Here is a 72,089-nt window from a genome sequence, read left to right as displayed (position 1 = left end):
ATAGAAATCTAAAGATGTCCAGTCGGGAGACATTGCAGGCCAATCAACTGGTCCACGCCGACCTATCCAGCTACCGGGAAACTGTTCATTGAGCCACCTTACAACATCACGACCATAATGTGGAGGTGCGCCATCCTGTTGCCAATATGGAGGAAATGTCCATTCTTCATTTAACAAAAGTGGCATAACAGTGCTTTCCAGCATATTTTCATACTTTGCAGCATCCAGGTTTCCATCGATGAAGATAGGTCCAATAAGTTTCTCACCCCATATACCACACCACACCATAACCTTACCACCACCTTGCATTTTGGTTGCATCTATCCAATTGGGATTTGTGTCTGCACAGTACCGAACATTTTGCTTGTTCACTTCGCCTGTGACGTAGAAATTTGCCTCATCACTGAAAACAATGTTATGAGGGAACAATGGGTCACGTGCAATCTGGGCCAACGCCCACTCACAAAACTCAATTCGTCTATCAGGGTCATCCTCTGACAATTTCTGTTTCAGCTGTAATTTGTAAAGGTGCCACTTTTCCCTTTTCAGGATTCTTTGAACACTTTTGACACTAACATTATGTTCACGTGATAGACGTCTCACACTCTTTGTCGGACTCTTCACCAATACTCCCAATACGGCTGCTGATGTGTCTGGATCAGTCGCAGTTCGTGGTCGTCCTGATCGAGGTAAATCGTCCACATTTCCCGTTGCACGAAATTTGCGGATTAGTTTTCGCACAGCACTGTCCGTCACGGGTTCGCGATTAGGATGCTGTTCGTTGAAGTCAGCTGCTATTACTGCTGAACTTCGTCCTCCAGCGGAAAGGATGATTTCAATTCTCTCCTCACGAGTTAACATGTTATGGTCCTACCTGTGAAAAAAAATGAAACACAGTCAGTTTTTGTGTCATACAACGCTTCACATATCATACAAATGACATGCAAAATCTAACACATTATACCCTAAATTCGCGAATAACTTCAACACCGTTGATGTTACTGAAAAACTAACTTCGCCATTCGATTCCTCTTGAAAAGCTAATGTTTTTTGATATGTCACACGACCATGTTGCCATTTGAAATAAGAAAGTTGAATCCAAGATGGCGGACGACCACCATAACCACGTCATAACGTTTCCCCCTCCCACTAACATTGATACCAACTGACATCCGATCACACACAAACCCGGTTTATGAGATATTTAGCCCGGTCCAGACTTTTGACCGTAGAAAGATGATTATACCTACTTTTATTCTACTTTTCATGTTATTAATAAAATGCATCCAATACTACGCAAAATGAAGAAAATAGTGTCTTAAGTACAAGAAAAAATGAAAAAGATAGCTAGCCACGGAAACGACATTTCTTGATAAGCTAATGTTAATACTGCACAGCATATAGAAACAGATCTATCATTTCAACTATCGCAATCTACTACCAACCTACCAACCCTTTTCTTTGCAGGTGATAGGACAATGAATGGAAATGCATAGCAAAAGTGCAACATGCTTTATTTAAATATTTTAGTTATGGGTCATCATATGTCAAATGAACAAGGTCCACCATCTTACATTTTTTGATTAATTTGAAATTTGGCATACTTAAAGGACCACTTGAGGTAGGAAAATATGCAACTTTGCAGATCCATATCTTTTGTATTTCCGAAATTACAGTGTTGCAAACTGCGATTTGACTATTTTTTTTTTGCAACATCTTATTAATTTCAAATTGCAATATTTCGGCAAGCAGGCCACCTAAGGAAGTAATTCGGACGGCGTTGGAAAGGTCTTGAAGGTCTCTTTCATACGAGATGTAGCATGTTTATGCCAGGGTAAAAAACAATTGAAGGTGGTGTAAATAAAACTTTGGTAGTCGTTTTCTCAAAAATGGGTCTTTTAATTATTTTTTTCTTTTCAAAAAAATACATGTCGTACACTATTACTCAATAAGTATACTCAATTTTTAAAGATGGGACGCCAATGGAATCCGGAGTAGACAAATTCCTAATATTCAATAGTAACAGTCTAACAGAAATCAAATACAATATTGTTTGAATTAACCTACATGAATATGATTTTTAAATTCCCGTTTATTATAAATACAGGGTGACTCAAAATTAAGGTTCCATAGGCAATTCCGTTATTAGTTGCTATGTTGGGCGTCCACACCACGGCCCAATAGTAGCACCAGTCCGACTTACACCAGGGTAAAACATGAGATACTCAGGGCAACTAAAACTGAATAATAACCTTAAGGAATGAAAGGAAGCGACTTATTTAACTCACTAAGAGAATACAATACACCGTATATTCTTGTATCCTTAAATTACATTTGTCTGATGCACGTAATCATATTTAAGCTGTCTATATATATTTATACATATATATCTTTGAAGGTATATTGACGTTTATCTTCCAAAATCTCCTATTTCTTATCTACAGATAAAACTTCTTGTGTTGATATCGGTTCTCCTTCTAATGCAAAAATATAGAAAGGCTTCTTGTTATAGTAAAGGAATCAAAATGGGAAGGCTTCTTCCTCTTACAGGAATCAAAATAGGAAGGCTTCTTCTTCTTCCAAATATGGGAAAGACTTCTTCTTCGTATAATACAAGAGTCAGTACAGGAAATACTTTTTCTTTTTATAATACAATAATAATCAATATAGGAAGGGTTCTTCTTCTCAATATATGTATATGGATTAATACATGATGGGTGCTTCTACTTCCAATGCCTGAATACCTCTTCTTATAGTACGTGTGTGTGTGTATATATATATATATATATATATATATATATATATATATATAGAGGATCCTTAGAGTCGATTTCTTTGATACCCTTATAGATATCCCTTTCCATTTCGACAGTATCTATTGGAATCAACTTGAATTTGTTCTCTTACTTAGAGATATCCCCTTTCAATCCCAATGGATCCGGAACCCATGCGGTGGCTGAATTATCTCACCGCCTTTCTTTCTGCGCTGCGCCAATAGGGCCTCACATGTCTTGCAGCCAGCCAGCTTCCCACGCTTCTTAAGCATCTATATCACTGTGACGCCAACTATACGTGACAACCAAAAAGGGACAGTTAAAGTCCACGTCCTTTCACGCGCACCTTACCCCGGTGCAGCATAGAATGCGCAACTAGTGGCGTAACCAGGAGAATCCAACCAAAAACTCAGGTGGAAAATCTCCTTCCCAACCAGAGAGTAAAGACGCAAATCTGAAAACGTTACCCGACTTCTTTAATCTTCTGGTCGTAACGTATGTGGTTATTACTCTTATCATTTATTCTTATTCCCTTTTTCATAATTCATTACTGTCCTATTACCACAAATCAAGCCTTAATTATATATTAACCATACATACATCTAGTTTCATCTTCTCTTTGTCTTATTTACATCATTTAAGCGAAAGAAATCCACACTTTACATCGTGCTGCCATCTGTTAGTCACCGTTCCAAATATTTACCATATGTTGTAGCCATGCTGGCAAGTGACATAGTGCGTATAGCGAAGAATGAAAAGAGGGGAAATTTGGTGGAAGTAGGTGAGTTTAAATCTAAGGTGCTTGAAATTTCAACGTAGGATGTACCGTTCAGGATGTACAGTGGTGGAAAAAAGTTCTTCCCCATAAGACTTTAATGGCAGTAAATAATGCAGGATGGTAGGCAACACACATTGCACGTTTAGGTGATTGGGTGATTCTGTCTGTCTCAAGAGTAACTCGTCTTTCATGCAAAATCAAACAGGCACAGGAAATGTAGGAAAGTCACGTGACTTGTCAGGTGGAATGTTGTTCGTCAGAAAATTGCCTCTTCTCAAGCCAAGTCGCAGAACCGAGAAGAGATATACTTTATATGTCAGAAAATGATTCGCCTAAATACGTAGAATGAAATGAACTCGCCTTAATTCTAAAGGCTATTATACTATATGTGCCGCTGTAGCTCAGTCGTTAGGGAGGGTGTTTGACGCCATGCGAGAGATCTGGGTTCGATCCCGACGAGGGAGAATCGGGATTTTGTTCACCTGTTCAAGCGGTTCCGGTGCTCACCAAGCGTCGTATAAAGTGAGTAACTTTGTAACGCACTCTGGAAATGTAGTTTTGTTACAATTTGAACTGACATTCATAATATTCATTAACGATCCCAATGTCGACTAAAGAATAATTAGTCGTTCTGCTACTCTGCATCTACAGAGTCATCGTAACTCTCTCTCTCTCTCTCTCTCTCTCTTAGCCTTCCCGATGGCTCAGTAGTATCGGCGTCGCTTTGTAATCAAGGAGTCCCGGGTTCGATACCCGGTGGAGGCACATAGTGGTTCGGGTCCCACTTTAAACTGTAGATGCAGTCCCGATTAGCCTTACTGTGCATAAAGTGGTCTTAAAACACCAAATAAAAATAAAAATAGAAATCCCCGTAACTCTCTACAAAGCCATAGGATCCAGGTTCGAAACCTGTAGAAGCTTAAATGTAGCATAGCATTCGTATCATGTTCATCGTCGCGATTACCGCAAGAGGTAAAAATGCGACTCAAACTAACCCAAACAGAAGCTTGAAATCATCACATATGGGGGACGAAGTTTGAGCTTATTATCTGAAAGTCGCGGAGAGGCGTTACCCTGCTCCGCGGATTTTGACATCTTATTGCGTTCTTATTAAGTTCGCACAATTGGAAATTTTTCGCGCACATAATTGCACATGTATAGCACATATGGCACGCAAAGTCTCGACTCATTCGGCGATGGTCACGAAAGGGGGTAACGAAGCTATTTTCTCCCCCTCAATGGGAATATATCTTTCTTGCACAGAAGCAACTGTCCTGAGGTAACTTCAAGGCCACGAAGAGAAAGTGTTCTACATCTACGGGACCAAAACATAGGTCTCTAGTTTAATATGAAAGCTGCGTTCCTCCTCATTGATAACAGGAACACGTGACATCGTCTGCTAGTTTGATAGAGCAGAGGCCTCCTTGCCACCCTTTAGTTCAGTGACCTTCGCCCGTAGTTAGCAAGAGTGAATGACTCACCAGATACCTGTTGCTTGTGAGCCTATACAAGAATAGTTAATTCGTTAGTACCTGTAAGTATTGTTTCATCTGCAGTTATATCAGTTAACGTTCGAACAGTTTCCTAATGGTTAAGTTATTTATAAATTGGTTCTCGAGAGTGAGCCTTCTATCTATTTGCACGGAGGGATTTTTATACAGCCTGCATATATTATTTTTTCCTGAAACAAGAAGAAATTCGAAGACACAAGAAGAGTCGTATAAAAGTAGTTAACAAAAAAAACAACGATAATGTAAATGTTGAAATACATTATGGTAAGAATCGAGTGAATAACATTTTGTCACGGAGCCTCCTCGATGGCGTAGTGATAACGTCGTCGCCTTGTAATCGAGGATCCCGGGTTCGATACATGGTGGAGGCACATAATGGTTCGTATGTTACTTTAAACTGAAGGTCGAGTACAGATTATCTTATTTCTGCACAAAACAAAAACTAAAAAAAAAAAAAATTGTCACATTGTAAGAAAGTCATGTTCAACCACATATGAAACAGAAAATAATAATTTATTCCAGGTTGGAGTTCGCATCTGTAGCATCTAACCAACACCACATATTTTCTCAGCCATTTTAATTATACATGGATGATAAAATAACAGAAGTAGAGGATAGAGAAAGCCACGCGAAACACGGATGCATTCTGCAGAATTTCAAATCTCGAAAATAAGGTTCTGGGATGTAGTCCCGGGCAGGCATGACTTTCTTATTCTTGCCCTTTTATCTGGTTTATTTGATCATAAATCGTTCTTATTATTTTCCTCCAGAGGAAGAATAATGATAATAATTGCCAATAACAAACAGAACAACTCGATTAGGGAGGTGTCAAGAAGAAACGAGACTTGACAGTGTCTCAGTCTCTCAGTTTCTCAAATTCAAAATTCTCTCCCGTTCTCGGTCTCAACTAGTTAAATATAGATATCGAAAACGTGTGATAAGATACATATATTTCATATATTCCGGTTTTGTAGGAGATTTCGTAAGAGATGAAATAAGTACTCTTCCATCATGTTTACATTTACAATTTTTGTTACGTAACATCACTTTTCTTTCCCGTTCGCTGATGGCAACGATAAGCACAAGCTTGCTTAATTATGATTGTGTCAGGTAATTCGTAATAACTGGCAAAATCCCATATTCATTATCATTTGTTTCATAATTTATCCTATTGTTGTGATTAACCTAAAGTCAAGGAATTAGTTGAAAGGAAAAAAAGTGATTGTCTCTAATGTTACTTCGTGTCAAATAATATAACGTGTTATAATGATATGAATATGTATTAATAATAATATGCCTGGTCATTCTATTGATTGATTCCAATTGATCACACGAAGTATGGTATAATATCCACTAGTATCAGACCTCCGTGGTGGAGTAGTTACCACAGCTCGTTACGACGGCTTGGGCCCCTGGTTCGAATCTCAGCTTAGGCATGGGTTTTCTTGGTGAGTGTCCCTTCATCAATTTCATCATATCATCACTCATCACTCATGTTCATCGTCACGATTTGCGAAAAGTGAAAGAATAGCAACACTAAATAACAAACATCCAATCAAATCGAACATCCCTACCGCTTTTGTTCTATACCGTACAAAAATCCCACCTTATTACTGCATCTTACTTCATTTTACAGCATCTAAATTGTTTTCCGATTCGAAAACAATTGGAATGTTGTTTGGTGCAGTTGATTGATTGATTGATTTGGTGTTTTAAGTCCAGTTTATGCACAGAAAGGCTAATCGGAACTGGACCTACAGTTTAAAGTGGGATCCGAACCACTATGTGCCTCCACCGGGTATCGAACCCGGGACCCCTTGATTACAAGGCGACGACGTGGTGCAGTTGATTGGACGTTGTAATTAACATTGCATTAATTAGTATTAGAGTAATCGTGACAGAGGAAAGCGAGACCACAAAGGAAGGAAAAAGACAAGGGAGACACCGCGGCTCTCTTTAAAGGTATCATCCGTAAGCGACTGAAGTGACTGCAGAATATTAAGGATAAAAGTTGTCTCGCTTTTTTCCTTTTATTTATGTTTCAGTTATGTTACTTCGCTTTTCTTCTACCACTCGCGGTAATTGTGTCGGTGAGGAGGAATTACAAACTCGTGAAATGAACGATGGGATAAAAAATCTATGCCTCTCCCGTGGTTCGAACCTGTGACCACAAAATATTGTCTTATCTTAAAATTTACGGCCAAATATGGTAAAAATTTACGGCGAAATATGATTTCTCACGTCGCAATTTTCGCTCTTCTCTTTTTCAAGGCGTTCTATTGCCTCTCCGATGGCGTAATGGCAAGGACGTCCGCAGGAGTTTTTCCATGGAGGAGCAAGGAAGGTATTTTTCCAGGAGGGGCAAAGGAAGGCAAAATTTCCCCCAAAATAGTGTTGTTCCCTAAAAAAACATTGCTTAAATTTGACTTTATGGTGTTCATGCAATAATTAACACATATTATTGTGGCTAAAATGAAATTATATGTGTGAAATACATATTTTTTTGGTTGACTTTCATTTTCCAGGGGGGAGCACGACCCCCCCTTGCCTCCCCTTCCGGATGCCCATGTGTAATGGTAACGTCTTCGACATGTAATCAAAGGCTTTCGAGTTCATTACCAGATAGAGGAACATATGATTCGGATCCCACTTTTATCTGTAGGTCCAGTGCATAAATTGGACTTAAACAACTCATTTTTTAATTAGCGTCTGGTCTGCGGTGAGAACTCGATGTAAACCATCATTTCAGTGAACCTTCTTGATATCGACTCCAATATCAGTCAGCATATTTCCTTATGAGTAGCTGTTGTTAAGAAACCAAGTTCCTAATATTTTCTTCTGGAGGCCTCGTAGCACCCAGCTGTTTATTGTGGCTGGCGCATGAATCATGTGACTCATGCTATCAAAGCTCAATCCTTCCCGAGAACTCATATCCACAAGGCAAACTTAAGCGGATATTTTGTTATTTGGGTTGCATACACAACAGGCTTTAAGACGTTACGAGATTCTAGGTCCCGTGGCCCAGGTAATTCTTTCTCTGACTGTACACTGGTACGACCCTAATTGGTAACCAAGAATACCACATGCTTGGCGCGGAATATTGTATCGCATTGGAATATCACACAGTAAAGGGTAACTTAAGAATTGATGACGATAATTAAAGCCAAAGAAAACCAGTAAAAAACGTGAACATGTGACGAGCATTCCCCCTCCCCTCTCCAGACCACTAGAAAATGCTAAACCAGTAACTACAGGGATTTCATCAAGGTAGGGGGGGGGGGGTTATTTCTAAAACTGTTTATCCAAATTCGCATTACCACTATTTTATTATAGTTTGATTACTACTACTAATTACTACTATTGCTACTGCTGTTACTACTTATACCATTATATATATATATGTCCTCCTCCGTGGCCTTGCGGTCTGAGGCGCTGTGCTTTGGCTCCGACTGCGGGTCGACATGGGTTCGAGTTCGCCTGGGTTCAGTCTCTGAGTTTTCGGCCTGTGTGTAGGACCGGTGACAATCCACCATCGTGAGGAAATTGTGTGAGTAGCGTAACCCGGTCATAGGAATATCCTATAACGGCTGGGGGTTCGACGTGCTGACCCCTCGTCAACCCATTACCGGTTGAAGAACTCCACGACTCTAGGTAAAACTGTGGGAGGGAGACTGGAAGTCGGGAGATAGGCCAAGGTCCTTACGGGCTGTAGAAACACGGGTTATTTTATTATTATAGTTATTTATGTGTGATAGATGAGACATTTTAAGTGTGAAGAAAATCCATGAGAACAAACAAATACAAGGTCCGCCCATAAAGAAACAGAACTTTATTTTTTTTAGGAATGAAAACAAGTAAATACCTTCACTTTATCACCTTCAAAATAATCACCAGAGGAGGCAATACACTTTGACCAGTGTTTGTACAGGTTATGGAAACACTGTTGATAGTCATTGACAATAAGTGTTCGCAAAATACTCGTAACATTTATTTTAATGTACGCGACGTCGCCCTTTCATAGCCATCTTAAGCTTGGGAGAAAGGAAAAAATCAACAGACGATAAGTCCGGAGAATATGGAGGGTGATTGATGACTGTCACTGAATGCTTAGCAAGGTATTGTTGTACAGACAATGCGGTATGAGGACGAGAATGATCGTGTAACAGAAATCATTGTCAAAATGCGAGGCACAAAGCGAGCACATATTTTCCTCATTTGCAGGTCCTCAGTTAAAATTAACCTACAGCTTTATTTGCTGATGTGAAGCATGTCTGACAGATGCTGCATGGTTAAACGTCTATCACCTCTCACCAGTGCACGAACTTTATCCACATTGTCGTCATTCCTTGACGTTGAACGGCGTCCTGATCTTGGTTCATCCTCGACACTTTCAGGTCCACCTTTGAAACGATTGTACCACTCATACACCTGGGCTCTTGATAATGCTGCTCACCATACACTGTCGTATCATCTGTAACGTTTCGGTAAACGATTTACCCAATTTGTAACAAAACTTTATGTTGTAACGTTGTTCCATCTTGGTGCGCTTATTTTGTACGCCGCCTGCGCACGACCTGCATCTGATGGACGCTTGCCCCGATACAGACTGCTTGCAACAGGTTGAAACATGCACTGACGGGAAGTTTAGATATAGTTCTTTGCAGTGTTGTCAGAATACAGTACCTTTTTATTTGGTTTGGTTCTTTTTTTTAACAGTTCGGTTTCTTTATGTGCGGACCTTGTATATTAAAATAAATTGAAGTAACCATAGTATGTAACTCACCCAAAGAGGCAATTATGACCATCAATTCTTAATTTACACAGAATTGTATAGCATTCCGATGGCATACAGTATTCCGGGCCAAGTATGTAACATTTTTTGTTACCAATTAGGGTCGTACCAGTGTACATCCTGAACGGTACATGCTAGGTTGAAATTTGAAGCACCTTAGATTTAAACTCACCCACTTCCACCAACTTTCCCTTTTTCTATTTTTCGCTATGTTCACTAATAACGGAATTACCTATGGAACCGGAATTTTGAGTCACCCTGTATTTATAATAAACGGGAATTAAAAAATCATATTCATGTAGGTTAATTCAAACAATATTTTATTTCATTTCTGTTAGACTTTTTCTATTGAATATTAGGAATTTGTCTATAGAAATCTGTTATCATCCATCACCTAACCTATCACACCCTACCCCTGACCTAACCTAAATCTAACATACGGTAACTCCAGAGCCCATTGGCGTCCCATCTTTAAATTTGGTATACTTATTGAGTAATAGTGTATGTACGACATGTAATTTTTTGGAAAAAATTAAAAGACCCATTTTTGACAAAATGACTACCAAAGTTTTATTTACACCACCTTGAATTGTTTTTTTACCCTGGTATAAACATGCTACATCTCATATGAAAGAGCCCTTCACGACCTTTCCAACGCAGTCCGAATTACTTCTATAGGTGGCCTGGTTGCCGAAATATTGCAATTTGAAATTAACAAGATGTTGAAAAATATGGTAAGAGTCGCGTAGTTTGCAACACTGTAATTTTGGAGATACAAAAGATATGGATATGCAAAGTTGCATATTTTCCTATCTCAAGTGGTCCTTCCAGTACGTCAAATTTGAAATGTATCAAAGTAGTGGGGTTAATGCTATAATAAGGACCACTTACAAGTGTAGAAAGTATGAACCCTCCTCAAGCAGAATTGTCTACACTTAAACCTAGCTCAACATGCCCATATGAGCTTTTTGCTCAAGTGTGGAACCCCCTCTAATCCAAGATTTTTGTAAAAATGCCCTCTGGAATTTCTCAGAAAGTATGAACCCCCCTCGGATTGAAGTGCCTACACTTACAAAAGGCACTTCTGTGAGATTGTTGTCCATAAATTTGTTAAAAATATGCTTTTTTTTTATATTGTATGATATCTTAAGTATAGTAACTGCTACAGTGCCCTAGCATGTATAGATTTCAAAATTTTGTTAATATTGCATTTTTCAGAAAATTCTATTTATAAAAATTAGGCATTTACAGCTTAAATATTGCATATATCAGGAAAATTATAGAGACAAAAAATATAGAGAATTATGCCTAGAATATTCCTACAAAATTTCAAGTCCCTAGTACTGATAGTGTTTGAAAAATCTCAAATTTAAAAAAATTATCGATTTTTTCAAAAACTTCTAAACAGCTTCTAGATTTCAAATATGCAACCCCCATGCCTCTATCTTGAAAAATAGGCAAGTTATTCAAGATCTAGAGAACAACAAGATATTTTGAAAAATTTATAGAGATCAAAAAGTTGCATCTTAAAATGCCCATGAGAAATCACCAAACCCCATGTCTCTAGGATTCATGGTTCCAGAGATAATCAAAATTATTGTTAATATTCCATTTTTCAGAAAATTCTATTTATAGAACAGACATAAATCAGAGATTTACAGCTTAAATATTGCATATATCAGGAAAATTATAGAGACATAAAATGTAGAGAATCTTGTCTAGAATATGCCTACAAAATTTCAAGTTTCCAGTGCTGATAGTTTTTGAAAAATCTCAAATTTAAAGAAATTATCGATTTTTTAACAAAACTTCTAAACAGCCCCTAGATTTCAAATATGCAACTCCCATGCTCCTATCTTGAAAAATAGGCAAGTTATTCAAGATCTAGAGAACAACAAGATATTTTGAAAAATTTATAGAGATCAAAAAGTTGCATCTTGAAATGCCCATGAGAAATCACCAAACCCCATGTCTCTAGGATTCATGGTTCCAGAGATAATCAAAATTCAAAAAATTATCGATTTTTTCAAAATTTGAGTATGTTGCTCTGGGGGCCATGCAGAATCACCCCCATAAATATAATTGGCCTAGGATCAAAACTAGTGAAAATTGAAAAAAAAAATAATCGATTTTTTCAAAATTTCAATATGTTGCTCTGGGGGCCATGCAGAGTCACCCCCATAAATATAATTATCCTAGGATCAAAATTAGTGACAGAATAGAGAAACAAAAATTATAATAGGGCTTGGATATAGCTACCAGCCATTATATTTTTATTTTGAACACAGCACTTAAAACTAAGCCAAGATGCACCCCCACCCACCCCCACCCCCACACACCCCCACTCCCACCCACACCCACCCCCACACACCCACACCCATCCCCACCCACCCACATCCATACATATTTACTTCCCAGTACAGTTCTATTGCATTATGTTGTGCAATATTAATTGATTAAATGCTTATGACATAATGTGATGATGTGGTGTTTCCTGATTGGTTTAAATAAGCAGAGTTCCTATTGGCTCTGTAAATCTATATAAGCCAGGGCACAGTGCAGGTTCTTCACCATTGCTGGATCGGCAGTGGAACCCACAAGTGGGGGGCAGAACCTGAACAGGCTCCACCAAAGTATAGGAGAATTGAAGCATATAATTTGGCAGAATAACCCAAGTAAGGTCATAGAAACAATATACACTAATACAATAAAAGCCAATTTTTGGCAGGGGGGGAAAGCCCAAAGTGGTTCCTAAATACAAAATAATTAATATCTCAAGAACTAATTGACATAGAGCTATGCAGTTTTTTTGTCTGTACTGAACCCAACTGATATTTTTTATTAAGCATAGAATTTTGATCATAGAAGCAATATACACTGATGTTGAAACGTTTATATAGAAACAATAGGCATTGATTGCCACTTTTCAGACAAGTTTTAAATTCCATACAAATATAGAGTTGAAACTGTCATGGCATAGGGATGAAATAACATCTAGACACTCAATAGATGTGAAGAATTAATTATACCCTAACTGTTAGTCCCTATCTCAGAGCTGTGCTCTGTACAAATCCCACACAGACACAGGAACTGTTATGAAGAAATAAAATATTAATATCCCTATCTACACAGACACAGAGCTTTGCTAAGCATGAAACTGTTAAGAGAATTTTTAGATGTAAAGAATAAATTTCACAGAGCTGTTATGGATATGGAGGTGAAGAATTGAATGAAATAATATTTATACCCATCTACTCTGTCTCTAACAAAGCTATGTTGCTGTACAAATCCCACACAGACACAGAGCTGAACATGGAACTGTTATGGAATTGTTAGATGAGATTTGTTTGTAAAAAATGAAATTTAAATCTATACTTAATATTCCTATATTTAACAGAGCTGTGCTTGCCTCACACAGACACAGAGCTGAACATGGAACTGTTATGGAATTGTTAGATGAGATTTGTTTGTGAAGAATGAAATAATTTTTAAATTTATACTTAATATCCCTATCTCTAACAGTTTTGCTCTACATAGACACAGAGCTGAGCATGGAACTGTTATGGAATTGTGAAGAATTGAATATTCTGTCCCTAACAGAGCTGTGTTGTTTTGATGTTATTAGGTACAAATCCCCACACAGACACAGAGCTGAGCATGGAATTGTTAGATGAGATTTGTTTGTGAAGAATAAAATAATTTCTAGATGTTTCAATACTCAATATCCCTATCTCTAACAGAGCTGTGCTTGCCTCACACAGACACAGAGCTGTTATGAAGAAATAAATAAAATAATATTTATACCTATTTGCTCTGTCTCTAACAGAGCAGCTGTGCTGTACTGATGTTATTAGGTACAAATCCTCGCACAGACACAGAGCTGAGCATGGAATTGTTAGATGAGATTTGTTTGTGAAGAATAATTTCTAGATGTTTCAATAATAAATCATCCCTATCTCTAACAGAGCTGCTGTGCTGTACTGATGTTATTAGGTACAAATCCTCCTCGCACAGACACAGAGCTGAGCATGGAATTGTTAGATGAGATTTGTTTGTGAAGAATAAGCCTTGTTGATATTTCCTCAAGACGGGAAATTTGTGACAATGTTTGTATCACCGACAGGAATAATTATTACAAGATTACAGATCACAGAACATGTGGCAAATATTATTATAGTGATGGCCCAGTATGTATACAGGGAAGTGTTTGTAACAGCAGAGCTTGAAAAATACAGAAACACATCCAAATTATATTTTATTAGGGCTTTTGCTGAGATTCAGATCCCACCCAGTAAGGTTTCAAAACAATATGCATATCTCAAGCCGGGAGGCACAGATCCTATGTGATTGCCAGATTTGTACCTACCTATACCGGGAACAGGCCTCAAACACAGACACAGGGCCATGCTGAGATTTTTTGCTATGCTCAATCATACAATTGGAAAAAATAAAATTTATTAACAGAGCTGTGCTTGCCTCACACAGACACAGAGCTGAGTATGGAACTGTTATGGAATTGTTAGATGAGATTTGTTTGTGAAGAATGAAATAATTTTTAAATTTATATAATATCCCTATCTGCTAGCTGAGCATGGAACTGTTATGGAATTGTGAAGAATTGAACTAGTTAGAATTGAACAATGTTTTTATCACCGACAGGAATAATTATTACAAGATCACAGAACATGTGGCAAATATTATTATAGTGATAGCCCAGTATGTATACAGGGAAGTGTTTGTAACAGCAGAGCTTGAAAGTTATCATATCTTATAGGGGGGTTTGTTCTGAATACAATTATATCCTATCAATTATGATCCCTGACACAGCTCCGCTGTGATTAGGGCTTTTGCTGAGATTCAGATCCCACCTCAAAACAATATGCATAGTCCCTTTCTTCTCAAGCCGGGAGGCACAGATCCTATTTCAAATCTACCTATACCGGGAACAGGCCTCAAATCTCACACAGACACAGGGCCATGCTGAGATTTTTTTTTGGCAAAAAACACAATTTCATGACACACATTGGGAGATGTGAAGAATTGGACAAGCTTTAAATCCCACACAAATACAGAGTTGAAACTGTCATGGCATAGGGATGAAATAACATCTAGACACTCAATAGATAGGAGGAATTGTTATAGTTGTTAGATGTGAAGAATTAATTATACCCTAACTGTTAGTCCCTATCTCAGAGCTGTGCTCTGTACAAATCCCACACAGGAACTGTTATGAAACTACACAGACACAGAGCCTTGCTGAGCATGAAACTGTTGTGGGAATTGTTACATGTGAAGATCTATTATAAACACAGAGCTGTTATGGATATGAAGGTGAAGAATTGAATAAAATAATATTTATACCCATCTACTCTGTCTCTAATGTTGCTGTACAAATCCCACACAGATACAAGCTGAGCATGGAACTGCTATGGAATTGTTAGAAGAGATTTGTTTGTGAAGAATAAAATAATTTTTAAATTTATATAATATCCCTATCTGCTCTACATAGACACAGAGCTGAGCATGGAACTGTTATGGAATTACACAGAGATGTTATGGATATGGATGTGAAGAATTGAACTAACAGAGCTGTGTTGTTTTTGATGTTATTAGGCACAAATCCCCACACAGACAGAGCTGAGCATGGAACTGTTAGTTGTGAAGAATAAAATAATTTTTAATCCCTATCTCTAACAGAGCTGTGCTTGCCTCACACAGACACAGAGCTGAGCATGGAACTGTTATGGAACTGTTAGATGAGATTTGTTTGTGAGCTGATCATGGAACTGTTATGGAATTACACAGAGATGTTATAGATATGGAGGTGAAGAATTGAATGAAATAATATTTATACCTAATAACAAAAATATTGAGTATCTTCATAGTAATCACCTATCCATAATTTGAATCCTGTTCTCAATAATTATATCACTGGTATCTTTACTCTAAGCTCAGCATTGTGCGGGGATTTGAAGCTTGTTCCCAATAATTATATCACCGCACAGTTTTGCTCATGGCATAGTTCTATCTGTATATTTGAATCCTGTTCCAATAACAGTATCACTGCACAGCTCTGTGTCTGTGTGAGGCAAGCACAGCTCTGTTGAAATTGTTCCCAATAACAGCATCACTGCACAGCTCTGTGTAAGTTCCAATAATTACTTCATGCCATCGCTTGGAATTATGATTTTATGCGTGCCTTGTAATAGTACTTGTGATATTAATTGTATTAGAATAGGTGTGACAGAATCTATGGACTTAACTTATAATCTGGTGGAGGTTCCATCTACAAAAAAAATATTTTGTGTAATTATTTAAGTCCATCTTGTATTGAATGAGCCAGAATTGTTATTGTTTTTAAGCAGGTACATAATCAACTCATTAAAATATAAACCAGAATTTACATCCAATTTTCCTGCCACATCAAGTATGGAAATTGTTGTGTCATCAACAGGCCACCTGCTGTTTGTATAAATTCTATGATCATGGAAAAATTTGTAAAACCTAAATTTTTCTAAACTTGAAGTACTTTTTGTAAAAAAAGCAACATATTTTCCCCAATAACAATGCAACAGGTATGCATCAATTCTATGCCAGTATGTATTGGATTCAAAATCATCATATTCAGAACCCAATTCTATGCTCACATACCCAAACCCAACATCACTGTCAAGTACCCATCTTGCCTCTGTTTCATTTTGCACTTTAAAAAAATCATACTCTGATAGATTTTCAAATTTTTCCCTAAAACAATCCAACAGGTGGTCTGATTTTATATATCTTGCAATGTTTCTTCTTTCAAAATATGTTTGCATGTTCAGGTATCTATATTTCCTGGAAGATATTATTCTGATTGTTTTTTAATATTGAAACATTTGGTAAATATTTACTGCTGTTGAAATAGCCCAGCCTAACATGTAATATTGTTTGCAGGTTGATTCAAGATGCAATATTTCCAGATACATCAAATCCAAATCTCTTGTTCCTGAATTTAAATTGAGATTCTCAATTGTAAAATATATTGTGTGCTCCACTGTGTTGTTGTGTCCACACTGTCCAATGTGTTGTTGTTTATTATATACAATTTCTTGGGATTCAAATCAAAATTCTATGCTTAATCAGTTGGGTTCAGCACTGTGCTTTGTGTGTGTGTGTGTGTATATACATGTATGTGTGTATGTGTGTTAATATTTTTTGGCTTTGGTATTTATATAAAATTTCTTGGGAATCAAATCAAAATTCTATGCTTAATCAGTTGGGTTCAGTACAGACAAAAAAACTGCATAGCTCTATGTCAATTAGTTCTTGAGATTTTGTATTTAGGAACCACTTTGACCCCCCTGCCAAAAATTGGCTTTTATTGTATCAGTGTATATTGCTTCTATGATCAAAATTCTATGCTTAATAAAAAATATCAGTTGGGTTCAGTACAGACAAAAAAACTGCATAGCTCTATGTCAATTAGTTCTTGAGATATTAATTATTTTGTATTTAGGAACCACTTTGGGCTTTCCCCCCCCTCTTCCCCCCCTGCCAAAAATTGGCTTTTATTGTATTAGTGTATATTGTTTCTATGACCTTACTTGGGTTATTCCGCCAAATTATATGCTTCAATTCTCCTATACTTTGGTGGAGCCTGTTCAGGTTCTGCCCCCCACTTGTGGGTTCCACTGCCGATCCAGCAATGGTGAAGAATCTGCACTGTGCCCTGGCTTATATAGATTTACAGAGCCAATAGGAACTCTGCTTATTTAAACCAATCAGGAAACACCACATCATCACATTATGTCATAAGCATTTAATCAATTAATATTGCACAACATGATGCAATAGAACTGGACTGGGAAGTAAATATGTATGGATGTGGGTATGGGTGGGGATGTGGGTAGGGGTGGGTAGGGGTGGGTAGGGGTGTGGGGGTGTGTGGGGGTGGGGGTGCATCTTGGCTTAGTTTTAAGTGCTGTGTTCAAAATAAAAATATAATAGCTGGTAGCTGTATCCAAGCCCTATTATAATTTTTGTTTCTCTATTCTGTCACTAATTTTGATCCTAGGATAATTATATTTATGGGGGTGACTCTGCATAGCTGGAGTATTTTCTCCTGTGCGTACCTCCCATTTTTCTGCTAGGTGTACATGCAATCAACACGCAGCGCCATGCCCCCGGGACTCTCAGGAACTAATCCATCAAGGCAATAAAACTGCAGGAGCTGCTAATAAGAATTGCTGGAAGTCAATATATTGATCCGATGCTCACAGCGATCCGATGCTCATAGCTCCATGCGGGAATTTGAGGAATTAATGTATTGACCCGATGCTCACAGCTCCAGCGGGAATTTGAGGAACTAATGTATTGAACCGATGCTGATAGCTCCATGCGGGAATCTGAGGAACTGCTCCTCCAAATATTGATCTGGCAATAAAACTGCTAATAAGACTGCAGGAGCTGCTAATAGAATTGCTGAAGGCAATAGAACAGAATCAATATATTGATTTCCAGAAGCTTGAGAACTGGGTCAGTTGAGAATCAATATATTGATTCCCAGGCCGGTTGAGAACTGCCCGGCTTGGATTAATATAAGCCGAAGCTAAGTTTTTCCCATATGCATGACAACTGCTTGGCCCCCCTGAGCAACATACTCAAATTTTGGAAAAAATCAATAATTTTGTTTCTCTGATATCTTCGGAACCATGAACCCTAGAGACATGGGGTTTGTTGCTTTGGCCTGGGCATGAAGAGATGCAACTTTTTGATCTCTATAAATTTTTCAAAATATCTTGTTGTTCTCTAGATCTTGAATAACTTGCCTATTTTTCAAGATAGAAGCATGGGGGTTGCATATTTGAAATCTAGAGGCTGTTTAGAAGTTTTGTTAAAAAATCGATAATTTTTTTAAATTTGAGATTTTTCAAAAACTATCAGTGCTGGAGACTTGAAATTTTGTAGACATATTCTAGGCATAATTCTCTATATTTTATGTCTCTATAATTTTCCTGATATATGCAATATTTAAGCTGCAAATCTCTGATTTATGTCTGTTCTATAAATAGAATTTTCTGAAAAATGCAATATTAACAATAATTTTGATTATCTCTGGAACCATGAATGCTAGAGACATGGGGCTTGGTGATTTCTCATGGGCATTTCAAGATGCAACTTTTTGATCTCTATAATTTTTCAAAAATCTCTTGCCATTCTCTAGATCTTGAATAACTTGCCTATTTTTCTTGAATAACTTGCCTATATCATACAATATCAAGAAGAGCATATTTTTAACAAATTTATGGACAACAATCTCACAGAAGTGCCTTTTGTAAGTATAGGCACTTCAATCTGAGGGGGGTCATACTTTCCCGGGAAATTCCCGAGGGCATTTTTACAAAAATCTTGGATTAGACAGGGTTCCACACTTGAGCAAAAAGCTCATATGGGCATGTTAAGCTAGGTTTAAGTGTAGGCAATTCTGCTTGAGGGGGGTTCATACTTTCTCGCGCCAATAATATCGTAAATACAACTACTTATCAAAATATGTGAGGTTGAAAAGTGCCTCTTCACTTGTTGATTTCACACGGAATGCCCCTTATAACTTTCCTTGCAACATTTTGTTGCATGTCTTCGAATATGATTCCTCTATCATACATGAGTTTCAGTCCTGTGCCCTGTGAGTTTTGGGTACAAACCTCAATTATCGCTGAGTCTCCTCGATAGCGAAGTGGCAACTTTCTCACAATGTAATCAACAAGGTTATTAAAAATATAGGTAATCAAGGGGTGCGGGATTCGATTCCTGGTGGTGGAACATTACACTGGTTGAGGTCTCAATTGCATATCTGTGCATAAAGTGCATGTAAAATAAACCTTATTGTCACTAAAGGTGAACAGAACGAGGAGTTGAATCAATAAATAATTAATAGAAAATGGTATGAAAAGTTACTTGTATCTGTAAATGCTGGAATAACTTTTTATAATAAACTTCCAAAAGTCATTAAATCTATCTCTCCCCAAAATAAACGAACGCATGGAATCAAAACTTATCTCACAAACAGAGTCATGTACAGTGTATCAGAATACATGGAATAACCCACATGAAGTTTAGATACACAATAGGTGAAACTGTGCAAGTAAAACATCGTAAAGAGCTAATTTTTTGCACATTTTGTTTTAATACTCAAGAAATATGTGAAAACGCAGGTATCCAATATGTTATAAAAATTGAATGATAGTGATTGAGAAATATGTGGGTGGCCCTTCTGAATATATTAAATTATTAAGCAATATGCATGTTCATTATATATACACAACACACCTATTCATTGTGTAAATGTTTCGCAAGATTCTACAACTTTAAACCTGTAGTCAACCGGTTATGGCTTTATCTACATACATGTTATTACTTTCAGTTTTGTCATATCATCATAATTTTTCATTATTTGCTTGCATTCTTCATTGTGTATTGCAGAATTCACAAAATATTGTAACTATAAATCTATAGTCCTAAAAATGTTCCTAGCTGTAGTTTTATCTTACATTGCCAATAAATATATTTTTTTTAATCGTAAAAAAAACTTTATTAAAACAAATATTTGTAACCCTGAGATGGTTATATGTTGGATTTTGTGTAGATTTTGATACTTTATGTAGATTTGATACTTTCAGTATCACACTAGGAAAAAGTTAAAATATTAAAGGAAAGTGAAGTAAGTAGTGTATCTGTAATCAATTTGTAAATAACCATAATGTACATGGAACTTTAATTTTTTTCTCTCGCTCAGGAAAGAAGACATGGAACTATCGTATGACACCAAATGCTATGTTGTAAATTTCTTACGCCCTGCTTATTATATCTCAAAAGTAATTGGTGTATTACCATTTCGTATAGGCGCTGAAAGCCAATCCATCATCTCAAATTTCTCGTGGTTTGGAGCCTTCCAAACTTCAATACTTTTGTTAGCTTGCTGCACTGGCCTTCATATTGTCATTAACTGCAGTGATGAATGCCTTAATATATATCTTCAGCATGTGAGTCGCTTCTCGAAAATTGGAAATCGTTTAACAGTGATGATTTTGGGAACAATTGCAATTATTGTTAATGTTTTCACCTCTAGAAATATACCACATGCTCTTGAAAGTGTTGCTCTTGTGAATATAAACTTGAAGAAACTAAAAATGTTGAAGGTTATTGAAGAGAGTGTTTGGAGAAAAGTGCACAGTACAATTCCAATTTGTTATGCGCTTACCCTTGCACCACTAAATATCTTCCGTCATCACCATATGATTCTAATATTAATGTTTCTTATTATCCTATGGATTATCACGGCTAACTTTTGTATAATGAAACAATACGAATCTCTTTGTTCTCTTCTATATATTCACATTCAATCAATTAACCACGAGTTAAGCAAAGAAGTGCACTCGCCTTGTACCGATTCGCCAAGAAGTTCAAGTGTGCATGGGAACACTGCCACAGCTCATAGTGCAAGGCGGTTCCACAAATTGTGCATCTTACGAAGATCACATGACATGATCTGTGACGTAATGCATGATGTTGCAAGTATGTACCAGATCCAAATTTTACTTTTCATTGGCATGGTACTTGTGCAACTGGTAGTGCATGCTTACTTCGGAATCTTTGGCTACATGGAGCACAATTCAGTGTTTGAGTTCCATGACTATATCGCCATCTACCTCCTGCTTCTCTTCCTGATTCTGGAAATTCTGGAAGTTGTACTCATCTCTGGGAAGACAACAAAAGAGGTAATTACCTATTAATTTCGTAACATTGATAAACCTTAGTTTTATATCGTTAACAAAGTCATTCTTTTACAACGCAAGAGTACCGATGATATTTCAGACTAGATCCATGTACACGAAATTCCATGTTACATCAACTGTACGAGTTCAACTAGTTAATTTCAAGCTTTGGGTTGTGGCATTTGAAATATAATCTACAGTACAATTTTGTTTTCCGTAAATGATTTATAGTTTTTATTAAGTTCTTAATGAATAACTGCAAACAGAGAATGAAATTTTGCAATCGTAAAAAAAACTCAAAATAATCACGTACATCAAGTACGTTTTTATATATTAGAAAATGAGAGCGATAGTCTTGAGAATTTCCGGATAGGCATGTACTGAAAAATTGTAACAAACTTGTCCCTCATCAATGCGTAACTTTTTTAAACGAAAAAGGGCGTTTGCGATATAGTAGAGGTTAAGTATATGATTTTGTAATCAAGTTGTGAGTTCTATAGTGTTCGTTCAAGAAGCGAGTTCCACATTTCAGATTCAGAATTCACTGACTATAAGTTACTCGGTTTTTCAGCTGATTCTGTGTTTCTTCTTTGGGATGTTCGGCTTGTTGAATACGCGTGACGGTAGCACGGAGTTCCAAGAAATGCTTCACGTATTCTGTTGGCTTACATGCTACCTTGTCAAAGTGGGTACTTGACAGTTGCACCGAATTTAATTCTAAAGGAGGTGAGGGGATGCTATTAAATTCCTGTGATAGAGAGATTGGTGCAAAGTGAAAGATGGTGAGGAGTTGTCTTCAAAATTTTACCAAACCAGAGTATACTTCAAGAGCAAGCAACTACGAAACCTTCCTTAGTCTGGTTCTAGTCTCAACATCACATCTCTCACACCTCTGGGAAGAGGAAAAGGCAAAGCTCGTAGGTTACAAGAACAATTGTCTTTGTCATGTGTTCTGTGAATTTTCTATATGAGCTCCACGAAATGGGAAAAAAGAACGAAAGAGAGTTTTTTTTCGCCAAATTTACTTTATGTATGCGAGGCTAATCGAGACTTGATCTACAATATTGAGCAATATAGGAACTACTGAAATACGGAAGATAAGGCTTGAAACCTTAAGATTAGTTAAAATCCAGTTACTATAACGTGTATTATTATTATTATTAGGTTAGATAATATTGATTTTATTTTTTTAGATAAATCGCGACGCTGAGCATGATTACCAGATAAAATAGATAAAATATTAAGTACCAAGAAACACACATACCTTGATCCAGATTTGAACTTTCGTATACTCGCTCGAGGCACATTTTTTTGTATTTGATATTATTAGCTATGGATTGCTTCTGTTTATGATCTTACTTTTTTATATATACGCTGACTTCGGGGAGGGTAGTGATGGGAAGTGGTGCATGATGGAATTGAAACAAGACACTGTGAGAACGTGTGAGGGTCTTCATGGCCTTACTTTGTCTGTCTCACAATATAGAGTTGAGTGCATGAGCAGGTCAGAATGGTTCGAGAAAAAGCCTGAATCTATAGCAAATAAGTTTAATTCAGGTGTGCGGGGTGTGCACAAAACACTGGAACAGATGAATGATGATGTTATTTCTCCTGGGGCCACTGGTTACTCATGTAATTCAAATTTGATCGAACATGACTACTACACTGGCACTCTGACTTCTAGGTCAGAAAGCGATTCACAGAGTACAACGAAATCAGCGAACTTGATAAAACCGTAATGCTAGAATAAAAATAAAACCAGGGTAATGAAGAGAACATTTGATAAGTGAAGAGAGGTCTCTTGAGGTACCAGGAGATAGGGACGAGCATGTGTGTGTCGGCTGCTGCACGAATGTTGCTTCTATTCCAAAACCAAGCTTGCATGTTTATATATCGGGTGTTTGTTCTAAAAATGTTGTTCTCTGGGTTGTTCATCGTTGAATAAGCATGTCCGCATTGTGCAAGTTTATTCAGGGTGTCCTGTAAGTAATGTGAATCCTCATCGCCTACACGCTGATGAGCATCAGCTCAGGATAAACCTGTCTTGTCTGAAACATCTGTCGGGGAAGCTAGTACACACTTACCTGTAGTGTCCTTGGCTCAAAACCATTCGGTAAACAACTTAGTCAAACCAGTAGTTGATTATCCATCTCAAATTTTTGTGCGGAATTCGGTAATTAAAGTTGCATTTGGTGTGGCCCGATGCGTGTCACCATGCGCAAAAAAATTGTAGTTTGATACTTGCTGCTTCTTCGAAGAAGTTAGGAGCTAGTTATCCGGTCAGGTTCAGGAGGCGCATTACAGTTAAGACCAAATCTTCTTGGGAGTCACAAGCTGAGAAAACTTCTGTAGTCGATCGAACATTTGTTGCAGTGAGAGTATCCAAGCCATGTTAGGAAAAGAAAAACAAAGAACTGTGTAACGACCCTGCTTGGTCGCCATTTAATTAATATTAGACCTTGCGTGGTCACTATATTCTTTTTAATCTGATAAAAGAGTTAAGCGGAATGTCCCTTCGAGGCGTACGCTTTTAGTTTAAATGTATTCTGTAAACGTTAACGGTTCCACCTCTACGTTTACTAGCTTCACTCATTATTAGACCCTGCGTGGTCGCTATATTCTTTTTAATGTTATCAAATATTGTCATTTACACTGTTAAACATGTTGTTTAGAATAACAGAGTGAGTCCTGCGAGGCTCATTATTAATTGTATTGTCTGAATGCACACAGTTTTAGTTTATATTGTCACGTGCATCTAGTGATTTTCCCACTAGTGATTTCTCAATGTCAAAACCTTGATATTCCTCAGTACGAAGTTTGCAATATGTAAAAAAAATGAGTTAGCAACGCGTACTTGTAGTTAAAATTTTCACCACCCATGCGCCACTGCGAGTATAAAACCCAGCGCAGCGAGACCGGAGCTCAGTTGGCTCCCTGATGTCAACAGGCAAACATCCAGGGTTAACTGGCCTCCCAGTCTGAGAACTAGAAGCCATCCCAGAAGGAAGGACGGAGAAAGAAGAAAGAAGAAGAAGAGCCTAGCAGCAACCTACCTAGTCCGCTCGCTTAGGCTGATAGGTACCCAGGTTCTACCTGCCCGGCTTGTCTGGGAGCACCCGGACCTTCCTTCCTAACCTGCCGTCCCTTGATAGGAGACACCGGTTGGCTTGCCAATTCCCAGCTAACGCCGGGGGTGTCGCGGCATCCTTTAATCCTTTTACCCTGCGCCCGTTATTCGTTATTACCGATTGGTTTCTGCCAATTCCCGGCTGTGGTTGGGGTACTACGCACAACCTACTCTCTTTTACAGGGCAACCCGTGACGCCAGCGGTGACCAAGGCCCTAAATAAAATTAGGTCCCCATACTTCCCCTGGCGCCTCACAGCGAGGAATAAATTGGATGTTCCCTGCCCCCCCTTTTCCTCTTCGAGACCAAAGGTGCTACAGGTAAAAGAACGTGCGTGGTACAGGTAAAAACACGTGTGTGGTACAAGTAAATGCACGCGCATGGTAAGGGTTTCATGTAAAGACACATGTGTAAGTGTGCAAACGGACACCCTTGTGTTGAGACTATAATAAACATATATAAATATATATATTAAGCTGGTATAGTCTTTCCTTACACCCAGCAAGCCCTGAGATATTTCTGAGTCCATGTTCTACGGCTGACAAAAAGTTAGCGCATATGGGTAGACTTTTGCCGTCCTCCTAATTGAAGTGTTTAGAGTGAGGTAATTGTGTGTAGGTGGGACGTTGCAAGTGTCCTCGGAAAAATACTAGAACAAAAATCTTGCAGGAAACTTTGAGGCTTTCTCTTCTTTTAGCATTGTCTCTTTTCTACAGAGTGAGACACACATGACATCGTACTCATGTCAGAAGAAAATGGCATGAGTTGCTATTGGTTATGTATGATTGCTCAAAGATGAAACCTGGTGTGGTACTCTGAGCAATCATCACTCTTAATAAGTTATAGCAGGTTTACTTTGTACAAAGTGTATATATTATAGGTTACTATGTTTTAATTAGGTGAATATAATAACTATTATATCACAGGGTAGTAAGCAGGCAATATTGTTTTAAAGTATAATTTTAATATTCATTTTGGTTTTATGAAACATATTTTCATTGATGGTCCTGTATCAGACTAATAGCTCAGGATTAGATATATCAAAGACACATAAGTGCAGGAGTTTTATGGAAGAAACAAACGATGAGTTATGTAACTTCACTACGATTCTGCAGCAGATAACTAACTTTCGAATAGGCTATAGGTTCATTTTCGTTTTCGAGAAGTAGGCGGTTGTAATATTGCTAATGGTGAAAGCTGATTTCATTGAAAAGTTTGTGCGAATTTCTTAAGAAAATAATCGTAATTAAATGTGTTCTAAAGGAACGTAGGGAACATCAGGGGACTAGATGTCTTATTTGTTCGTCCTGTCTCCATACGTAGGAAATGTGTTGATGATAGTGTCGAGAGGGCATTTGCCGCCAAGGATAGGTTTGGCCCTGACACGAGTTCGTCTTGAAGCGTCAGTTTTAGGTAGATTTAGTAACGTCGTGTAAAGGGTTTGCTTTTTCTGTATAGATGACATGGTAATGGTAGGGGTTATCTTCGGTATGTCACCCGATGGTAGCCAGTATTCAAGAGGAAACAAATTTGTTTTAACTAATCTTGTATAACAGCGTGAAATTACAAGTCCTACGAAAACTTACCTTTGGTTCACTCACGACGAGTTTCGTGCTTTGGTTCCGATGTTACTAACTAACAAAAAGGAGAGTTGTACATTTGGTGGCAGAATGTGCTCACCGTGTACTTGCGGGGTTGATGACATCATCTCTTTCTGTAGCTTCTGTCTATTAGAAACTTCTCCTTGCACGGATTCAGTTAAGGTTGCTGAGTTTTGTCCAAACAAAGAATCGTATTTGTGGGAGGTATTCCTAGCTATTTGGCAGACCAAGGGAATTGTTTTTAAAACTTTACCTTCGCGTGAAAAATAACAAAAAATCAATGCGGTCTTTGATAGATTGTGTTACAGGGGAAAGAATTGATAACCAGTCTATCGAGAATTGTAAAGTATGGAAATGCTCCAAGGTTAAGTTAATATTTTGGATAAGAAAGATATTAGATATGGATTTGGAGGGTACAGAAGAGTTGTTGAAGAAACTGTGGGATTGTTGTGAGCAAGGGATTACCAAGAAAAGATTTCAAGCTGAGGATGCGAGTTTTGAAGATTATGCTTTTGAGATTTCTCTTGTGAGTCAAGTGATATTTTGCCTGCGGCGGGCAAGTTAGCCAAGTAGGTACAATTCTGCGGCGGACCAGCACACGAGATCATGGCCTGTGGTCTTCTCCCCTGGTTTCCCACGATGATGGAGAAAATTCTCATATCTAGGGTGCTCATGGAGGTTTTCCTTTCTAGGGTAATTTGTATTTCATTATGTTCTTTGTGGGAACTATGACCAGTCTGAGGTAAAATTGGTTCCAATTCTCTAAGGGAAGAAAGATGTAAGAACTATTCGATACATTGGCATATTTTGGTTTATGATCCTGATCTACAAAAGTTAACGTAGTGGGTACATAAGATTTCATAGTTGGGATTGTTTAGTCTCGAACATTGGAACTCGATCGTTGAGCATTGTGTAATCAAGGAAGTCCCACAAACGTTGTAAGTGCCAAATTGACAAGCATAGGTAATTAATTGGTTGCGTGAGCCAAGTTCGGTTATCCCTGCAGCGGACCAGGTGTCAAGTAGGCATAACGTTTCGGCGGGCCAGAGCAAAAATTAATCCTCTGTTCTTGAATAGTAAGCACAAGTACTTAGAAATTGGGATTACCAGAGCACATGTAGAGTTCTTCCTTCCTGAGGGAAATAAAGGTAAATTACCGAGGATGGTAATTCATGATTGTAAATACTGTAAAGAATTAGTGTTCCATGTCCGTAAATATGTGATGTGTGTATTTTCTAGTTGGTCTGATGTGTTGTATATGTTCATGTCATCTATGTCTAAGGTTTTGAATGGTAACAATTTGTTTGTGTCGATGGCTCAGTCCTTGTTGGGCGCCATTTATGACAGTATTGTCACAAGGTTCATCTATTATAGTGCATTTACACATATACAGAATAAAACGAAATTTTCACGTCAAACTAATATATGTACCTTATGCTGAGATATTTCACGAGAGGTGGAGTGTAAATGCTGAACACAGTCATCTCTGCTTTCGTTAATACGTGAAATGGTCGCTAGATGGCACTGGTTTTTCTACATGAAAAACCGAAAGTTGTGAAGTTACGTCATATATGTCTGTTATTTAAATAATAAAATTAATTTCATTGATAATTAAACATAATTGTTAGATGTTGCGTTTTTCAAAATATGTACAGAGAAATTTGTGTCGGCATACACAAAGGGACAATTTGGGGTAAATTTGAGTTGACTGGATTCCGCAAATTGTACACGATAAATGATGTAAAGCAATTTTCATCATATTACACTTTTATGCTTTTACGATAGGTGATTGTTTAAAAAATACTAATGTTCAAAACATACACAGGGATCCTTAACAAACCTACCAATGTAAATATTTACATAAAAAGCATTCAGTGGAATGGCAGTTAGGCAGTTGACAAAAGTGTTGTACAATAAAGAGTTAAAGAACTACAGGTTCTCTGGAAAAGGATGGTGCATAGGATGATATGTAAATTGCGTCCAGAGGAAGAAATCCTTGATATTAGCGTTCGTGTATAAGTGGATGTTTACGGTGGATTGTCCTTCAACCGTGAACCTATGGAGAACAGTTTAACGTACGCGTGAGAAATGGTACGTTAGCTGGACGACTGGAAATACGAACGTATGGAAAGTCACTGTCCCTCAATTCCCCACCACTCCATGGATGTAAGCTGGATTTTATCTTCAAGTGTCGCATGAGCTCATAATAACATACACGTTAGGTAGATCTACCTTATTCGCGAAAACTACTTAAAGCATGCTAGCGAGTGCACTGTGTGTTGCGACGAAGTTCGGGAAACGCTCGTTCTAAACAACGTGGTTCGAACGCGATGGCGGGCGACGCCATTACTGTGAAAGTTTGATTTTTCATATAATAAGGACGTGAAACTAGTCCAGAACACCCTATAAAGTTGGAAATTAACGTGATTGTTAATGACCGTTTCTTATATCATATTTTTGATGTGTGGGATAGTGTATTTTTTCAACTTGCGTCAAGGGCAAGACAATACATGCTAGAGTGTTTCTTGGGTTGCATAGATATGCACAACAGAAGTTGGTTATTATGATTTGGTCGAGTTATAAAACCGCCACATTTTATTACGTATATATTCTGATTTGAAAAACTTATCTGGTATTTTTTCTGGTGGCCATATATGAACATTGTAGCCTTAACATTTACCTCCATTTCGTGAATCGTGTTTGAGTTTGCGGAGATGTTGTTATTAAAACGTATCCTCTGGTGATAATGATTGATTGATTGATTGATTTAGTTCATTTTACTTCGCGTTTTGTGCCTCTTGGCTAATTTGCGAAGATGGGGATGAGTGATGAAATTATGAAATTGATGAATGGACATTCACAAACAACCAAGCCCGAGCGGGATTCGAACCCGGGACCCTTGGTGTCGCCTCTGGTGATAATATTCGAGTTGGTACTCTTGAAATTTAAATACCATCTGTTATTAACAAAATCAGAGAGATTTTTATTTCTTCTTCTTTTTATGGAAATATAATACAAGGAAACTCACACTGCACGTTGATGGCAGGATTGAAATTTTTTATTATTAGTATTTCCGAGTGCCATTTCATCCCATTAATATACACAAAAGTTGCTCAGTATAATGCTGCATGTATCAGTGTACTAATTATTGGTTTTTCCTTCCAGGAGGGGGAATTCTGGGTGTGTACTGGTCATGATAACTACCGTTGTTAAGCTTATAGAACAAGGTCGCTATGCAACTTAGGGCCGGTTGCACCATCGCCACTCAATCCGCCACTTTACAAAGTGCTGGATAACGACAGGCGGGAGATTTAGGCGGCGGTGGGTTGCACCAAGCATTTTTATCCTCCGCCTTGTAAGGTGGAACTTTCTCCTGCTTGCCGTACGACCTCGCAACAGAAACTGGAGAAAGTTGTGTTTTCGATTGTGTTTTGTTTGTTTATTACGTGCTAATGTCTGCTATACAATTCGAAATGCATGCTTTTTCAACCGAAATATATTTTAAAAAACGAAATATTTCTTGCAATAAAATGATACAGTTGATCGAAGTAGGTAATGCATGTGTCGCACTCTCTTTAATATCAAATGTATTATATATGATACAATAAAACTCGTAATCTTTCGAAGTAATGGGGAGTTATTCTTACAAACTCTCCAAATTATTTTTTACGTACTCCAATTAACATAATGCAAAGAAAGAATATTCCTAGACTTATCTTTCAGTAAGACATACGGTCAATTTTTTTAATATTAACACTACTAAACAGTAACCAAAATTTTACGAAGTCGTAACAAATTCAAGTTACATTTTTTAAATTTTTAGTGCAAGGGTGACATATCTGCTCTTACTAATTTATCAATCGGTTCTGATAATAATTTATCAATCTGTGACCCCTTCTTTAGAGAATAGCGAGTATCAGTATTATCATCGTTGACCATCTTATAGGTTTCCTCCTTATTATAATGCAGCTTTTGTGCAAGATTAATATTGAAAGTTGTTTGAGTAATAACGATGCATATGAAAATTAAATTTTTGTATTCAAAACAACACAAAAAATCGTTAATCAACGGTTCTATGTACAAGGTACATTTTTGGAATTACTATCATCTTAGCACAAAAGGAATAATCAAATAGTAATGTACCGTAGTACTATATGTACGCAGTTTTATTCTTATTAAGAAAAAAATAAGAAACTCCAGGCTGTACATACTTTTAGATGAGTAGTTTTGTGCAACGTTATATGCTAGTGCAGTGCAAGAACGAATACATTTGTTTACAAAAAATGCTAATATCAACCCGGAAAACATATCTTGTACATACGCACAAGCTGTGGTCGTTTCTAGACGAGCGGCTAGGGACAGCATTAGCACATTGAGAAATACATGCTAATGCACCATTGTAATGAACCTTGCACGAATCTATATGCCTGAAGATGCATAAAACGTGAACTCATGTTTTTCTGTTTTTTTTTAACAGTTTTTGATTTTTGAAAATAACTGGCCTAAAAAGACGAGACAAATTATAACTTGCCAAACCTATTTACATGCTTATTTATGCTGTTATATGACTGCATGGTTAGGTTAGGCAGGCCAGGTTTGGTGTTGTTAGCATGTATTTGTCAAGGTGCAATGCTGTATAGCTGCTCGTCTTTTTAGGCCCGTTATTTTGAAAAATCAAATACAAGATCATGTGTATTGCATATGAATGTTAAAAAAAAAAAAAAACTTGAGTTCACGTTTTATGCATCTTCAGGCATGCAGATTCGTGCAAGGTTATTAAATGGTGCATTTTCTTTGTATGTACGAAACGTAACACCATTCGGAAATTGTTCCTTGTATAGATCTATACGTATCAACGTCGTAAAGATACTGCTCTACCTGTGTCTCTATTATTTTTTCTTCCCAGTTTTAAAGTTAAAGTACAACATATCGCACAATCTAATTAAAATATGTTACTTCGCATAAAATGTTTCCTGTATATAGTAAATAAAAAAATATATATATAAAAAAAAATTTAAAAAACAACTTTGACATTTACGTCTTATGCACTCCCGTGTGTATTAGGGTACGTTAGGTTAGGTACAAAACAAGTAGGAAATTGTTCCTTGTACATGCGTGTCAACATCGTAAGGATGCTTGTTAACAGTAAACTTTTCTTTTTGCCAGTTTTGGAAGTTAACATACAAAATCACACAAATACAATATACGTTTCTTTAAAGAATGGTATTACGTCCTATGTACTATTAGGTATGTAGGTTCTTGCAAGGTTATTATTGTAAATGTGTGTGTTTGTACAAAACACACCACCATTCGGAAATTGTTCCTTGTACATATGTATGAAGTGCACGGTATTATACGTGCATTCTTTGCCAGTAATTTTTCGAAAACAACACGTTACTTGTTTATTTGCAATGTTACATTCACATCAATGGCGACGGAAGTGACTCGAAAAATATTACATGTGTTATTTTAAAGATTATAAATTACTACGATTGCGAAAAAGCAAAAAAAGCAACTGATGCATGGTGTACATTTCGTGTATTGTGTTGTGTGGTTGAAGAAATTTGTTACAGCAAACACAGATTCATATATTTGGAACGCCATTTTAATACAATTTTGTAAGCATCAAACGCATTACTATAACCTAGAACGGTAGTTTTTATTTATATATCTACACCCGCATTCACTCAAATCCTACTTACGAAATTAAATTACAGTGAAACTGCTAAATCAATATGCATCATTTTCGGAACACACGCGAAAATGACCACCTAATATTCATTTTTACACATATATTTATAAACGTTGCTTTATTTATTGCCTTTCCTGGGATAATTAACAAATCTGCCTTTTTTGTAGTTATTTGGTAATGCAAAACAGTAGCAAATTTTCGCAATTTACAACAGCTGATCGAGACTTTGCCATTTTATCAACACAGATTATACTACGTACTGCACGTATCTGTTGGCTGCACAGTGTACTGCTTTTCCATGTTTATCAGGCACTTAACGCGTTAGGCGGAGCCCGAGCGCCACTTACGTTACACGGGACTTTAAGTGCTAGGTAACGTTAGGCGGACATTGAACAACCGCAAAATGGTGTTAAGTGGGGGATAAGACGTTAAGCAGAGATGGTGCAACCGGCCCTTAAGGACAAAAGGGGATATTGAAATATTCTTGGCCTACCTTTTTGCTCTCATATTAAGTTAGTACTTTTGAAAGCATCATTGCATTAAGATCAGTATAAAATAAGTAATTAAAATAAGATCCGCTTATTAATGTGCATATATGAAGGGCATATCATAAAAATTAAGGATAAATTGAATTTCTGAAATTTTGTGATATATCTATACGAAGTTGGTTCAAAAAGTGTACCACAGTACTACTGGAAAATTATACATTGTGTGTGTTGTCATTTACACACTGAAGTTGAATTAAATTGATAATTGACATAGAAAATTGCATTTTTCAAATTTGAACTTATATTATTTCTATTTTATATAATTATTTTTTTACATTTGATATAGTTGTTGGTAATTCTTTTGTTAGTAAATTCCTCTTCTGTAGCCCTCAAATCAGCTTTACGAGTGAGACACGCGAGAGGCCGTTCGGAAAGTAAAATTTTAGTTGGTATTGTTGGGAAGTTTGGGCCAAGTGCTGGGGCTTTCGTGACGTCATTGTGTAAGGGTCATCCTCACCTCTGATGTACCGTCTCACTTAACTAAGCTTAATAATAATTTTTCATATAACCACACACTTTTTTTTGTTTCATAATTATGCAAGAGGCAATATCATTCTCAGAATCTAGTTTGCCCTTATCTCTTTCTCTCCCCTCGTGTTGTAACTTAAAAAAAATAACTGTACATTAACATTCTAAATCATCACATTTCACAATTGAGTAGCATTGATTTTATGTCAGTAATTTGCATAACAGCTTTACTTTGTTCAACAGTGAAGACAATAAAAAATTGTCATACTTCTTTTTAGGCAAAACATACGAGAGTTCTTCTTAACAAGTTAGCCGATCGGTCCCTGGATCCTAAGACAAAGGAAGAGGTAATGAAGCACTGCACATGCTTTGAATGTTTTTCTTCTGTTATGTGTGATTTCGTGGCAACAAATAGTAATTATAAATTTAAATTATCATTTAAGTACAAAAATATTATCATATAATAATAAAAAATATAAAATAAAGTAAATCGCAATTAAAATTACTTAATCGCAGTTTTTTAACAATATGTATCTCATACATTTCGTACTGATTTTGAAGGGCAATTTGTTGTATTGAAGCATTAAAGTTTACGAAAATCCCATACGCAGGTCGAAAGAACTGAGGGTCATTCCACATTAAATCAACGCAAAAACTAAGATTTTGACACCCACCAACTCCGATTTCGATTAAATTTGGTATAAACCTTTCCTTTAAGGTTGCAAGAAACCCCATAATATTTTTTTCACTCTATCTCAAACGGTTTTCATTTTACAGCACTTTGAAATGTCATCAAATCAATGTTGTCTGGCACTCTTAAGACTCTGGACACAAGATACTCTTGCTTACATTTTATTTATTTTCTCCTTAACCAATCATCAGATCTCGTTGAAATTGTATACACAGTTCAACAAATAATGAGGATTTCAGAAAAAAATGCAGCAGCACTCAAAAAGTTTTACAAATGCCTATAAAAATACTAATAATGGATTTCTAGCCTAATTTTTGTGGTGCGAAAAGTAGGTTACGAAAATCTGAATTTTCATCATGTGGGTATGATGGAACCGAAAACTTTTGATGTTGAAAATCATTGCAGAGACATGCTCTTTCTCCACAAAAAATATTTTTTTGTTTTTTTATTCCTTCTAACGAAAAGTTTACGTTTTTTTGGAAATTGACTAACATTTCAGGGTCAATCCGTACCAAATGGTCCAGCACTGGTCCCTCGACCATTTTTAAAATTTTTCATTTGTTTGTCGTTGTAACCCCTGTACAAGGGTAGTTCAAAACAGGCATTATTTTTCTAAAACTAGACTTCGTTTGAAAATGGCGGCCATTTTTGTTTCATGACTTGCAACATTTTTGGCCTATGCACACAGTTGCGATAATTATGATAACTCAGCAAAGAAAAATTATAGAAATCCTGGGTAAAAGACATTGTTTTCAGTACATTTTAGGCTACATTTTATGTTCCGTATCTTTTTTCACCACATCTCATGCAAATGGCTGAAATTTTGGGTCAAAACTGACTGATATTCAATTTTGAAGGGAAATCAATGTATAGGATATTTTTTTAGTAGGTAAGCAATGAAATATCAGAGCTATATATTTTTTTAGAGGAAACATGTACACCACAAAAATTACGCTAGAAATCCATTATACGTCTTTTTATAGACATTTGTAAAAAAAATTCTGAGTGCTGCTGTATTTTTTTCTAAAATCCTCATTACTTCAATGAACTTTGTATAAAATTTCAAAGAGATCTGATGATTGGTTAAGGAGAAAAGAAATAAAATGTAAGCAAGGGTATCTTGTGTCGAGGGTCTTAAGAGTGACAGACAACACTGATTTGATGACATTTCAAAGTGTTGTAAAATTAAAACCGTTTGGGATAGAGTCAAAGGTGTATACCAAACTTAATCGAAATCAGAGTTGGTGGGTGTCCTGACCTCGTTGAAATGGGGTGGAATGATCCCTAAGTGACTTTGATTCAGTGGCGGTTTCTGTCTATTCGCACAGTCGCACATGCACACCCAAATAAATCTGTAATGTAGTTATTTTTTTTACTATTCACATTCATTGAACACCATATCATTCAAAACATCAAATGTTTCCTCCACTTGCTTCACTGAAGTTTCTGCCTGCAATCTGTGTCTCTCGTCGACTCAGGTATGTTGTAAAGATACCTCTCTTGTTGTTTTCAGCGGACGAGTAGAGAAAGTAGATATGCTCTCCTCGCTTGGGTCAGTGCTCTTTACAAGGGATCACTTAGCACAGAAAATTTGTATGCGAGTAGCCCCAGGCATGTAGGTGTGATAGAGCTTCTTCTGGATGTGAAACTGAGGTACACACCTACAGACTTAGACTCAACCCACTGCTTGGAGTTACTAAAATTATATTTAATTGTTACCACGGCCCATTCTTCGACTGATTCAAGCCTTCAGATAGTTAATAGTTTGTGAGTTTCCTACATTTGAACAAAGAATTAAAATGGTAAAATTTTGCTCTGGTTCTTAAGGTCATATGATAATTTGCGTGACACAGAATATTGACTCCAATGGTAGCAGATAATAAAGGTTGGTAGGCTTTGCGCAAGGCCGTACATTTTTCACAATGAGAGCGCACAACTTTCACTATACGGTTGCCAAATTTATATGAAAGAAGAATGCATTCTGGCGAACAGAAATATTCTATTTCATTACATCTTCGGTGCATTTGCGCTTGGAAGCTTTACACCGAACTCTTTGTTCAAAAAATCTAATTTTCGGGCTAACATTTGTAATTGTACAATGCAAATTGTAAACAAAAAGACAAATCCTGTGTTGTCATCATTACGTTCTGTGAAGAATCTCTCTCAATTGCTGTCAATTTCAAGTATCTCGGTTTAATGGAATGATTATGTATATGTATTGTATATATCAGATAACGATTATAGTTTACTGACAGTCGTTTTGAAACCACCATATTTGATCGTGGCAGGCATGTGATTATTATGGACTTCTCAGTTTTTCACTAACTTTTGCAAGGTTTCATTTATTTTGTCTAAAATTCCCGACTGAGAATAGAAGAGTTTCAAGAGTTTAGTTTTAAGTTATGCAGCACGTTACTTTCGCCTTTCTCCGTCCCACCAGTGAACAAACGTTATTAACGAAAACCAAAACTTCTGTTGAACCTCAGCGCAGATATCTCCGGAAGTTGGTGTTACAAAGAGTAACAACACGTGCTAACAGTTAATTAACACTTTATTAGTATGCAACGCGACTGACCGCGACAAGATGTACATTGCTATATTGTTGGTACACGGTAACCTTCTTGGAGAGCATTCTCCACAGACTACTCACTACAGAGCAAATACAAATTGATGTCAATTTGACCATGTTGGGAAAGTGTGTCTTTTGTACAACCTTCAACACTTCCCCTCAAAAACAACTTTCAAAAGCTTCCATTTATACAAAACACATTGTTACACTTTAACATGACAATAAGTACACTACTTTTCATTTCCCACTCCCATTAAGCCACATAATTAAGCAAACCTAACTTTTGCTAATAGTTTTGTGAGAATGTCTGCTACCTGACTTTCAGCATTAATGTGTTCCATATTTAACATTTTTTCTGAAATTTTTCTCTTACAAAATAATAACGCACTGCAATATGTTTTTAGCGCTTGTGAAATTCAGGATTTTTTACCAACTTAATAGCACTAGCATTGTCCACTAGTAGTGTGTGCATTCCTGTCAGATGAGTAATCTCATTCAAAAGTCTTATTAACCATATCACTTCATTTGCTCCCTCGCTGGCTGCCAAAAATTCAGCCTCTGTTGTTGATAGAACAACTGACTTCTGCCTCCGGCTCATCTAGGATATCGCTCCGCCTGCATATTTGCATAGAACTCCAGTTGTTGAGCGTCTTGTTGTTGGATCTCCACCATAATCTGCATCACTGAAGGCTTCCAGGATCCCAGGATTATGATTTGGACTGTAGCATATTCCATAAGCAGTGGTTCCTCGTAGATATTTGGAAATCCGTTTCACTGCTTGCCAATCAGATCCTCTTGGACTGTCCAATGCTTGCGACACTAATCCAACAGCATAGGAGATATCTGGCCTAGTGACTGTAGCCAGATACATCAAGCTGCCAACTGCTTCTATGTAAGGCACACTAGTGTCTACTAACTCCTGTGTGTTTACTTCCCCTGCATTTACACTTCCTTTTTCAGCAGGTGTTGACACAGCATTCGCTTCACTCATGCGAAATTTCTCAAGAATCTTCTTTGTATAGTTCTCTTGACATACAAAAATAGAATCATCTTCTTTTTGTGTTATTTGTATGTCCATAAAACAATCTAATGACCCAACCATAATTTCAAATTCTTCTTTTAATGTTCCAAGAAAACTGTTGATATCTTCAATATCATTGCCTGCAAACAAACCATCATCCACAAAGATGGCTACGATCATTTTCTTTCCATTTTTCTTACCAATGAACATACTGGGATCAGCTTTGCTGCATGTAAAACCATGCTTCGACATGAAATTCACAAATCGTCTATTCCAGCAACGAGGTGCTTGCTTCAGTCCATAGAGACTCCATTTTAGCTTACACACAGGACCAGTCCCATCATCAAAGCCTTCAGGTTGATACATATAGATTTCCAAGAAAGGCTGTTTTCACATCAAATTGAGCTAACTTCAACCCTTCACAAGCTGCAACACTCAGCACAGTTCGTATGAAATCGAGCTACTGGACTAAAGGTTTCATCGTAATGGATTCTACTCTTCTGAAGATAACTCTTTGCTACCAGTCTTGCTTTAAATCTGTAGATACTGACATCTGCCTTGGTCTTTACTTTTAGAACCCACCGATTATCAATAACTTTTTTATTGCTTGGAGCTTCAACAAGTATCCAAGTCTGGTTCTTAGCTAAAGACTGCATTTCATCTTCCATTGCTAATTTCTATTCTGCAGCATTTCTTGATGACATGGCACCTTTATATGAGCTCGGTTCTAAGCAATCTACCTGTAACACATAACCATCTTGCCGCACTGATTTCTGCACCTTTGAGGATCTCGCAATTCATAACGTGCTTCACTCCCATCAGTTACATCTCTGTGATGCATCTGTCTCCTGTATCATCGTAGTATGCAGACTCACTCCCAGGGCTATCAGTTTCTTCCACAGTAGATTCAAATATTACTCATTTTTCTGGTGAAACAATGTCAAAAGACTCCTTTACTGGCAAAATTGTTTCTGTGCACAAAAAAAAAACATCACGACTGAGCAACACTTCGTCAGTTTTCTAATTCCAGGTGCGGTAACCATCCTTTTCATCACAGTAACCAATCAGAAGACCCTTAATGCTCTTTTTGTCCCATTTTTGTCATTTTTGCTTTGGTACATGATTAACACTCTGTTCCGAACACTTTCAAATGATCTATACTTCGTAAGTCTTTTCCATACTAAAGTTCATATGGTGCCTTCTTTTCTACAGTTGTTGGTCCAGTTCTGTTCAGGTGTATAACGCATGGTGGTTCTCAAGTTGATTCCCTTTTCTTTCAATAAAGCCTTCACTTCTGCATTATCAAATTCCTTCACACGGTCAGTGAGTAATTCTTTCACTACATGACCTGTAACACTTACTTCAGCTAAAAACTGTTTTAGTCTTGCAGCAACTTCCAATATTTGTATTAAAAAAACACACGTCGGAATTTCGAAAAGTCATTCTTGAAACAAACAAAATACAGTACACCACCCAGTGATTTTGTTTGCATTGGTCCACACACGTCAGCTTGGATTCTTTCACCCGGTTTTTATGCACGAGAAGCCCGCTGTCTAAACTTTCCCGGTTTTCTTGCCAACCACACAGCCTTCACAAAACTGATCATCAGTTTTTACGTCAATTCCGCGCTGCACTAGAAACTTCTGAACATGCTGCTTACCTTGGTGTACCAACCTTTCATGCCACAGCTGCAATGTATCGGAAGCTGACACTAAGCACACTTCAGCAGGATTTTTTTTTTTTGGGGGGGGGGTAATGCACGCATGTGCATTTGGTACAAACCACTTAAAGTAACACTTCCCCATTCATGTACCTTACCATTCCTTTTTAGAAAACACTTCATGGAATCTGCACAGAATAGAAATCCTCTTTTTGTAGTGGATTTCGCAGAAAACAAATTCTTACTCATATTTGGCACATACCACACGTCACGGAGATGATTTTTCACCCACCTACCGTTGACCAACATTTCCACATTCACTATACCACTGCCATGTGCTTGCTAAGATGATGGCTTTATTTCCCACCTGTAATTCTTTTGGTGCTGGAAATTTTTGGTACTGTAGAAAGTAGTCCTTTCAGTTAGTCATATTTGCTGTGCTTCCAGTATCTGCAATCCAAACTTCCGAAGCAGGACAGTTCGATTCAAAGCTCACAAAGGCTCCTCCTTCTGGAACACGCTCACTTTCACTGGTTGAAGATCTATTTAATACCAACTTGCATTGCTTGGCAAAATGGCCTACCTTGTGATATTTAAAACACTTTTTCGCTTTTTCTGGACGTTTCTTGTGTTTCTTCGGGTCATCACTTTTCACTACAAAAGTTGTTGTGTCACTACTCTTGTTGGGAAGTCTCATTTCAATTAGCCTAAGTCGTTCAGTTAGCCTGTCTACAGTACGCTCTTCCACTGGAACTGATTCTCATACACTTTTGAATTCAAAATATTCACTAGGTAAGGTAGACATGATTCGACTCATCAAAAGCAGTTCTGGAACCTTGGAATTCGTGAGACGTTCCATTTCATCATTCATTTCACGGAAATTTCTCTGCAGTCTGGACACGTATGTTGCAATATCTTCCGCTGCATCTTTGGATTGATTGAAGAACAGAATGACAATCGATTCAAACGCTGTGCCGAACATTGTTCATACACGCACATCAATTTGTTCCAAATTTCCTTAGACGTATTACACGTGCTGGTAAGTTCAGAATTAGCATCATTCAATGAAAGCACAGGTATCACGCGTTTTGTAACGAATCAGTGAAGTGAAAGAAATCTAATTTGGCAACGCTTTGGGCGCTGGAAAGTGAGTGACAAGTAAGTCACGCTGCTGTTTTGTTCCGAATTGCTCATGTGGTACATGTCCTGAACATTAGAACGTTAATGTTTATGGTCACAAACAAAACCTAATATTTATCGAGCCAGCAAAGCGTAAAATATACAGCCATATCGCATTACGTAGATTGTATAGCTATTGTGGTTACTGAAATGTTTATTGCTCCTGAAAAGTAGTAAACAGTCGTGTAGAGCAAAGAGTGAAAGTTGATTTTTGTTGCAATTTTTTACAGATCAATGTTTTTAATGCCACTGTTGGCTCTTTTTTTTAACACAGGTTCAGCTATTTTCTATGCAGTTACTTCATCAAAAGATGGAGTTTTCAGTCTGTGGGTTATTCAACTTGGACTTCTCTCTACTCTATTCAGTAAGTTTTCATTTCACACTGTGAACATGTCTTATTTTGGCAACTTTTTTTTCATCGCAGAACCGAATGTTCATTCTAGTCAATTTTAGAAGTTCAAAATGTTAGAGTCTGAACATCTTTGTTCTGGGCTGTAAATGGTTAAGTTCGCTGAAGATAACCAAATGTCAACCTTCCTTCCACGTAGTAACTACACCCTGGAATGCATTTTGCAGACTAACGAGGGTACTGCAACCAGGATAATCCATTAAAGACTTCTGTTGTGTCGTCCATTTGTGTTTGGTTTTGTCATTTCATTACTTTTTATATTTTCACCATTCATCCTCTGTTTGCGATTAGCCAAAAGTGACAGAAAATCTAAGTAAATAACCTAATTCAGTCAATCAATCAATATCATTGTTCTTTAATCAGTCTGGGGTGGGCAGTAAGGCTTAATTTCTGAAGTAATTTTGAATGCTGAATGCAAATTCACACATAGTGTGCCAACTCTTGGAGAAAGCAAGCAAATGGTGATATTTAATTGGAGTAATAATTAAATTATAGGTTAATAAAACCTACAGCACTCAAATAGGAAATTCTCACGAGATCTTCCTAATTTTCTTATAGTAAACTATCAAACTACTTTCCATGATCAAGTTCTACCTTAACATAGAGCGATGATCAAATAATTTCTTGGCATGAGATTTCAGGAATCACTTTTAAAGTAACATACCCGACTTTTGATAATGCATACAGATACAAACTAGAAAAAGAACCACCAGAAATTTTCGCACGGCATACAAGAAACATTCGTAGCAAAATGGCGGACATCAAGCTCTGTTTTCTTCTCCGACCAAAACTAGCAGCCGGAAGTGTCCAATCGGCCAATTTGAAATTTGTGAACAACCACCATATGGACATTAAAAATCTTGGACTTAGAGGAGGGGAGGCACGTCATAAATTTTTAAACCAAATTGAGGTTATGGATTTTACTTGGTCCATGATAATATTCCTAATATAAATAACACTAGATTAGTCAGTCACTCCTACCTTCTTAACGTCAAACATGTCAGGTGGCAAATAACTTGAGTTATGTTTCCCGTATAGTATGAGTCCACTTAGAATAACTTTAAATTATCACCAGAGGACGAGTTGAAGTTCTTGGTCCAAGGTGTACAAAAGATAATATTTCTGTCGCTGCTGGTGAGCTTGCCATTTGTCAGGACTTGGTAATAATATATCGACTTTTAATCGTGACAAAACTGTACATTTTATTGCAAATCCTGTCTTTTGTTATTAAAACTCTACGTTAGCTCTTTAAAGTGAGACCAAATTCATATCTTTGTCATAAATTTATGCGTGGTTAGCACAGTGCTCTACGACGCCAAAGGTTCCGTGTTCGAATCCCGGCCTGGGCATGGATGTTCTTTGTGAATAACGCGTCATCAATTTAATCGTATCATCATTCATCCTCATCGTCGCGATTAGCCAAACGTGGCAGAAAAGCGACGCTAAAGGACAAAATCGAAGTCAAACCTAAAGTTAGAAGAGCAGTGTATGACAACAGCCAGGCTGATAACGTCATATTTACACTCCCGCAATCTGACAGAATGACTCTGTACGGAATTTACATTAGTGCATATTATAGATTCAAGCTGAACTTTAACATTTTGGGCGTAACTCTCAGATTCACCCAGAAATTCAAGTCCTCCCACCAGATAAGGTCTAGGATAGACGTGTTCACAGCATTCTTTGCCGCATCGCATGAACACGTTAGATGCGACTCCGACATATGAGTTTGCAACGAAAGCTCGTCCCGCTCAGATATCTAAATTTTCTGAGCATGCGCAGTAAACTGACACGCATATCAACTGCGCATATGCCTCTCCGGCACAGTTATAAAGAAAGTTTGCCATTAAGATAAAGAATGGACATCTTTGAATCCACTTCCATTTATAAATATGTCAAAAAATTATATTTTTTTCACTTCCATTGACTTTTATTCTACAGAATATTCTCCTTCGTCTTTCCAGATAGCCGGAGCAGTAACTACATACCTTGTCATCCTTGTTCAGTTCCAAGCGCAAGATCATGAGGTAGAGACCACAGAGTCGCTCTTTGGATTCATGAAAAATTAAATATATTACAAAAAAGGAGCCGATGCAATGAAAGCAACATGGTTCAGTTGTACAGTGGGATCCATGAGTATTACCGTGCAAATTGTCCATCACCATGTTCGTGCACTTTATTTGACCCAATAGGAGCTTCAAGAATTTAGAAAAACTCTAAACAAGCTGTTGACAACTTCTGCAGCAGCATACATAAAAATCCATCGCTTAAAAACACACAGAATGTAAGAGAAAAATTAAAGAAAATAGTCATGGACAATTTGCACGATAATACTCATGGATCCCACTGTACTTTGTTGCATATTACTTTTGTGATAAATGTTCAAGAGTTTGAAGCAATAATGTATTATTTAACTTTGTGGAATATCTTACAGTATACATATCATTTGCTGGTATTCGGTGTTCATCCTAACTAGAGAGTCAACTCATTTCTGTGCTTAATATGTACGTATTAGAAGAGGCATTGGTACAACTACGCTCTGTTTGTTCCACGAACTGCTAGCATACATATTACATTGCTACCCTTATTTCGGCCGTGGTGAGGGATTATTCTTTCCACTAGGCCTTTCAAGTGTCGAATTATCTCAATGATCGTACTTTATTTTATTTTGAGCTGGACTGTATGACGGAATTGTTAGCTTACGATTCTACAAAGTCCAGTTGCAGAAGAAACCCTGAGAAAAACGTGGGTTTGTCATTGTGTTTGTAGCATCAGCTCATCCTCATCGTCGCGATTAACTTTAAGGAGTAGAAAAAGTACAGAAAAAAGTCCAAATATAAATAGATGTTTCTTAGAACGATGAGTCCATTCACTAGAACACGTCAATGTTTATTCCAACAAACAATGAAACAATTGCTACACAAACATACAACTCAGTGTAATCAGTCACTTATCCTATTGGGTCCTGGGCGTTTATATTTCACCATGAGTTCGGAGATAGTCTGGAGTATATCGTTTTGGCTGAACGTGTACGGAGTACTTGCTTGTAGTTTATTCTTCGTGATTTCGGAGCGTTCTAAATGCCTCAGATCGTAGCAACTCATAAGTATTGGTACCTTTTTAACAGATCGTGCAGTTTCCACTCGTCGTTCGACAACTGCATTCACTGATGCTGCTTTCGAAGTGTTTTGCTTGCTAACAGGTCGCTTAGCAGAGCTTGGCTTGCTGGTGTGATTCTTGGTGGCACGTGAGCTGGTACTGAGGTGGTTTGGAGTACGTGATTTGGCAGTTTGGGGCTTGGTAGATTTATTAGTAGGGCGTTTTGTAGTGTGTGGTCTGGTGATATGAAACGTCGGACTAATCTGTTTATTCACGGGTCGGTTAGGCGTACGTGGTTTGGTACTGTGAGGTTTCAAGTTACGTGATGTGGCACTGGCAGGTTTCGCAGTACTTGATCTGGCTAGCGAAGATTGCGTGGTGCACGATTTGGCAGCGAGTTTGACTATTGGAGCTTTGGTAGCGGTGGCTGTTAGAGATTTCGCAGTACGTGATTTGGCGCTCGTTGGTTTCATGGTAGAGGTTCTGGATGCCAGCTTCGCAGCTGGTAGCTTTCTGGCGGCTGCCTTAGCGGTGTTATTGTCAAGAACCGTTCTGGCGAGTTTCCTATTGACACCGTTGGGAGACTTGTGCTTTCCTTTACCGGTCTTGGCCTTTCCAGCAGGCTGATCCAGCGACTTCGTGGCAGACTCATCGACATGCTCAAGGTTGGGTTTCACTTTCTGACTCTTCACGCTTGCAGGCTCTGGTTTGCAAGCGCTTGGTCTTCTGGCGAAACCAGATCTCCTGTCGCAACCTTCGCAGCACCTTCTGTCGTGGGGGAAGGAGTCCTCATCCTCTTCCGCCGTTTCCCACAGCTGGTACCTCAACTCCCCATCTCGTCCCTTGACGCACCTCAAGGTCCCTCTACGTACAGCGAACGAAACATACTTCGCAACCAGTGAAGCGGCGTTATGTTCATTGTAACACAGAATGTAATTACAGATTTCTTTCAAGGATCGACCTTCTGGAATGATCGCAGTCTCGAGGGCACTCCTTATCATTAGCCAAAGATCCCGCAACCGAGATTTATTTATGTAATAGTCCGCCTTTAAGCTGGTTGGCGGTTTCTTCGCCAAGTTAGCTACAATTGGAGAGGAAGCCATGGTTTGAGGACGGATAGTCAATAAAAATATAAGTTACTGCAACACTTAGCCATGAGCCACTTAATTTTGGATGGGCAGCACAAAAAATTTGAAATCAGCATTTTCCTGAAGTAATATCAAGGTTTTATTTACATTTACATGGATACCACTCGCTGTCAAATAACAATACTGTTATCTGATATTATAGTTTTTAAGTCAACAATATATACCTACATTTTTCCTTCCCCTCCACAATGAGTTTGAGTTTAAGTATGATTTATACAGAGAAAGGCTAATCGGGACTGGACATATAGTTTAAAATGGGATCCAAATTACTGCGCTGTGTTCCTCCTCCAGATATCGAGACCCTTGATTACAAGACTAGGACGTTACCACTACGCCATCGGGGAGGCCCCCTGCATATTGCATTAAGCCATGAAGGTGCATAGGGAGTGTGGAGGTAAGAGCTCCAGATATTCACGATCTTGACCATTGTGGAGGTGATGTGATCAGCACCACGCTCCGGCCCCCTCTCCCAGGATTGCTGCAGATACACATTTTATTAGAGGCCTGGGTGGACCCCAGAACAGCTTATGTAGGGACATGTTCAGAAGAATTCCTACCTAATATCAGCTATCCAGAGTCGAACTCGGGTTTCCCGTATGGCCGTCAGACGCCCTGTCGACTGAAACACTGCAATAAAAAAATTGTTCAAGGAACTAGGTTTAGGATAAATTATTATAAACCTATTCGTTTTACAAATAAAAATTATTTTGTTAGAACACAATTTCATTATTTATTACATTATTATATTTCAATAAGTCTTACAAATGATACAAAATAGTTGTTTGTTACATTCATATGAAATTCTTGATGGAGGCGTTTTTTTTTACGTTGTGTGTGTCTATGTGATTCTTTTTTTTAGAAAAGTGGAAAATTGTTGACATTATAAATATTTTATAGTGTACTGATATTATTTTAACCACATAAATTGTTATTCATTCACATTTTATTTACAGATGTATTTTATAGTGATATATATATATAATAATATGAGAATGAAATTAGGAAAAATCAGGTGGCTGATCGTCTTCCGGTCTTTGACTTCAATTTCTATACTTTTTCCGCATGTTGGATTTTCCATTACATACCATCCTTAACCTAGTCAAGACGTTGAGAATGAATAATGAACCAATTGAACGAGATGGTAGAACAACAATAAATAAATATACATATTTAGTCATGATTCTAACCAGGAACCCAACCTAGCGTCTATAATATGAAGGTCACTTAGATTTTATAAGGCATAATAATATTCGTACTCAAACTCTGCTCTTTTTATGTCATTTTTAGCAAATTGTCTCTTTTAAACAGAAATATTCGTCAATATGGACATTTTCTGTTTTGAAAATTATCTGAAGCTCAAAGTTAATTTCATGTTTTAATATTTTCTCCTCGTTATTCTACATCTCTAGTAAATAAAAAGTAGTTGTATTCGTATTATTATTTCAAAACAACTGTCGACTGTAGGTTATGAAATTCGAAATCGTAATTATATAAGAAATTCAGTAACTTTGAAACAATGTTAAATATTATGTATAAAATGTGAAATAAAGTTTTCGTAAAAATTACTTCGGTGGTTTGTTCGTTTAGTACCAACTTGCAGTACGTTAGACAAAAATATTGTTCATTTTAACAGTTAAGCTTAAACATATGTCAACATATTCACAATTAACTTTATATTAAAGTTGTATGTGGGCTACAGCCTTCGAACATTGCTGAACTAGAATTCAAGCTCATAGTAAAAACGTAAGGAAGGCAGTTTCGAACTTGCTTAGTTCCTTTTGTAATATTGCACCGTCATAGAAACTGACCTCACTCATGCCAGTCTGTTTAATGATTGTAATTTTTTGTCACATTCTTTTTCTGTTTTAGAGTGGTTTGTAGGGTCGAATAAGCATCGTTAGAGAGGAGAGAATAATTAGTATTATTAGTATTGATACACAGGATTGGTCTATTCTTGTCTTAAATTGTCGTGCGACGTAAATTGGAGCCCTTCACAAATTTCCACAAAACAACAGTTCTAGGTGTGTGTTTATTTTTAACTAACGTCCCACAAGGATAATTCAGTGTAAGTTAACGCATATTGGAAGATTAATTGTATAAGAAAGTCAAAGTCATCCACGTGAGGCCATTGAATCGGATCCACCTGTATACTTCAACTTGACATTTAGCGTTTTTGCAATGTGTGTGTGTGTGTGTATGTGCGCGCGTGTGAATTATTGTAGAGAAATGTATTAATGTAAGTACATATGAAAATTATTATAGCTTTGTGACATTTGTGTTGTTTGTAAATTGAATATGATAACACAAGAAGCAGTGTGGATAGCCCATCATATGTAATTATACCTGTCCATCATTTTTTGTACTCAACAAGCTGTGGAACATTGCTTAGGGTGAACCCATTGTGAATCTTTAACGGCATTTTTTTTTTTAAATATGAGACGGACAAGATTGCATCTCCGTGTTATTTCTTTGTCATGTGAATTCCGTAAAGCGTAGCTTTAATTGGCATGTGCAAATGATTAGACTTGCTGGAACAGATAGTTGAATGAGAGATGCATAGTAGTTCATTACCAATCAAATGCTGAATAGGCACATCGCTCAATACGTAACATACTTGTATTTCCAGTTGCGGTGTGCTCAAAGTACAGCTTTGCAAATCATTAACACAGTCACTCATAAGTCTTAAGACACGCTGGAGAAATTCTGAGATGAAGATCACGATCGTACATATATCATGTTCTCGAGCCCTACATGAGCGTTTCAGATGTGTTTTGCCATGCGTCACTCGCCCTGTTCGGTTTAATATGAGAGGTTACTGGATGAATCACAACCAACTGTGAAGATCGTTTCAGCTTCCATGCTTTGTCACTCTCATGACTTCTTTTTCTTCAGAGTTTACGGCAAGACGGAAGTACTGGTGCTCTTGCACGATTCAAGTTGTCCAGATGATGTCACTTCCTCTATCCTGATGGTCGGAGTACGTGGCGTCTTCTTCTTCAAAAACCGCCCGAATAGTCTCTGATGGAGCAACCTGAACACTTTGACTTTCACGTCGAACGCCAGGAAGATGAACAATCCCTGCAAACCGTTGAAGACCAAGAAAGGGTATCGCATAAAAGTCCAGTTGGTCAAGGTAGACAAGAAGCCGAACGTCCACGTGAGACCCATTAGAACAGCAAGTTTCAAATACAGATAGAAGGTAACTTTCTTGCTTCCGCTTATTTTATTTGTTTTGCTCATATCTTTCTGGGCTCTAGTGTGCTTCAGAATACAGTACACCGTCATTACGTACGATCCTATATTGAGCATGAGTATCACGGCTGCTGGTATTGCAAACCAAACAGCTAGACCCAGTCTATTACCGAACCAGCACGCCCCCTCTGCAAACTTTGGACTGATGATTATGTCGTTCTTAACCTGGTTCACTATAAAGGCAGCGAACGCGACCAATCCCGGAATGCCCCAAGCGTATATTGCACACTTCCAGTTTTTGTCTGGCTTGCAGACGGTGGATTGCAGGACCAGTTTGTAAAAGGTGTGACATATGTGGGAGCTGATCACGAACATCCAACAGAGAACGGATAGAAACAGGAAGTGGAGGAAGGAGGAAATCGCGATGCAAATGGCTCGTTCGCTTGTCTCCGACGCCCCGAGCAAGAAGAGTCCATGTGCAAGCATCAGCGTCCAGCAGAGACAGTTGAGGTTTGTCTTGTGCGGCGTTCGCAGACCCGGCAGAGAGGCGTATATCAAAACGTGCATCGCAAGGCACACGACGGACACGGACAGGCAAATAGTAGTGAGGTATTCTTCGATATCTTCAAATTTGGATATATCCTCGGATGTCATGTCAAGCAAGAAATGCTGGCATGTCCAAACGGACATGTTGTCCCGAAACACGTGACTGTCGTTCAAGGTTGTGTTCCACTTACGAATCAAGTACACCGTGGCTGTACCGGTCCTAATAGACTCGTATTCGTCAGGTTTTAGGTGTATTTTGTTGCAGAATGTCCCGTCTTTAAGATTCCCAGCAGCTGGACCCTCGTGTCCAGGAGTCGTGTTATGAAGGACGTTCTCGCATGTCCAGATAACGCTGCCGTTTCTGTGAACCTTGTCTTCATCAAGAATTGTCTCCCATTGGTGGATCAAGTACTGTATGCGTGTGCCATTCTTTATCTCTTCATACTCCCCACTCTTTAATGTAATTTTCTTACAAGACGGTTTGTTGAAATGTCCTTCACAGTCGCTGCAGGCTACTGGTATACATGTTTCGTGCAGAGGATCCCAGAAATGGTCGTCCCTGCATCGTTTGACGGTTCCGACCTTGCTGTCGTCAATGCCGAAGTCGAAGATGATGCTGAAGGATGGTGCGGGAGAGAAGAAAACCTTCCATATTGAGAAGAAGCAGGTTAAATTGCTAATTTCGACGCCGTTACACAAGGCACAGTGTTGGTTGTTGTAACTAGTTATCACGTCCACGACGGGCAAAGCGTACGCTTCACACGCTCTCACCGTGTCCGTGATGTTCCAAGTTGGCGGACACTTAGAGATATGGTCCTGGCATTTCCGTAAGGGAAATTCATGCTTGACTTTCATCCGGCAGACGTTCCCATCAGCCAGCCTCCACGATCGCTTCCCGGGCTGATAGGTTGCGGACTTTTTGAACTCGTCCTTCTGGATTCCGTGCGGGCATTCGATCTGAACAGGCGACACGCCTACCACGCCGTGGCAAGTCGCACAGAACACGTTGGCATACATCAGTCCGTTGTGCGCCACGGGCATGTCGAACACGTGAGTGTACTCCTTCTTGGGGATGTCTCGACGAAGACATCTCTGATGAAGCAAACTGTCCTGGTAGTTGCTTGGACAGTCGGAAACAACGTAAGCTTGCACCTGGAAAAAAAGAAATATGTTGTATTGTATGTTGAGAGTGTATTAAGTAGAGTAGACTAGAAGTCGTTTTCACGTTCAGAAGACACAATGGCCTCTTATGGACAATGCTTTTCTTATGGGAAAATACGAGCGTGCTGATGTGAAATTTCTCGATTTACAAATGTAGCTTACGTAAAATCGGTACCTGCAGTTTTGCAGGAAATTTTGTAGAGAATACGATGGTGAGCACAAAAAAGTGGTAACTTGTTTACATATTTTTAGATAAATTATAAACGCAAATTTTCTGTGAAAACAAAATTTTTACATTGTTTTCATTCCTAACGTTGAAACATGCCGTAAAATTGAAGCATTCATTATTAAAAAAATTGACACTGTTTTTTAATTGTCATAGGTGATGGTGGTGCTCAGAATTTATCAATACTTTAAAGCATATTCGCATTAAAAAATATTCAAATAAAGTATGTGGAGATTGTTTATATTCGTGCAGTAGAAAATGTCGTCGCGGCAATTTTTTGTTCTGTAATTCCAAGTAAAAACTTCCAGCGACAAAGTTGTGAAGAAAATAATGAAATTATTTTTTATAACCACTCAAAGGTTCCCAGAAATATTACTTCCATGCATTTGGAGTTTCTTTTTAACCCGAACCGCGCGCGAAGTAAGGGGACGTTGTCTGGCCATCTTGAGCTGACTCACCGCAGCATTCCGGCTAATCACCACCAAGTTTTCGAGTTGTTATTTTATTTCCATTCAGTAAAAATATTAACTTCATTCAGTTTGTTATAATAGAATTGCAATTACTTTAATTTAATAATTGACAATTATTTCCAATGCTGCTGTTGTGAGCAACATTAGTGCTGTCGCAAATACACGTTGTTTTTGTTTACATTACTGTCGACATTAATACTGAAATGAAGATCACCTTTCAGTTTCCAACGTACACATAAATTCATAGACAATAATGAATTTATACATATATATATATATATGTAACACATTACCATATCTCAATGTTATTCTATGAAATAATTACAGAGAAAGGCGAATGAATATTAAATGTGCCTGTGTATTAAATTAAATCTAATGGGAAAATGACATGCTAATGAACTGTAATGTTCACAGTATAATATTAATATTAATAATTACATATAATTATCATTTTATACAAAATATGTAACACTTCATTGTGATGGAAGGTCATCATTTCCCGGTGACATGAGCTAGCGCTGTATTGGCAACACTGTACGGTTTCTCCATAAGCGCCGTTGTGTCTTCTGAACGTGAAAACGACTTGGCATGTCAAGTCTAGTACCTGGAAATCTAATTACTGGGTGAAATTAATTTCTTACGCTTGTGCATGCTATATGTTTTGTGGTTTACAATCAAGTATTCCAACAGGTGAATAATATGAAACAATGTGTGACAACGAAGTGTGTGATTAAATCATATGACGTCGCTTTAAGAATCCATATATCGATAGTAAATTGAAGCGCTAGTCTCTTCTCTTTCTATCAATTTTTATTATTTTACGTTTATTATCTCTCTTTGTACAATCGCGATGATGAACACTGAACTGGTGAAATGGATAATGTGACAAACACGTACCTGTAAAAATATGTGACTTACGAGGGTCACTTGCCTCCCAAAAAATTTTCAGGTATATTAAAATGCCGATGGGAAAATGGAGGGCCTTTTTTACTCAACGGTATTTTGTCACGCCATGCTATAGGCACAATATATACTATTGACTCTAGCGAGTCTATGACGTTCTACGAAGCATAGGCCCCAGATTCGGACTTTCAGACAAATATGGAACTTGTGGAAGGGGGCATTTAATCGAAAAGTTTTCCACCCCATAAAAATAGTGTCCAGGACTATTTTGCTAAATAACTGTTACATATGCGAAATCATAAATATTACTCCTCATTACTTTACTCATATCCCAGGAGGTAAACAAAAATACGAATACAAATATAAATACGAAATTTTAATATACCTGAAATTTTGGGGCGAGGCAAGAGACTCTCGCAAGTCAGTCCTATGTTTATAGGCACCTGTTTGTCCCATTATCCATTTCACCAGTTCGGTATTCATCATCGCGATGATAGAAAATAACGGAAATTGAAAATTGAAAATTAAGTTAAACATAATATTTATTTATGCTACAAAATACACTCGGACTCAAAATCTGAGAGAGCCTCCCCGATAACGCAGTGGTAGCGTCATCGCCTTGTAATCAAGTGGTCCCGGGTTCGATAACCGGTGGAGGCACACAGTGGTTCGGATCCCACTTTAAACTGTAGGTCGAGTCCAGATTATTCTTACTGCGCATAAAGTGGACTTAAAACACCAAATCAACCAACCAACCAAACATAATCTGAGAATTTTCTTGCAAAATGTTGCAGGTAATTTGTCAAACAATGTGGGTGTGTTGCAATTCAAGATTCTTGAACTCTAGTGCCAAGGCAATCGTATACATCTTTTGTCTCAAAAGAGTCAAAGAAGAGAAATACATATGTATCTAGCTTCTTTAGATATAAGAACTTTTGTTTCTAAGTTATGAGAAGACATTGGATGGAACAGTAAGAATGTTTTGATCTCTGGGCAAGAAAAGGTATATAAAGATCATTGTACGTAGTGTGTGTTATATACGCACAGGGTGTTCCAAAAGTGTGGATGACCACGTTCAAATTGTGGATCTCGCACGAAACATTCATTCCATATGTCGGGCTTCCACACTAGAAACATTACGAGATATACAAATCAGCTTACGTGCGTAAAAGCCTCACGTGGGACATGAATTTGAAGATAGAAATACTCACGCCGTCTCCCAAGGCTTCACATTTCAACCAGTCCTTTAACATCTCAGCGTTGTTTACTTCTTCGATTTCAAACAGCTTGTTCGCTTCGTCATAACAGCAGTCCCCAAACTTCCCACAGTCAACATCACATTGACAGAGCCTGTTGAAAATAAAGATAATGTTGAATTTAACATCTTAAAGGCGAGAGCAAAAATATTTAAGTTCTTCCACACGCTGACTTCATATTTTAAAGAATTATTGTTACTTTTTCTGAGTTGCCAGTACTACAGCATGTTCTAGTAGAAAATCCTTTTTTTTTGTTTGTTTTTCTTGTCCTCTACCCCTCGAGTCTCACTTATAAGACAATTCTCAACCACCTTCTTAAGCCCCGTTATTCGACCTGTGACGTCACAAAAATTGCAGTGTATTAATGCTAGGAGCACTAAACCTAGCATGCCTAACCTATCAACGAATGTATTAAACCCTGACGTCAGAAGACGAAGGGCGGAACTTGACGAAGAATGGTGGCGGAGAAGTGTGCGATTAGTGATGCCCCTTCTACTTGCCAGCGCTGATCTATGACTAAAGGCACAAGCAGAACACCAAGTTTAAACTTACAATTCACAATAAAAGTAACTAATAAATAAAAACGGAAGGATATAAAACGTATCAGATCGTTGTGTGACGTTTCAAAACGTAAAATGTCAAAACAAGTGCACTAAAGAACACACTAATGTTGATGTTTCACCCTTAAACACACAGTAATCTTGTCAGAATTGGATTAAAGAGAAAGTAATATGCCTATGTAAAGTATATCAAGCTGTGAAGTGGGTTCGTTCTCCTTCATATATATGAATGAAGGTTTATCAGTTTGTTGTTTTAAGCCCACTTTATGCACAGATAGGCTAAACGGGACTGGACCTACAGTTTAAAGTGGGATCCGAACCACTGTTAAATGTGCCTCTATCGGGTATCAAACCTTATGGATTTTATTGTGTTAGTATCTGGGGTGAGATGGACATATGTTTCTACAGTAGACTGAGATTTGTTGCTTTCTTTGAGGAGGAAAATGATGGAAGCTTGCTGGAGGACTAAATTCTGTTAGATTTTATGATACTTTTCATCTCTAGTGAGTTCCAATATTTTTGAAACTCAAGCAAGCAAACAATAGCGTTGATTTGAATATTTTATGAAGGTAGTAAGTACTGGTGTCCTCCTCCGTAGTCGAGCGGGTTAAGGCGTTCACTCGTCTTGAGATCGTTCGCTGCGGGACGGCGTAGGTTCGAATCCGGCTCTGGTCGGAATTTATTCGGCCTACGTATAGGGCCGGTGGCAACCCACCATCGTGAGGAAATTGGGAAGCTCCGAGTGAGTGAGCGTAACCTGGTCAAGAAGACCTACAATAACGGCTGGGGGTTCGTCGGGCTGATCACCCGTCACCCCAACACAACACTGGTCTGAGACCTCCACGCTATAACAGGTGACGAAGGAACAGTGTGGGAGGGAGACCAGCAGTCGGTAGGTAAGCCAAGGCCCGCCAAGGTGCTGTAGAGCTGTAGGGTTATGGTTAGTAAGTACTGGTAAGCATACTCAATTATAACCCGACCTCAGTAGCGGAGTGGTTGGCTACGACGCTAGGGGTTCCGGTTCGAATCCCGGGTGTTCTTTGTGTTCCCTTCATCAATTTCATCATGTCTCTCATTCCCATCTTCGCGATTAACCAAAAGTGGCAGAAGAACGAAGTAAAACAAACCAAATCAATCAATACTCAATTATGAACATTAAATCTAACAGCAAAGGTAATAACAGGCGAATTGTTCATTCAGTCTGTCTTCCACGGGGTGATATTCGTGAATTGAAACATGAACATAAATAAGCAGAAGGTAATGTCTACTTCACATCAACAGAATTCCATTCTTTAAAACGACCCAGGATGTAGAATAAAAAATAATTAAAATAGCTATGGACAATCTTTCTATTGTTAACTTTGCCGTTGGCTGTACGGACGGTACCTTAATGGCATGGTAGTGCCATTCGCTTCCTGTCGATTGCACTGGTAGAGTTTCGGCAAACAGCGGATGTGGTCCCATTGCGGCTCGTCGATTCTCAACTGGTCCGAAGAAACCAGTGACGAAAAGGCCCACGTCAGCAAAATTACGTATTCAGACGTCATGTGGATCTTCAACTGCAACGAAAACAAAAGTAATTTTCTCATCCAAATATTTCGATCATATTAACTGAAATTCATTTTCACAGCCCTTAAATGCTTCAAATCTACAGTAATTACTAAAACGACCCTCTTTATCTACTAAAGGATGCAATTGTAGAATAATTTATACGCGTCATAAACAAATCTCCGTCCAAAAAGTGCATATCTAGTACTAATTTTAACTTTGCTTTATATTCGCCGTAAGAAACTTTAAACATAAAATAATGACTAAAAGAAATATTATTTCCGTAATTAAGATTACAAATCTAGAAAAAATACTTATTTTTCTTAGTCTAAAAAGATTGATGGATTGATTGATTGGTTTGGTGTTTAAGTCCACTTTGTGCACAGTAAGGCTAATCGGGACTGGACCTTCAGCTTAAAGTGGGATCCGCACCACTATGTGCCTGCACCGGGTATCGAACCCGGGACCCCTTGATTACAAGGCATTAGTATAAAAAGCTTTGAATCTACTATAATTAAAGTAGCACACACACTAATTTGCTTTACTCGACCTAATAAACGCTAAATCTAAAATAATTATTGAAATTAATATTTTCTCCACCCTAACAAGATTGAAACCGGAAGTTTCAAAAAATTTGTCAACTCTGAAATAAATAATAAATTTATATTCTTCACTCTGTATGATTCCATGGCTATAAAATTCTTGTACTTAAGTTCCTACACTTGAGTTTTTCTTTTTTCTATTTCGGTTATTTTGCATGGCTTTAATCGCAACGATGAGAATAATGCTGAAGTAATTAAATTCGTTTTGAATGAATGGATTTATTTTTCTTCTCGTTTCTGCCACTTTTGGCTAATTGCGAAGTTGAGGATGAATGATGATAAGATGAATTAGATGAAGAGATAATCACAAACACATATGGACAGGACACAACACAAATCCCATAGACTGGGCATGGGTTCAGAAGCCATAACCTCGCTAAAGTGAGGTTGACAATTGGGCGACATTCGTGTTGACGCAAAAGCAATGGCACATCCATGCTTTGCTCAGTGTACAAACCCGAACGGACTGGTTTGCAGAATAATAAATGTACCAAGTAATGTAAGTATGCATTACATATTTTTGAAACATTTATCACGTTCTCCCCAATTGTGTCGCTCTGATACATAAATATATACTCTATGCTAACCACTCCACCCCAATAAGCATGGGAAATGAACGGTATAGAATTCAAAACACTTAGGTACTCCTATGCATCGAACCAAGAACCTTTGCACACAAGCCTGTAGTATGAATCGGATTATCTGGGATAATTTTTCCAATTGTTCGATAGATGTATAGGGTGTTTTTTTTTAGAGTGATAGAACTTTGAATTGAAATAAGACACATAAAAAATTAAGTTTGAAGCCATATGGGTTTTTATTTGAAAGATAACTTTCTGACATTTACTTTTTGAAAATAATTTTTAATAAGTAATTGGGGACGTACGTCGTTTATAACACGAGTTATGTTGGCTTCCAAAGCGTCAATTGTTGCTGGTTTATCAGCATAAACCAGAGACTTTACATATCCCCAAAGAAAATAATCCAGTGGCGTTCGGTCACATGATCTTGGAGGCCAATTCACTGACAGCACTGATTTCCGAACGTTTGGCGAACAGAACATTGATTTTGGAAATATATTTCCACAATTTGTAAACGTTGTTTCGGCGTCAGTCTTTCCATGATCATTTGCCAATGCTCACTGATATGAAATGACAAAACAACATGTCATCAAAACAAAATAAATGACAGCTATCCCTATCGAAAGTTCTATCACTCTTAAAAAAACACCCTTTACATCAATAATATTTTCAACATCCATTCCATAGCACTCATTCCCAGCACTGCTTCAGCCATTGCGATGGGCTTTGCTAAAAGTATCCGCTTAAAATGCATTAAAAGCATTTGAAATGACACTATGTTTTTCACTGTTAAGAATCGTGCACGCAAACGTAATTCCGTGTTTTTGTATTTTGGACAGTTCGGTTCAGAAACTTATTCGCTTTGATGTTTTGTACTTTTTTCTTCTTTTTAATATATGGCCGCATTTTCCGGTTCCTGTCGGTGTTGTGATAAGTGGTTTCAACATCCGACTGAGCTAATATGGGACCCAGTTCTACGCCACACGTGGATGAAAGAACCGTTGGCAGTCATATCTCGCTTGGCTAGCTCACATTGGCTTCAATTATCTTCAAATATGGCTTCATTTTGCTACATATCTTCTAAATTTCGCATAATTATGAATGTGCTTTGTGACTTATTTGTCCGCTAGCTAAATTTCGCTTCTTTTTAAAGCATTTTTGTTCAAGGTGCATTTTGTCAAACATATTTCGATTGTTCTGTATTAAAATTTTATTTCTTGATTGATTAGCTTTTTGCTAATTACAACGATGCGGATGAGTGATGATAGATTGATTTAGTTTATTTTACTGTGCATTTCTGCCACTTCGCTAATAAGGAAGATGAGTATGAGTGATGATATGATGAAATTGATGAAGGGACACTAATAAAGGACAGCAATGCTCAGCTGTGATTCGAACCCGGGATTTCTGGCGTCGTAGCGCTCTGTGGTAACCACTCCTCTACGAATATCTTTCTTTATCTCTTTATTTCCTTTTCTCCTTCTTTCTTGAGTTATCTCTGTTGTTTTATCTTTCTCTTTGATCTTCTGTTTCTTCTCTCTTGTTATTTATCCCCGTATTTTTCCTATTCCCATCACTTTCTCCTAATATGGACCATTCTCTTCATCTCGCTAGCCTTCCGTACGTGATTGTTGCATTTTTATTAGTTCATAGCTAATAATATTATTAGTGTATAATAATAACTATCATCAAATCCATGATAATTATTTACACTGTTCAAATTTATGCTGTTTAAGTTTTATCAATGGCCTGGCAGCCCCCCCCCCCCCCCATCCTCGTCCAGATGCTTGTGACGCCGCTGTTTCCAGATGTACCGTTATGTTAACGATGACGAGATGAGACGGGGGAGGGAAACTAGGGAGTGGGACATGGAAGCGAACATTCATGGTCTTTGTTATGGATACCATCTCAGCAACATCCTGGGGTTGCTAAGGGCAACTGCGGGAAAATGGAAAAGAGTAGCATGAAAAAGAATAAGGTACAGTTGCTGAAAATTTCCTGAAAAGGTAAAAATAAAGGCGGTCTCTTTATGTTAACGTCGCCGCTTTCCTATCTCTTGGGTTTATCGCGAGGAATGGTTGGATGATGGGACAAACACAATGATACCCAGAGTTCGAACCTGAGACCTCTGGCTTCGCTATGCGACGGAGGAGTCTCAATTGTGCCCAGTTACAGGGTACTTTGTGTGCTCCACACCATATTGTCTTTCACTTGACCCTATCACTTTCACCTCTAAACAACGACAGCAAGGTCGTTTTCCCCCGATGAGAAGCAACGTGTACAATGCCTGGGAAAGTTATGCTGTTTGCTGCAAAATAAAAGTAGTTTGTTCTTCTTTAGTGACGGTTGGGTGTGGCTGCTCGCAACGACACACCCCAGTCCTCCTACTAGACATTAATTACTGCGACAAGATCTTTACGTGCGAGATAATGGCTGCTGTGTGTAGCCACATGGGGACATCCCGTAGAGGGAAGAATGCGCTCGTGTGGAATATGTCGGTGAGGTAATGAAGCACGAATGTCAATTTTCCTAATTCAGCTGTCGACCTTTCATCGTGGCAAGAGCCGTATTCGACCTTTAAATATTTCGAATCAAGATTGGAAAAGCTAGAATATGTAAGAGAAAAAACTATAAGGCTGTCTGTACGTTTACATTGCGAGTTTTTTTTTTTTTTTCACAGTACCGAGCAGTGGCGAACACTCCATATACACAAGGTACAGTGGCGTCCCCAAGGGAAGAATGGTGGGTGTTCTAAAGCAAATCATACAAAGATATTGCGGAAACTCGGTTATTTTCCCTTCCTTTTTAGCTTCTGTCGCAGTAAGCACAAAAATTGATTTCCATTCCGGAAATTTACTTCTCTCCAGTGCTTTCTTTTATGGCGGTACCGACCTGGTACTCCATGCAGGTAAGTTTCTTCAGAATAAAATCAAAACAATCGCACGCACTTGCCAGTGAACAGTGGTGCAACCTAGGACGGAAATCAATTCTAGGAAGGCAAACATTAAAGTAGAAAAAAGCAAGACTGCGGCCATAAGCACATGTACGGGGTGGCACAGAGGAGCAATTGCCCCCCTCAATTTCAAATTTTGTGCAAATATAAATACATTTCGTGAAATTTCCTTGCTCGATTCGCTCGCACTATCTTCTTTCCTCAGTCTCGTCAAGTTCAGTGTTAGCTAGGGGCGGCGGGAGTCGGCCCCGCGTGCCGAACGATCTAAATGAAAAAAATTGTAAAAAAAAAAAGAATACCATGGCGGTCAGTGAAATTATTTGCGTCCTATTAAATCAATATTGTTTTCAGTTTGCAAAAATTTGGATCTAAAAATGTTATTGCTCGCTTCGCTCCCAATTTCCGTAATGCATTGTAAATTACCAGAGAGAGAAGAAGTAAGTCCAATTATGTGCTTCGCATTATTGCTGCTAAACAGTTTATCTCGAATGCATGAATAATTGTTTGGAGGAAAAGGAGTCCACACATTTGAGAGACACTTTATGTTATTTTTGCTGTTGGTTTGTTATGAGTTTGTTTGTGTTTTAAGTCCAGTTTATGCACAGTAAGGCTAATCGGGACTACAGTTTAAAGTGGGAACCAGTATGTACCTCCACCGGCGGGTTGTTATGAGGCGAATGAATTGATTATGAAATGTATTTAAATAATATATGTTGTATAGGATGTGTATAAAAGAAACTCTGAATACGTACACAATTTAGTGTTAACACGTTGCATATGTGTAAAACATATATTGTACATGAAAGTTATACATGTCATATGTACGAAAAGAATTAGATTTCTCATACATATGTTGTGATTGTTTTCCATTATTAGCTAATGTGAAATTGAACGTGTTGAAAACGTATTTCAAATCGTTTGTTTCATCACAAATGCATCTATCCCCTTTCTGCGTGATGTATGAGCATAATAACGTCTTTGATACTACTATTAGTACCGCCAACGATAATAATAATAATGAAAATGTTAATAATAATAATACTGTTAATAATAATAGTATAACATTATTATTATTGGCACGTTTATCATGGTACTTGCCCCCACCCCCGACAAAAATTCGTGGTTGCGCCTCTGCCAGTGAAAGAAATATAGATAAATATTTACGATCATAATTCATTTGGAATATACCGCAACATTTCAGTTGCTCTTATGATTAATGTTGCATCAATATCATTTGCGAAACCGACACGAGCTGAGTTTCAGACTCAGAAGTCCTCGAGTTCGGGTCCCGGCTTGCGCATGGGAGTTTTCAATTGTGAGTGTCATCTATTCAACTGAAGTTTTGAATTCGTAGCAATGTTTTCAATATTATTTATCATTTGCTTGCACGCAAATATAACTTGTCAACCTTGCCTCACTTTCAAACACTTTGAAGTCGGGTTCCATTTACGGTGCATGCCAATTTCAAATAGTTTAAACTATAGTCTAATTGGGATTCGCTTATCTAAGCATAGAATGAAATTTGCAAAAAACTTTGTAAGGAGTAAAATGCGGTCGTACAGTGGGATCCATGAGCATTTCCGTGCAAATTGTCCCATCACCATGTTAGTGCACTTTTTTTGACCCCAATAAAAGCTTCAAGAATTAAAAGAAAACTCAAAACATGCTGTTGGTAACTTCTGCGCCAGCGTACATAAAAAGCCATCGCTTAAAAGCACATCGGACATAAGAGAAAAATTAATGAAAATAGTCATGCATAATTTCCACGGTAATACTCATGGATCCCACTGTACATGGAGTTAGAAACAACCGTTCAGGACACAGGATATACATTTCCGGAAGTCTCAGAAGAAGACGTCAAAAAGATTTATCGAATCCTTGATGACTCAAGGTGTAAACTGTTGACAATGCAGAGTAAAGTCAACGGTGGAGATAGAAAATCTACACGTTACCCCCACTCCCCGTCCGGCCGATCCGCGGTTTCCGGTGTTGATTGACGAATCGCATCGTCAGGTTCTTCTCAATTTATTTTTCAACAAAGCACGTGCCGTTACGTTCAAGGGAGATTTTTTATAAAGAAGGCATTTTTCGGAGTGCTAAAATTCAGGTGCAGCTTTAACAGGAAATGCATATATTTAAAAAAAACTGAACATTAATGTATATTTTTACTATTACTGTTATTATCTCGAATTGTTACTACAGAGTTACCTACAAACCAGGGTGGAAAAAAATCATGATTTTTATTTTTAAAAAATTATTTTTAAAGATTTTTAAAATTTAAATCGGATTTTTTAAATATAAATAGTTTTTTTAAAGGAACACGCTTAAAATTGCTTGTATTGTTTTTTGGTACCATACATATAGATATATGAAAAACTAAAATATGCTGACCAAGGCAGTAATTATTTTATTACAAAAACATAAACTAAACGTAATGTTTCAAACTTCTAGGAAGGTCTTCTTCAGACTCTGCACCAAGTACAAATGTAACAAGGTACAAAAACAGGACGATATATGTAAACAAACATCACTCCCCTCCATGTGTATATATATCGTCCTGTTTTTGTACCTTGTTACATTTGTACTTGGTGCAGAGTCTAAAGAAGACCTTGCTAGAAGTTTGAAACGTTACGTTTAGTTTATGTTTTTATAATAAAATAAATTACTGCTTTGGTCAGCATATTTTAATTTTTCATATCTTGGAAACAAGGCTTAATGTTGTTATAATATAGATGTATGTTGTTTTTGTGTAGAAAATCTTTTCCTAGTACACGCCATGTGAAATATTTGAACACTTAGATTAATGCAAATAAAAATTACATGTAAATATATATATTTCTGTTTCTGACACTGTACCTATGGAAATGTTCGTTGAGTGTGTTCATAAAACTATAACAATTTCAGTAACTTTTCTTCCAGTAAAAATAAAACATTATGGATGTGCTTTAAAATTGTAACTTAAAATATTCTGAAATATTTTTCTAGTCTTTGTAACTTAAGTTTGGAGATTTTTTTTAATGGTAGTTTGAAAAATATCAGCTGTTATACCAGATCAAATGTCAGTGTGTAAAAGTTGCCATTGAAAATTGGCTAAAAAAATCCACGTATGCTGTAGAGTTAGCCAACACACATAAAGTCTTGCAGGGAAGCGAATATTACAGGTTCTAGGCGTCCCACTTTTATTGCCGGTGACTGTACATTACAGAAAATCTAAGATGAATGTTTTTAAACAGTGGAATTAACAAGTATTGCTGGGCAAATTATCCATGACTAATTTAATTAATTTTCTCTTCCGTCCTGCGTGTTTTATAAGGAATACGCATGCTGAAGCAGAGTTTGTCAGCAGCTTGTTTCAATTCTTGAAGTTCCATTTCGTGAAACAAAGATGAACAATTTGATTGAGAATGATTATTCATCCCACCGTACAGTGGTGGAAAAAAGTTCTTCCCCATAAGACTTTAATGGCAGTAAATAATACCGGAAGGGTAGGCAACACACATTGCACCATTAGGTGATCGGGTGATTCTGTCTGTCTCAAGAGCAACTCGTCTTTCATGCAAAAGCCAACAGGCACAGGAAATGTAGGAAAGTCACGTGACTTGTCAGGTGGAATGTTGTTCGTCAGAAAATCGCCTTTTCTCAACCCAGGTCGCAAAACTGACAAGAGCTACCCGTTATATCTCCGAAAATGATTCCCCTAAAAACGTTGAACGAAAGGCTAAAACAATTCTTGCCTTAATTACTGTATGTGCTGCAGTAGCACAGTCGTTAGGGCGTTTTATTACCATGCGAGAGATCTGGGTTCGATCCTCGACGGGGGATAATCGGGATTTTGTCCACCTGTTCAAGCTGCTTCGGTGCCCACCCAGCGTCGTATAAAGTCGGTACCTGGAGGAAACTCTGGGGAAGAGGGGGGGGGGGGGGTATGGCGGCCAGGGGCGTGGTGCTGATCACATCATTCCCACCTTCCGCCTGATGAAGAAAGCGTGGGGCCCTAACTCCACTAACTCCACACCCCCTATACGCCTTCATGGCTTGGTGCAAAGCACAAGGTAGGACTTTGCATTTTAATTTACTATACATCCCAATTTTGTCGTAACAAAACTTCCCAATCTCTACGTGGGCTTTCTTCCAAGTTCCGTAGCATAGGCGCCGACTCCATGGGGCTTGGGGGGGGGGGCTCGAGGCCCCCCCCAATGTTAACGATGTGGGGCAGAGCCCCCAAATCATTTTGCTTTAGAGGACCTAATGTATTATTTTGCTTCTCTTGTAAAGTTTACTCTGAGTTGTGCAACATGAACTTAACTTTAAATACACATTTGAAATGTTCTAGACCATCAATTTGGGGGTCTGAGACCGCTAAACCATCAACTTTGGTGGGGGGGAGGCTATGAACAGAGACAGCAAAATACATGACTTATTACTGTATACTAAGTATGTAATTATGAGTATTGTTAAAAGTTTTACTAAAAAGAGTTTCAAGAGACGATGTGCATGAACTAGGGTAGTGGATGGGACGTTTGGGCTACAAATGGCTCTAACATGACATTCAGAACGAGATCATTCATATATTATGGAGATCTGTTTTGCGCTCCGTGGTAGCAGATATTAAAAGTCGGGAATATTTTGCTTATTATGGTTGACGAAACTTGTGACATATCCATCCGTGGACAATTAATATTCTGCATTAGATCTGTGAATAAAAATGTTGATATTTTTGAGGAATTCGTGGGCTTTTATGAGATTCCGAACTCTGAGGCCAAAACTTAAAAAAGGGAGAGAATGAGTCATTCATTAATTTATTTCAGTGATCAGAGCCCCCCAATAATTTTTGACAAGTCGGCTCCCCTGTTCCGTAGGGATTTGAATAGGCTCCAATATTTCTTGAGACAATTCATACATGTTATATTTCCTTATAAGAACAACAGCCGATATATATTTTGTCTTTTTCTGGCGGGGAGGCATAATCCAAACATGTGAGGTGATCCTTTTCCCACTACTCACTCCATTCTCAGAAATAAATCGCAATTCCAAACACTGAAAATGCAGCACTTTCTACATCTTAGCATGCAAATATCTACATAGTAGCAAAGTAATGTGTGGAAAGAGAGAAATTAACGATTTGTAACGGCACTCTGGAAATCTTTTACAAGTAGTTTATTTTTTTCAATTTGAACTGACATTCATAACATTCATTAACGATTCCAATATTGACAAAGGAATAGCTTAGGCGTTCTGCTACTTTCAATTCTTCATTATCGTAGTCACCGTAACTCTCTCTCTCTCTCTCTCTCTCTCTCTCTCATCCTTCCCGATGGCGCTATAGTAGAGGAGTCGCATTGTAATCAAGGAGTCCTCTGTTCGATACCCGGTGGAGACACAGTGGTTAGGATCCCACTTTAAACTGTATATGCAGTCTCGATTAGTCTTTGTGTGCATAAAGTGGACTTAAAATACCAAATGAAAATAAAAATAAAAATCACCGTAACTCTCTACAAAGCCAGAGGATCCATTTTTGAAACCTGTTAAGGCTTAGATGTAGCATTGCATTCGTATCATTACCAATCATCTTCATCGTCGCGATTATCGCAAGAGGTAAAAATGCGACACAAAATAACCCAAACAGAAGCTTGGAATCAATCTGAATATTGGTTACGTTGGATACGTGGTAGAATTGTTTTAAATATCACTTCCTGTGATGTAATAGGGTTTTTGATTAAGGACCATTTGTATAATGCATATCGTTGATGCGAACAATAAGTAGTTTCACGTTCACCACACTCTTCGGTTGTTTAGAAATCGTAAGGAAGAAGGATCTCTAAATTTCCGCTTTCACATATCAATGAAACTTTAAAATAAGTTCAGTGTAGGTCACAAAAGAGATTTACATATTGTTATGATATATTTTAAACACCACGAAATCTAATTCCAATAGAATACGATACTACTCCTTACGTTCCTGTAAATGTTCACCATTAGTCTGGCGAAAGAAAGTAACTAAGACTTCCGTGTTTCCTTGAGGAAAGATAAGGCGCCTGCTTGTAGTAAGCAAGCACCAACTGCTTCGATCAGTGACCTTCACTGCCAGAGTGACTCACAGCAGACCTGCGCTCGTTCCAGTGTGCGTATAAAACAGGTATTTTATTTCGTTCGTTCCAATCCACAGTTATATCAAGCTAACATTCTAATATTTTCGTAAAATATGTAGTAAACAAGTTGTATACATTATGATCTTCCAGAGTGTTGTTGCCTGCTATTTACACGCGGGAGATGGGGGTGTTGTAAACATTTCTGAACCCAAAGGTCGAGCACGAAGGAAAAGTTGTGTAAGCATTGGAGGTAATAACAAGGTAATAGAAGTTGAAGGAAATGCTGGCATAAATTATATCAGAAATTGAGTAAAAACAGTTCTCATCACACATAGGGCTATCAGATGACTCGTCAGCGGAAAGTAGGACAAATTGTCTCAAAATGTTGAACACGGTCGTATTTGCAGTAACTATAATAGGTTACTAGGACATCTTAGCATATAACGAGAATATGACACATCTTCAGCTGAAAAAATAATGTTGAAGTGAACGGTTGAGTTCAAAATTCCTCAACTGCTAATTAATAGCACGGCTGTATGTGATTTCAACTTGTGTATGTAAGACAGAACGTTGTTCGTCGATGTGGGGCCAGGAAGAGAAAACAATCCATGAATTCGGGAAGGAAAAAATTCACAATTTCGTAAACAAAGTCTGGAAGTTCTTGTTTATTAATATGTAAAAAACTACTATACACTGGGAAAAAACAGAATTGTGTGCCTTATTTCTGCAATAATGAGAAAAATTACTTGTTACTTCGAACAAATTACCGACACTTATATCGATAAAACTTCACAAAGTAAGCATTTTTATACATATATCCGGACTTTTTCGGATCTAGAAAATCGTGAAGTAATTTCTGAGCTGGGATTGTAATTGTTTTTCCGAACATCCAGTAGCAACCATGCATACTCTTTGATTTAAGCATACTTCTCCAAGGAACCACGTTATCTTAGACTTCCCTCACTTTTTTGTTTCTCCATCTAATTTGAAGTTACGTGATGCTCAAAATACGTATAAGACATTCTTTCAAATTCCTTCCGGAGGCCAGAAACAACTATAAAATGTAGGACACGTCCGGAAATAAGATTGATTCTTATAAGTCTTTTTATTTTCTTATTTAGCGTCGTTTTTCTTTCACCTCTTGCTAATCGCGACGACGAGGATGAGTGATATGATGAAATTGATGAAGAGGCACTCACAAAGAACACCCATACGCACGACAGGATTCGAACCCAGGACATCAGACATCGTAGCGCACTGTGCTAACCACTCCGTCACGGACGGAATTCTTATAGCCCTAATCGTTCCTCAAGCATATTTCCTATCTTTAACTACGCACGAAACATAATAAACAATCTAAATAAACAGGTGCCAGTTCACACTCTAACCGTAAAAAATCATACAGTATGCATGTGAAAATGCAAAATAATATTTATTTTTAGGTAGTTGTGACTTATTATTGTATATTAAAGAAATATATTAGTGATAAAATGACGGAAGTAGAGGAACATCTCCAATGAAACACTCATGCCTTATGGATATTTTTATTTCTTGCCGAACAAGGTTCCGAGTTCGAGTTCCGACCAAAATGGATTCATTGTGTATGTTCATTCATGTCTTTAATGTAATCATAAATCGTCGTCATGAATAATTTAACTTCAGAGGAAGAAAACTGAGGTAATTACTAATAAAAACAATAACAAAACAAATTTGATCTTAAAGCCCTGGCTTTGCACCACATATTCCATCACGGGGATCATAGGCGTGCGTCCATGGGGCCAGGGCGAGGGCAAATGCACCCCTAATCATGGACGTCTGCAGATTTTTTCCACGAAGAGACAAGCAAGGTATTTTTCCATGGGGCATATTACCCCGATAATAGTGTTGCATTATCGCATTCCTGCATCCTCATTATAATAATTAATGTAAATTATTATGACTGAAATCAAATTATACATGTGAAAACGTACTTTTTGGTTGACATTCGTTTTCTAAGGGGAAGATGTGGCAATCCTTGCCTCCCTTTCAGACATCTATGCCCCTATATTATTATATTTTCACCTAGAAATTTAGGATAGATGAATCCTATCGCCGTTATTAAACTATATTATACTCTTAAAGAAAATTAAGTATTTTCAAGCCGATGAAAGTTCAAGGCAACTAGTGTTGCCCACGGGACGAGACGGGACAGGCTTTTAAAAATTCGAGACGAGATTGATCATGTGTCTCGAGACAAACGAATATTTTCGAGACGAGACAGCATTTCACAGCATTTCCACGAGACGAGACAGGCCAAAGTCTCGTCTCGTGGGCAACACTAAAGGCAACTACGGGGGAAGGGGGTGCAGTGGCGAAACCACAGCCCCCCACAACCTTGAACGGAAATCAATTTTAGGGGGCAAACATGGAAGTAAAGGAAAGCAAGAGTAGCAGAATCTAAGAGTAGCAGAATCTAAGAGTAGCAAAAGGATACTCCAGATGGATTTTGTTTTCACGTCTTTCTTGCATTATTTTTCGCTCGCAATGTCTGCTTTTCTTGCAGTCTAGTCAAGTTCAGAGCCGTAGCTAGGGGTCGGCGGGAGTTAACCCTGGACGCCAAACGATCTAAATGAAAAAAAATTGTAAAAGAGAATAATATGGTGCTCCATGAATTTTTTTCCCATATTAAATCGACATTGTTTTCATTTTGTAAAAATTTGGATCTGAAAATTTATTGGTCGCTTTGCTCGCAATTTGTTTTCTGTAATGCATTTTATATTACCGAGGAGAGAAGTACTGCTGCTAAAAGGTTTTCTCTTAAGTGCATGATATGTATGTATGTATTTATATGTGTGTGTGGCGGGGGGAGGGGTGTATATATAAACACACCCATCAATGCAATAAAATTTAAACAAGTGAGATGAAATTACGTTATTCTTTTCCGCCCTGAAATATAATCAAGGCTATCCCCCTCTAATCAGAGGGTCTGCGCACGCCTATGACGGGGACTGACACTTTACGTAGGTGTAGACACGCTTCGTACAATTTGATGATATCGCGATTACGTAATGGATGTGCAGCCACTTAACTGAAGCCCCCAAAATTCACATTTTATTACTAAATTGTAAATTAGCATAATATCATATAGTTTACCTATTCATAATATGCGTCGCTTTGGTGCACTTTGTGGATTGTGCATTAATCAACATCAGGTTAATCGCGGCAGGCAAAGTGGAGGGAAAATGACAATGAAGCACACCGAGGGGCCCTTGGTTCCCGATTAATGAAACTTTGTCTACATGCAACTGAGTCGCTGCGTGAAATCGCTGAAAATGTCATTTATTAATTTCTTAATTTTGCTTATTTTATATTGCTTTTCTAGCACTTGGTGTCAACAAAGGCGATGAGGATGATTAATGAAGTTATGAAATGGATGATAGGACATGATGATCCATGTCTTACACAAAATTCTAAGTTGGAACTAATGAATATCGATTCGTCTTATCATTTGTCAAGTAGTTGTTTTTAACTCCAATCTTTTTCAAGGACTTCTGGGTTGACAGCATGTGTGTTGCGCGATGATGATTCGACGAAAACCACCATTTCAGTGAACTTTCTTGACAATGACTCTAATATCAGTAAAGAGAACATTTTCTTACGAATAGCTGTTGTTAAGAAACGAATTCCTGAAACTTTTTCTGGTGGTCTCACGGCACCCAGCTGTTGTTTGTTATGGCTGGGCCTGGGGGTATGACTCACGCTGCTGTCAATACTCAATCATTCCCGAGAATCCAGGTCCGCCAGGCAAACCCAAGCGACAATTTTGTTATTTGGGTTGCATAGACAACAGGCTTTAAGATGTTACGATATCGTAGGTCTCGTGGCCCAAGAACTATTTTCCATGACTGTACATAAGACGTTACAGAAAGGAACAAAATCTAAGATAACGTGTTTGTTCATAAGATGTTACACGGGGTGGGTAGTACAGCGGTCCAGGGTTCGATTCCTGATCTGGGCATGGCTGTTCTTTGTGAGTATATCTTCATTAATTTGATCATATCATCACTCATCCTCATCGTCACGATTAGCCAAAAGTAGTAGAAAAGCGACATAAAATAACCCAGTTCAATGAATCAATCAAGACGTTACCGAAAGGAAGAGAATCTAAGTTGAATGTTTAGTACATAAGATATTGTATTTGTAAATACATGGTAAACATGTAAGAAACACAAAATTACTTAAATCAATTCTAACATCTTTCTACAGTGTTAGAAGTCTCGTAGTAGATTTTGTTGAAATCTATAATTTGAAATGTAACGAAATACAAATAAACTGCTCTTACTATGCTAGTCTATATGTTACATACTTAGTACTTTATTATTCAACTTCATGCTGCATTAGGTTTATACTGTGCGCAATACTTAAAATAAACTATTTTTCTATGATTTGTAATCACATTTTGTATTTGGCACTTTCTTGTTGTGCAACAAACTTAGCTGTTTAATAGAATCAATGTATAAATCCAATTAACATTTGTTGGATCTTTATATATGGACTTCTAAAGTAAACAGTTCGGCAACCCCTACTTCTTGTGCAAGGATTTAATGTTAGAATGTTGAAGCAGATATTCCTACGATTTATGTCATATCGTTTAACATAATCATTAAAAAAAATAAACAATAATAGCATACATTTAGCAGCACTAACTACATTTGAAAGCAAGAAACGATACTTCCTTCAGGAACACGTTTACTTTGGAGAATCTTATGGAAATCTTTGTGTTATAAATTTGGTTATTGTGTTGTTATTGGGAGTGGGGGATAAAGTAATCTCTGGCAGGAATGAAATTTTACCTCTTGCCAGAGATGCGTCAATTCTCACTCAGTACCTCTCTCTCTGTCTCTCACACACACACACACTTATTTTATTTCTTTCTTTCTTTACTTATTTCTCCTTCTCTCTCTCTTATTCTGTTTCTTTCTCTTATTCTCTTATTTCCTATCTCTCTCCCTCACAAATGTGCACACAGCCACTTTCTTTTTTCAATATATCTTTGTTAATTTCTCTTCTCCATCTTTCTCTCCCCTCCTCTCTCACGCACACACACACACTTTCGGTTTTACACTTTTTTCTCTCCTATTCTTTTATTGTTTCTTTCTTTTTCCGCGTTTCTCTCCTTCTCTTCTAGCTCTCATACGGATAGACGCATATCCGTCGGTTATTGCACAATTTGCATCTCACAACAAGATGATTGTGGTGTGAGGCGTAACCTCTGAAATGCCACTCAAAAGTTAACGGCTCCATCACTTTGCACACGCTGGAAACTGCATTCTGACAGTCCGATGCTCTGTCACCTATCCGGTTTCTTGCCCTGTCCATGTTTGTGAATGTCCTTTCATCACCATTCATCCTCATCGTCGCGATTATTCAAAACTGGAAGAAAAGCGATGTAAAATAACTCAAACGAAAGAGCAACTGAAGCAAGCGCAATATACTTACCCAGAGGCTCTCGTAGAGGGCAAGCGGTAGAATCCGATGTGGCAGCCGTAGTCCGCGAGCATGCTGCGAGAGATCCTATCTGCTGAGCGTATCTCGTATCGCATCCGCCAGCTCGCTTGCGACTTTTGCGCAGGAAACTCCGGCTTCCACAGCTCGCACACACGCGAGACACCACACATATGCGGCGTTGACGTGCTTTTCCCTTTCCCTCCCTCCTCGAGTACACAAGGGCAACGATTCGCAGCCAACTGCTCTGACTGACAGACGTCCCGACTTTTTATTGTCTTCCCAGAAAGATCCAGGAAAAGAAATTTACGCTGCAAACAAAGGACTAAAAATTAAGCAAGTCTCACATGATACTTACCTCAATCCTGAATTGAGCATAAACCTGCAGCGTCCTTACTTCTTGTGCTCAGGCCGAAAATAAAAAAAATCGTCTTTAAAAAACATCCTTAAGTCAATTCAACTACTAATGAAAATAGAGGAGCGATTTTAAGGATCCCAACCGCCGCCTTCCTGAACTGACGATGAAAAAAGCTAGGGAAGATTCAATCAGATATTCCGTCCTCAATATAAAGGAGTGAGGTAACTACCGTGTGAGACTGGCTTTTAGAATCGGCATTGGAATCCTGGAACCTGAATCCGGATGCAGTAGGATTCGATTCTCTTCCCATCGCTCAAGATGAACCTGCTTCCCCATCCTAATGGTTACTGTAGAGCACTTAGAAACTTTGATTCGAATCCCACTTTAAAATGTTCTCCCCTATCTTAGCCGTAATCTAAGCCAGGAGTGAATAACCGCATAATACAAAAAGGAGTCTTAAATTTGTTACAAGAAAATTTTTCATACAAATTTTACACCGCTTTCTACGTCATTAGATTAATCGTGAGGATGAGGAAGAGTGATGATTAGATAAAATTTATGAAGTGATTGAGACTCGCAGAGATCGGGTCTTCCCATTAGCGCAGTCGCCTTGTAATCAAGGGGTCCCGGGTTCGATATCCGATGGAGGTACGTGTGGTTCGGATCCCACTCTCTAGTCCCGATTATTCCGTGCATAATGTGAACTTAGTAAAAGATCATCTCAACTTACAAAGAGCAGCATTGGACACGGAACCAGGTCCTTCAGTGCGTGGAATCACACCCTTACGCGACACTGGAGTATTTTCATTATTACTATCATATAGTGAATATATCGTTGTTCAACAACAATATGCTTTTTCTGGTCTCCCTCCCTCCCCTGAAAAGCGGATATCATTGCTGCATTTTTATGTTTACGCGGAAATTTAGTAATGCTTCTTCCCTCTCTCCAAAAGGAAGTGTTTTAGCACTCATAAAGTGACTAGGCTAGTGTCGCAAATTATTTTCAGATTGAACTATGGGAACCCTATCAGGTTCACTACTTATGAGACACTCCTCGTATTTCATGCTTAACTACTTTTACGAGAACAATGTCCGTATCCCGAAATCGTCACTGGTTTGTAGTATACATTACACTCCAAATTGTTCGTAATTCTGTTTCCACGTTGACGTCATATACTTGGTTATCATATTTATCTTCCTGTTACTGGGAGGCTGCAGGCACCTTTAAGTGGCGCCGATGTTCTTTCATCCATTAGGATAGAAAATGAAAATCAAGGATTTGCATTAATACCAACGAGATAAAAGGGCTTAAACATCGGAAAGCATTTAGTAGCCAGATGTGT

The 72,089-nt window shown here is 37.9% G+C and overlaps 1 protein-coding gene across 1 annotated transcript; it reads right to left on the bottom strand.

The window, feature by feature from the left end:
• Positions 1–45,741: 45,741 nt before the first annotated feature.
• LOC146001623 (uncharacterized) lies at positions 45,742–70,542 on the bottom strand. Its single transcript, XM_083139170.1, has 4 exons — positions 70,383–70,542; positions 54,518–54,690; positions 52,527–52,665; positions 45,742–49,707 (listed from the first exon to the last, which is right to left on the bottom strand). Exons 2-4 carry the CDS (start codon positions 54,676–54,678, stop codon positions 47,713–47,715), a joined length of 2,295 nt encoding a protein of 764 aa, XP_082995296.1. The 5' UTR covers positions 54,679–54,690; positions 70,383–70,542; the 3' UTR covers positions 45,742–47,712.
• Between the last annotated feature and the right edge of the window lie 1,547 nt (positions 70,543–72,089).

This window comes from Lepisma saccharinum, chromosome 17 (genome assembly GCF_977018435.1).
Source record: "Lepisma saccharinum chromosome 17, izLepSacc3.1, whole genome shotgun sequence".
Taxonomy (NCBI): domain Eukaryota; kingdom Metazoa; phylum Arthropoda; class Insecta; order Zygentoma; family Lepismatidae; genus Lepisma; species Lepisma saccharinum.
Note: the sequence above shows the minus strand (reverse complement) of the source record. Positions and strands in the feature narration are given on the sequence as shown.

Excerpts from the sequence above, each read along its gene's own strand:
- LOC146001623 (XM_083139170.1), bottom strand. The coding sequence starts at position 54,678 with ATGACGTCTGAATACGTAATTTTGCTGACGTGGGCCTTTTCGTCACTG. Across the intron at positions 52,666-54,517 it reads GGCACTACCATGCCATTAAG|GCTCTGTCAATGTGATGTTG; the intron begins GTACCGTCCGTA and ends TATTTTCAACAG. Across the intron at positions 49,708-52,526 it reads GTGAAGCCTTGGGAGACGGC|GTGCAAGCTTACGTTGTTTC; the intron begins GTGAGTATTTCT and ends CTTTTTTTCCAG.